Consider the following 64,635-nt stretch of genomic DNA (forward strand, 5'->3'; position numbering starts at 1 on the left):
GAATCATGGATTAAATGTGCAAATAGTCAGTTTGAGGTGGTTTTCAAATGTCTCCGTGATAGACAAGCTGCAATGGAAGTGTCTGGCAGGGAAACAGCCTCTTGGAGAAACTAAGGTGTGGGACTGGGGAAAAAGAAAGGTTCCCTTTGTCTCAAGAGCAGAAAAGTCATCGAATGTGATGAAGGTTTAATCCCTGCAGATGGTCTTTAGCCACAGCATCTTTATTCACTCCTCACCAGCATCTGTCAAAGAGCTGTCATCACCACTGATACCAAAAGCCAGGCAGGGAGCGATTTGTGCAAACCCCACTCAAGATAACAAGCTGGTTAATGGTGATACTCCCTGTCAGCAGCCAGCTACTCTCAGCCTGACAGTTCCCTTTCAGGCCCGGGAAGCTCTTATCCACTGTGACAGGGCCCCACGGGTGGAATGTGGGGAACAAAAGCCCCACACAAAGGGAGCACTTTGGGGCTGGAGCGTGTCTGCCTTCCCCAGGCTTCTGAGAGGCCACACAGTGATGGCGGATGAAGAGGCTCTAATTAATATTTCATTCTCAGAGTGAGTTATCCCTTGGGGGAAGTTAAAGGTTTGCACATTTTGAGGCAAAGAACTGAGGCTGGTGATCTGGAATAAGGAAAGTATGTTGAAAGGAGCTGCTGCAGTCTTTAACCCTGGGTAAGGGACATGCAAACCATACAGCATTAGTGCACAGTTTTAATTGTGTAACTTGTTCTAGGTCCTATTTTAAGGTCTGCTCCCATAAATTCATACATAAGTGCTTCTAGAAAACCTTCACCCCCTCTTCCTTTTCTGTATCCTCAGGATTCAGACATCTGACATTCCACATCGTGTGGGAGGTTTGTTCTCCAAACCAACCCACTAAATATGTATTATGGCAGCAAATGAAGTGGCTGTGGGCTGGAACTGCTGAGTTCAGCAAAGAAAGGGAAAAGAATGGCCAGTGGAGGGGAGTTTCTACTGCACAGCCACATGCTCCCCACAGACAGCAGGAGGGCAGGGTCCTTGTGAAGGGACAGTGGGTTTTGAGAGGCCACAAAGCCAAAGAGCTGTGGCCATAGCGGGGGGCTGGCCCACGGTGCCCACTGCCCAGCCAGCGGTGAGAAATGAGTGTGAACGCTTCTTCAGCCCAAAGATGAAGCTAGGGTGCCCTGGTGACCTCAAGAAGAAAGGGTTTCCCCTGGGCTGCTAAACAGAGCTCATGAATGAAGAAGTAGGGTAAACACAAAGACTTTCAAGATGTGTCACCTAATTGACTCCTAAGTGACAGCTGATTATTTGATTGAGTTGAAGGTGAGAGGAAGACACGTGGTCGCACACAGTCAGAAAACACCTGCACTGTGTGATGGAGGAGTGAGCCAGGAGCCAGCTCGGTGAGCCAGGGAGTGAGCCAGGAGGTGGACAGCCCCAGGCTGGTCCGTGCCTCTCCCCGAGGAGTGCACCGTGCAGCTCAATGTTTAGCAAATACAGTGAGCTGGGGCACAGAAGGATGTGGAGTTTGACAGGAGAATGACCTGAAAATGAATCTCAAAATGTGTCTTCCCTGCAGGCTGGAAACAGAAGAAAATCTAATTCATTATAATTATTATGCTTTCAAGAGAAGAGGAGAAGCAGGCTTTCTCTTGTGATATGCAAAGAAAAACTTGCAAACCGTTTACACAGATGCCGTGAGTCCTGTGGGGCGGGCACTGAGGTCCGTGGCGGATGGAATGGCAAGAACGGCGCCTGCAGCCCGGGATGGCATCGGGCCCCTGCTGGACCAGCCCAGAGCCCGGGCAGAGCCTGCCCCGCCCGGGGGAAGGGTGAGTGTGAGCTCTGTGACACTCAGGTGTGCTTGTGCCAAATGTCACAAGGGTTGGAGTGATTCTTGTCAGTATAAAGACAGAAACAACAGAAACACGAATGTTGCGAGTAGCGGTTCACCAGGAGCAGCCAACAGCCTCCCTGCCCGTGTGCACAGAAAACACCTCCCTGGCCGGGACATCCATCCCTTGTACATGGAGCGGCACGATTGTGGAGTCGCAGGTGCCACTCACTGCAGGTGAGCCGATTGTCCCACACCGGCACTCAGGACCTTGTGGCAGCCCCGGGCTCCCGCCCAGGGAGGCTGGCACAGCGGCTGTCCCCCCTTGTCCCTGGATGGGAGCTGTGCGCTGCTTTTCCAGGCGCGGCTCCTCCCGGCCGGGCTCTGCGGGGCTGGGGCAGAGCCGGCGGTGCTCTCCAGGGTGGGTGCCCTGGCTGGCTGCTCGCTGGGTGGGTGCTCGCTGGGTGGGTGCCCTGGCTGGCTGCTCGCCCTGGCTGGGTGCTCGCTGGGTGCTCGCTCTGGCTGGGTGGGTGCCCTGGCTGGGTTCTCTGGCTGGGTGTGTGCCCTGGTTGGGTGGTCGCTGGGTGTTCGCCCTGGCTGGCTGCTCGCCGGGTGCCCTGGCTGGGTGCTCGCTGGGTGCTCGCCCTGGCTGGCTGCTCGCTTTCGCCCAGCGCACCCTCAGCCGGTGGTCCTCGCGGGTCCCTTCCAGCTCGGGATGTTTTCTGATGGGCCAGGGCTGCTCGCGTGTCCCCGACCCGCGGGAGGTGCTGGCGAGGCTCCTTTCCGACGGGCCCCATTTTCCCGGCTGCGGCTGTTTCTGAACTGTGAACTCCCCCAGCTGGCGATAGCTCGATATCGCCGGCAGCCGCCGCAGCCCGCCCGGAATGTCCCTGCTGGACGGGCTGCGAGGATTGCCCCAAAGCCGCGGAGCCGGGGCTGAGCCCGGGGCTGTCCCTGGGGGCTGCTGCGGCCATCGGAGGGAACAGGGAACTGTGCGGGCCGCAGGGATCGGGCCGCTGCCAGCACAAGGTGTCCAAGAGCAGGGAGCAGAGCGAGAGGTGGGAATGGCCTTGCATCAGCAAAGAGAAAAACGCAGGCTGTACGTGTCCCCGAGGGTCAGGAATAAATGGTGAGATGCTGCATGTTTCAGTGAGCACAAAGAAGGGGAAAGCCTGGAGCACCTGGTGACCCCCAAGAGGGAGGAGGCAGAGGGAAACAGGCATGTGTGCTTGTCCACGGGAGGTGGATGATGGGCTGGGCAGTGGGTGGACACCTTTGGGTGGACCATGAGGTAGGTGTCTTACCGGGACACTCAAGACTATGCCGAACTGACCGGGGCTTCTCGTGGTAATGTAGCAAGCAAGTATGGGGTTGGGTGACAGATGGGACAGTGGCAGCAGAGCCACCCCCTGTCTGTGCCAGCAGCGGGTCCCTGCTCGCTCCTTCACCCACCCTCAGGGACCCCTGCCTGCCTCCCCACCCCTCCTTCACCAACCCCACAAAAAGTCCAGGCCCAGGCAATTGTGTACAAAACCTGAAATAGTTTTACTTTGCTTTCTTTTTTTTTTCCTTTTTTTTCTTCTTTTTTTAAACTTTGCTCTAGATTTACTTAAGATTTTGTGAAGTCGATACAAGAGCATTTGATATGAATCGGTAAATAAAACACCGTCATAGATAGATAGCCACGATAAACTTTGTTAGAAATGTACATGTCGCGAAAAAATAATAATACTAATAATAATAATCATAATCATAATAAAAAAAGCCGGCGCGACGCCCGGGCCGGCGCGGCCCTGTAGGCCCTGGTGGTGGCCCCGGTGGTGGCCCCGGTGGCCCTGGCACACGGCGGCAGGTGGCTCTGGTTCCCCGCAGGCGCCGCGCCCCAGTAATGTGTGTATATAAACAAAGCCCATAAGAAATGTACAAATATAAAAAGCTACAAACATTAATAAATTACGTCGTCACAAAACACGGAAACACTCCACAAGGTGCTAGTAAAATAACTGTCTCCCTCCTCGTACAAGAAGTTACGCAAAGAGCTGGTACCGGCGGGCAGCGCCCGGAGAGACCCTCCCCGTATAAAAACCCGGCGGTGGTTATTCCAAAAGCTATGTACAAGCTACATTCTAGGAAAAGGGGCCTGGCATGCGGCTGCGGCGGTGCCTGAGAAACGCGCCCGCCGCCTGGCCGCCCCACGCCTCGAGTCCCGTGCTCCCCTCCCGCCACGGGGCCTCGAGGCCTTCCCGCTCCGGGCCCGCGGCCGCCCGCCCTGCCCTGCCCGTGCGCCGGGCGGGACGAGGGGCCCGAGGCCGGAGCCGGAGCCGGAGCCAGAGCGGGGCCCGGCGCGCTCCTCCGTGGCCGAGATTAGTATTAACTTTTTGCGGCTAGTCGCTCTCAGCACTCTGAGAAAGGACATCTATATTAAAAAATATTTATAGCAGGATTCTGTACAGTTCGACCGCTGAAAGTTAAAGGGATTCTTGTGGTGGTGGCCCAGAACTGGGTGGCAGTGTCCCCGGGGCCACTAGAGCAGCAGCTTCCCGTTCCGGTGGATCTTCAGGATCTTGCCGAGCCGCTGCTTGGCCGTGGCCATCCCCTTCTTCGTACGCTTCCCTGGAAGGACAGCAGGGCTGGGGTGAGGACCCACACCCACCCCACAGCACCCCACAGGCAGAGACCCTCCAGCTGCCCCTGCCTCCACAGCCCTGCCACCAGCCCTGCCCAGCACCCTCAAGGACACCCTCCAGCACCCCTCAGGAACGGCGCTGCTGGCCACAGGACGGGGCTTGGCTGGGAGCACAGCCCCTGGAGAGCCAGCCCTGCTGAGCCAGGGCACAGCGCACACCCATTCCCATGGACACATCCACACCTGCTCCGGGGAAGCACAGCTCTGCTGGGCACCCTCCTGCCCCCACAGCTCTGCCGGGCACTCTCCTGCCCCCACAGCTCTGCTGGGCACCCTCCTGCCCCCACAGCCCTGCCGGGCACTCTCCTGCCCCCACAGCTCTGCCGGGCACCCTCCTGCCCCTGCAGTGCCAGCCCTGCTGCCCTGCACCCTCACCTGCCCTGACTCACTGCTCATGGTCACCTGTTTGCCCACAGGGTGACAGTCAAGCCCAGCCCCACCAGTGCCATTCTGCTCCTCAGGGAGAGGCTGCACACACACGCACAGACACACACACACACACACACACACACATACACACACACAGACACAGAGACACAGACACACACACACACACACACAGACACACAGACACACAGACACATGCCCTACAGCTCTTCACAGCTCCAGGCTCCTGGGTATCTCTCTGCCTTGAACCTGTTTCCCACCATTTCACCACAAAAGCAAAATTCCAGGCAAATGCATTCTTTCCACTCCAGCCCTGCAGAGAGCCACAGGTACCACCAGCTCCTGGTAGGACCCCAGCCCCTACCACAGGCCACACACATCCTGCCCTATGGCCATCCAAGCTACCAGGGTACTGAGCACTACCACTGATCTGCTCCACTCAAATACATGGAATTCAGGAAACATCTGCCACATTGCCTCACTTGTCACTGGGGCCTTTCCCATTGGGATCACACACAATTTTCATGCTACGCAGTGCCTGTCCCACACACCTGCCTCAGTTACACTTCCCGAGCCAAGCTCAAAAGGAGAGCAGGAGGTCCCAGCCTAGACTCTGAGGGCCTCAGCTTTCTCATGCTTTCCCTATGACAGACAGCAAGCAACCTCTTCCTCTCTCCTGCCTTTGGTTGTACTTGTGTTACTCCCAAGGTCTGATATTCCTCTGCTTCCTTGCGGCAACCCTCCAGAGAGATCTGCAGTGTGCCCTGCTCTGCATGTCCTGCAAGCACTGTCCTCAGCTACAGTCAGCACAGAGCTGGTGTACAGCCAGCACCAACACCACAGTGCCTGCCCCAGCCCTGGGCAGAACAGCCTTCATGGATGCATCCTCCCCTGGCCAGGCTGTCTGGATGTGACCCTGCAGGTGCTCCTCCTGAGCTGGGGCCGGGCTGGGCAGCGCTCCTGCCAGGGACACCTCACAGCCTGCAGCCAAGAGCCCAGCACAGAAACACTGCCTGGCCCTGCAGTGCCAGGACAGTCCCGGCCATGAGTCCTATCCCTGACCAGATCCGACTTGGATCCACACAGCTGCACCTGTGCGTGCCCACACCACACACTGCAGTGCAGGCCCTGCGGAAGGCTCGGGTTCCGTGGCCCTTCACCCTTCCCCACTCCTGCACCACAAGCCAGGCGTTTCCTGGTACCTTTGGCGGAGGCATTGTTCTGCGAGGATGATGAGGGTCTCCTCTGTGTGAGGAAAACACCGGGTGCCATCGGCTGCGATCCCCTGTTAGGCTGGGCGACCCCAAAGGTGCTGGCCCCTGCGGTGTACTCGTGATCTGTGAGGCTGCTGGCCTGTGACTCCAGCTTCGGCTCGGGGGAGCTGCCTTCCTGAGCCGCTTTGCTTGCGTTGGGGGCTGACAGCTTCTTTTTGGTATTTTTTTTCTTCTTGCCTTTTTGTTCCTCCTTTAAAATGACAAAGATGAAGCTCAGATTAATCCCCAGAAGACCTTTAGCTAGGGCAAGGGCCAGCGGCGTTGCTTAGGGTCCTGATACAACGACACGCCAGGAGTTGGCCACGGACAAGCGCTCGGGGGCTGCTCCACACGTCTGGCTCACAGCTGCACACACACGTTTGCCTCTCGTGCCTCTACATCCTCGCTCTGTGCGGGGCCTCCTCGTCCTTACACTGCGGCGAGCGGGAGCAGCGGGGCCGCACCGACACCGCCCTGGCACAGCAGCGTGGTCAGCATGGGCAAAGCTTTCCATCTTCCACAAAAACTGGCACCTCCTATCTTCGGGGATCTTCACACCCTTGCACAACAGCATGAAGGATATTAAACATCCCACTGATTCAGCCTCTGCTTCCTGCTAGGACACACACATCATCTCCTGACCTGTAACTGCACCTGGACATGCACACTGGGATGGCAGAGGCTTTCTACTGTCCTGTGTCCCTTGTCTACTTTCAGTTCCTTCTTCTTGGAACCCTGCCATCATCCTTAAAGCTCTTCTACTCAATAGTCCACATCGCAGAAGCCCGAGGCCACCACAAGCTGCATCTCCACCAGCTTGCTGAGGCGCCTCACCAACCTCGCTCCAGCAGACCTTGTCACCTCAGCATCTCACCACGTCACCTTTACAGGGCTTCCCTGACCCCTTCAGAGACCAGACACTTACCAAACATCCAAACTGCTCCAGATCCTTTCCTAAACTCACCCTTTGCTCACAGTTCACCAATCCTTTGGAAGAAAACCCTGACACTTCCCAGCAGCCAATCTGCACAGACAGGCAATCACACCAGTCAGGCTCTCAGGTACGCATCAAATACACTCCTTTGAGGTAGCCTTCTCCTGTTCTACCCCAGTAGCCATTCTCACCCCTCCATCCTTCCCTGTGCTTTTCTCTGTCCCTTGCTACCCTGTGCCATGCTCAGGTATGTTGTGACACCGCTGGGCTTGGATCCCGTTCATTTCCCTGAGACTGCAGAGCCTCGTGTCACTGGCAGGACCAAACAGCAGGCAGGGCTGGCACAGCACCAGGCTTGGGCACAGCTCTGCTGCTGGGGACAGGCCTCTGCTTTCCTGACAGCTCCTACTCCCCAGGCAGCCTCTCACCTGCTGCGACAGCTTGGCGGCGGCGGCGGCGAGTCCCGTTTCGATGGACGCGACTCTCGTGCCTTCTCGCACCGGTCTGTCCTGCCGGGGCACCGAGGGGCCAACCCGTGCTGCAGGGAGAGCAGAGGCAGGTGAGGGGCAGGAATGTGCCCGAGGGAGCAGCACAGCCACTGGGCTCTACCCTGCCCAGCCAGGAGAGATGGGGACAGCCTCTGCCCTTCCCTTCCCCAGGGACGAGGGAAGGCACGAGAGCCAGCAGCCCCCGGGCACGGTGGCACAGGCAGAAGCTGCTGATAGAGATGGCACACAGCTGAGCAGCTCCACAGCCACCTGAAGCCAAAGCCACGCAGGTTTGTGCCCACATCCTGGATGATGAGAGTTATCTCCAAAGCACTGTGCTCACCTGCAGCTGCAGGAGGGCATGCAGGGCCACAAGCTGATGAGAGCACACATGGGCTGCTTGTCACACACAGCACACACAGAGGATGCCCTGCCCATGGGCCACAGGGGTCAAAGGGGTCTAGGGGCCCTCTTGCCTGTCACTGCCCCTGGTGAGCTCCAACAAACACAGGGCAGACCAAATCCTTCCAGATCATGAGCTTTGGCTGAACCTGGAGGAGACTGTTCCTGCTCTCTCTCCTGGAGGAGACTATTCCTGACTTATTGCCACAGTCAACACCTGAAATCCACAGCAACTCAGCTGTCCAGGGCTTGATTCACTGTTCCACCACTGCTAAGGTGGCAATCAAATGATCTATCACTAAGAGTGTGAGGAAAAATTAAACAAACCAAGGAATTACTTTCTCCTGCCAGCTGATTGCAGGAGGAAGGCTAAAACTGCTTGGCAGGAATCCCAGTGCCTGGATCACCTCCCACTGCCCTGGAAAGGGTTAAACTTCACATGATAAAGAAATCACTAATTGTGTGTTACAGTTTCCACACTCTTCGAAAAATTTAGAGATTTGCATGACTTAGCCTGGGCAGCACAGACCACACCAACTTACCCGTGGGACTGTAAGGGGCATCATCTGAACTTTTCCTTTTCTTCGATCGGGACTTGAATACTGGATTATCTTCATCTGATTCGAGAGAAGGGTAAACTACAGTAGGAAACAAAGGCAAGAGTTTCAGTTTAGGAAACAGCTCTACCCTGCACAGAGGACCCTTGCTCTGTCCAGGTGCAGTGACCTCAGGCATCAGAGATAGATAGATATCTATGATATCTATAGATATCATTTATAGATAGATGATCTCCACAAGTGTCACTGAGCACTTCTGTCACAGCTGTGACACTCAGGGGACTTTCCTGTGCTCTCACCCACACATTACTGTTGGGAGCTGCTGTCATTAAACTGTTACTGGCTCTCTATATTCCTCTATAATCACAGAATATCCTGAGCTGCAAGGGAGCCATAAGAATCATCGAGTCCAACTTGGTTGCCCAGTGAAGCTATGGCTGCTCCATCACTGCAAGTGTCCAAGGCCAGGCTGGACAGGGCTTGGAGCAACCTGACCTAGTGGAAAGTGTCCCTGCCCATGGCAGAGGGTGGAACTAGATGGCCTTTGAAGGTCCCTTTCAACCTAAACCACTCTATGAATCCACAATAATTATGGCAGAACTGATGTAACTGCTGTAAACTCTCTTTGTGTCCATTTCTGCTGCAGATGCTTGCCTTCTCTGCCAAAACTCAAAACAGCATTAGATCCCTTTTCCATGTACAAATTCAACTTCTCACTCCTCTCAGCTGGAGGTTTAATTGCTACTGTGCAGACAAGGACATTTCTGTCACAAGTAGCAGTACCTGACCCACATTTCTGGGACAGTCCCCCGTTTCTGGGTTGACTGCTGCAGTTTTGGGGCTCTCCATGTTTCTTGAGAGTCTGTCATTGTGCCATGCCTCAAATCCAGCCTGCCTGGGTGGCTGTGTGACCCTGGGCTCTGCAGCCAGTCTGCTGTCCCACGTGTTTGCTCCCTTTGGTGTGCAGGGCCCTGTTCCCCGCGCAGCTGATCCCAGGGTGGCAGAGCAGGAGGGAGCACCCAGGAGCAAAGGGACATTCAGCAAGAGGCACAGGTGTGTCCCAGGCACAGCCTCACTCTGGTCCCCTCACTCACCATAATCCGAGTCCTTAAAACAGGCATCCAAGTGGTCCTGGTCCTCGTCGTAGTCCTCGATGTCGATGCTGTTCTTTGTGCTTTTCTTCAGCAGCCGCTTCCCAGCGGTTTTGCTGCCACCACCACCAGTTTTCTTCAAGTTTTGTGTGGAGAAGGAGTTGTTCTTCGCCTGATTGGTGCCCCACGACGTCTGCAGGCAGGACTCCGAGGCCTGGAGGTTTGCCATGGAGAGCATGCCCTGGATGGCTTCCTGCGTGCTGGGGGAGGCAGGCGGCTGGCTGTGGGGCACAGGGAGAGATGCCAGAGCACTCAGTGATTCCAGAAACACCAACCCCTCACAGGCAGCTTGCTCCTGCCAGGCAGTTGTGCTAGGAGAGACTCCCCGATTCCTCTGAGTAGCTGCACATACCACGAGAGCCAGTGGGAAATTGTATGGGACAGGAACAGCACAAAGAGCCCCTCAGATGTGGGGTGATGGCCCAGGAGCCAGGGAGATGTGGGCAGGTCCCTGGGGCTGTCAGCACTCTGGGCAGAGCTCAGCAAACTTCCCAAAGCCCACAGCAGAATCCCTGACAGAGCAGTGTCTCTATACCAACTATCATCATCATCCTCCTCCTTCTCCTCCTCACCATCATCTTTAAACACCTATCTATCTATCTATCTATCTATCTATCTATCTATCTATCTATCTATCCATCTATCCATCTATCCATCTATCCATCTATCCATCTATCCATCTCACCTATCTATCTTTAACAATGTTATTTTTCTGTACTAGCAAATCATCCTCCTCCTCATCATCATATTTTAACAGTATTATTTATAATCTACACTATCAGCTTCTGTAAAAGGAGAGCTTATGCATCAGCACTGGTGGGGGATGTTGTGGGGGGCTCTACTCAAAACTGCCTGGAAGTTTTTGGTCCCAGTTCACATCATGGGCTGTCACCACTCCAGGAGCTGCTGGAAATTAATTCTGAGACTGGCAGAACATATCATCCAGTATTTACAGAAGTTTGGAGTTTGGCAAGTAGTGAAATGCAAAAAAAGCCTTGTTGTGGCAATAATATTTGTACAGTTATACATTTGTTGTGCAATAGAAGCCACAAACGTACAAGAAAATTTAACAGCACCATGTCACTTTCTCCTACTTGAGCTCAATCTGGGCTCTGAATAGAGTAATGTACAAAACCATAAGGGAAGCTTCTGGGCACTAATGGCATTTAGTCATAATCCTGAAAATGAGTTAAGACTAATTCACAACTCAGCAAACAGAAGAACATCAAAAAACCTTATTTAGGAAAGAGCCATTTAAATCCCTCTGATATCATGCCTTCTCCTCTGCCTTCTCCCTGGCAAAGAAATATTTTGCACCATCTACAAGGAATTATCATATTTTCTTCCAGCCTTTTTCCCTGAACTGTTTTTCCAAACACTGGACTCTCAAAACACTGCAAACAGACCATCAAATACTGACCACTAAATGGGCAAATCAGAGAGGAACTGCCTTAAGCAACACAAACTTCAAGAAATAAAGAGTGGGATATGATCAAAACCAGTGGTTCTGAGACTCAAACACCAACCTGAAGAGGGGGAAATGTCTCAGAGCTGCACATGGGGCAGAGTGTTTCTCATTAGGGCATGTGCTCTGGTGTGCTTCCATCAGGAGTATTTCAGCTTTCTAATCCAAAAAAAATTCAAGAAGACGCAGGAAGCAATTTTGAAGCTCTGGAAGAGCCATATCCCCTTTCTGTAGCTTCAGCAATGATTTTTTTAAAAACCACATTTATGAAAGTAAACTATCAGTGAGTTACAATTACGGCTTTAAAAAGCATTTTAAGAGAGCGTTGGAGCAGGAACAAAGTGCTTCTGCCCCTGCTGTATGCCCACAGCCATCTCCAAACACGCAGGAGGTGGCACTGGGGGATAGCCCAGAGCTGCCTCCAGCCCAGCAGCCTTGCTGTCCTGTGTGGGGCTGACAGCTGCTCTTGTGGGGGCACAGGGCACTCTGACAGACACGCTGGCAGCACTCTGTGCCTTCACCTTGCCCGTGGCAGCCCTGGGGTGGCAGCAGCCCCAGGGCAGTGCCCGTCCCCCGCGCTGGCGCTGCTGCGGCCCCACCTGGAACCCTGGGGCCACTTTGGGGCTCCTCGTGACAAGAGGGACATTGAGGGGCTGGAGCGTGCCCAGACAAGGGAGCAGACCTGGAGAAGGGGCTGGAGCACCAGGAGTGGCTGAGGGAGATGGGGAAGGGGCTCAGTCTGAGAAAAGGAGGCTCAGGGAGACTGTGGTAGCCAGGTTTGCCATTCTGTCCCTGGCATGTCCCAGAGCAGCTGGAGCAGGCAAACAGCTGTGCTGGGGACAGGAACAAGCACTGATGGACTCAGGTTTTACCTCCTCAGTGAGCAGGGCACAGGAGTGATCCCAGCACCCTCCATCATGCAGGACATTGTGTAGGGAGCCAGTGCCATGCTCTTCACCACCAACTCTGCCACTGCCATCTCTCTCATCCTCTCTAGGCAGATCATCTCCTTCCTTCCATCAGCAGTTACTGAGTCTCCTACTTGCATCCTCATATTTAGAAACTGAACTTATAATATTTCAGAAGAGTATTACTGGTTGAGCAGTGGCTGTGGGGAAGTCACTCCAACAGTTTCAAGCACAAACCCAGCGTTTTCTTCCATTTTTGAGTCAGACCTGGACACGAGTAATTTTTCTCATTTCAAGATCAGGTGATGATCAGCCCTCCAAGCTTTTTGCATATTCCCTTTCAGTTCTTTCAGCCTGTTCTCACACTCACAGCAGCCTTTCTGCAGGAGCCCTGTCCTTCCCTCTCCTGTCTTGCTGACACACACAGTTGAGCTGCAGCTCAGGTAATGCCATCAGGGCCTCTGGGGTGGCCAGCTGCTAGTGACAGCTCAGTATTTTACAGAATAAGGCTTGCCATGGTTCAGATAAGGCCACTATCACAAAAAGCCCTGACCTGGGAACCCAGCACTGGTGTGACAAGAATGCAGGCAGTGGCTGCTTGTGTGGGAGGAGATCCCACAGTGTCATAGGGCTGCACACAGCACCCACAATGCGCACATACAGATCTATAAATACACACATTCCCTACTCCTCATCTGCCCTGCAAGCAGAGGAAGGTGGGAATTGTTCCTGAGAGTCAGACATGACCACGCTGGCCCCATGCTGTGACACAGTGTGTTTGCACATCGCGTTTCTTCCGCTTCGTTTTCAAAAAGACCACATTATGGCCATTGGGAAAGCCAAGCCTAATTATGAAATGGAACACAGCAATTACATTTACTAGGGGCTTTTTCCAATCAGGATGCAGCACACACTGCCAAAAGCCAGTGTTTATCCCAGAGCCAGCATTGATATGACACATTCCCACTGAACCCCCCCACACAGAGCAGTAACTCAGCCGAGTCTGGGGTGGGACTTTGATTCCAGAAACCACAGAGCCTCCAAACACCCTGGCTACAGCACCCAGGCTGAGGGGGGAAAGCAAAGGCCTGAGTTTAACCTCTGCTCTGGTTCAACCCCTTGCAGACAGCAAAACACACCCTGAGCAAGGCAGACAATTGTCAAGAACCATTCTAAAGCATGCAGTGAGCTGTGTTATCCACAGAATGGCCAGCAGTGTACACAGGGCCAAGGAAGATTTCTTTGAGTTCTTATAATAGTTGAAAATTTTCCTTTTTTTATAGCAAACTTCCAGTATGGGAGTTTATTAACCCGGCAATTTTATGGCAGTGTCAGACACACCTAACTATTTTTTGATGTGTCTAATCACCTGCTAAAATGTGACTGTAACATCAACACAAACACCCATCCCATTATGGACCCTAATGCTGAATGGAAAAGGAATTCACAGGGATGGTCAAGCAGACAAGTGTTAATGTGACTATTTCTTTCCACTGCTCATTGTTTGGATCACTGAAGGATCTGGGGCTGTACCTTACTGGCCGTAGCCCAAAACATCCAGTGTCACTTTCCACATTCCACATCAGACACCACTCAGCCCAGGCAGACATTTCCATTTCAGGTACAGAAGTGCCCACAAAACAGTGTGCTTTTTTCCCCAAGCCTTATTTTTTGGTGGGAAGAAGAATGATAACCGAGGGAGGGAGGGAGGTTAGGGAGAGCAGCCAGTTTCCCATATCCTTCTTTCAAACACCTGGCATTTGTGGCACCTCAGAGTTCCTTATGGGAGAAATGCCATTTAGATAACTTTAGTACAATCTCACTACATTAAAAACCCTGATTCCCACCCTCAAGCTGCAGTCACTGAACTCTTTCCTTCTTTTGAATTATTCATCTAATACAGCATTATTGCTAAAACTGATCTTCAGCATCTACAGATGTGAAATCCTCTGTTCAAATTATACCACCAAAATGTTTCCTCCCTCTCCCTCCAGATCACAGGATAAAGGAAAAGTTTGCTTACTGGAGAAAAAGCAGTTACCAAGCTGCAAAATTCATTCTGACTCACACACAACAAAAAAACGGCAATTTTGTTCACAGGTAAGAGGGAAAAGCATCCCCTGGTGCATACCTGTTGGTGTTATACTCTAAACCCCCAACTTCCTTGCTTGCCTGCAAAAGATCAAGAATTCCTGCTGAACTTCCACTCTCTTTCTTTACTTTGGAATTGCGTCCTGGCTTTGCTTCTGTGTCAATGTGAAGTAAATCTTCATCTGATGAGTCCTCGCTCTGCAAAAACAAGGAAAGGGCTAAAAAAGGTGGAAACTCACTGAGCTGGTCCCCAAGAACAGCACAGTGATTTCTGCAGCCTGCTGCTCCTCCAAAGACACAGGCCCAGCCTTTGGAATTTGCTTTCTTTAAACAAAACAAAGCAAAAAAAGAACAAAACCAAGTACATGGTAAAAATCCATTTCCTTATAGCCTGAAGGCATGGTAGGTTTTTCTTTTCCCATCCAAAGCTCTGAGATCTGATCCTGTTCATGGGCTCTATTCCCTTTACCAGCGGTGTTTCCATCCCCACAGCAGCAGAGTGGGAGGATTCCCCAGGCAGAGGAATGGGACAGACATGTAGAACAGGGTCAGGTTAGGCAGAGGAAAGGGACAGACATGTAGAACACGGTCAGGTTAGGCAGGGGAATGGGACAGACATGTAGAGCAGTGTCATGTTAGGCAGGGGAATGGGACAGATATGTAGAGCAGGGTCATGTTAGGCAGAGGAAAGGGACAGACATGTAGAACAGTGTCATGTCAGGCTCTGGGAGGGAGCTGCCCACATCTGGCCCTCTCTCTGGGGCTCAGATTTCTAGGCGCTGTGGTTTGGTGCCTAAGAACACAAGTTCTCCCCAATTCCTGCCCTGCTTTCAGGCTGCTGCAGCACCAGCCCCTGTTGCTGTGGGTGCCAGTCCTGTCTCCAGGTGCTCCCTCCTGAGGCTCCTGCACAGGGACACAGCCCCAGCCCTCAGGAACTGACTCACACACAGGTCTGTACTTCCCCCTGAATGTCCCAGACACAAACCAGGGTGAAAGGAACTCCTTAGTACTGAAGGCCAAACACTTTGGTCATCTTTGGTTCTGTCTTAACAAACTATTTTGCTTTTTCTGGCTTATTCTGGTATTATAATATGAATTTGTATTAACCACAGTTGGGCAAAACTTTTAATTTCCATGTACTTTGATTTCCAGCACTGAGCTTCAGACACAGGGCACAGTGACACCTGGGCTGTCCCATGCTGCAGGTGAGCTCCAGCCAGGCTCCCTGACCCTGCAGGGGCTGGGCCGGGCTCACCTGGGTTAGCAGGGCTCTGGAGTCAGCCCATAATGGGCACAGAGGCTCTGCCAATGGCACAAAGCAAACACTTGAGTTGCTACATCACAGGAAGAAAATCACAGAATGGTCTGGGTTGGAAAGGACCCTAAAGAACCTCATGTTCTAGGAGTGTCTCCTTGTGAAGGCACAGGAACCTCATACCTTGTATGGTACCGACTCCACCTTTGGCTTCTTGACAGGAGTGTGATGCAGGGCTTCCTTTTTATCTGATAAAACTGAATAAATAAAAAGAAACAAAAAGTCATGGGTTTTTTCCCTTCAAAAACCAGCCCTACTATTCCACTCACATTTGACTGATAGGTAAGACATGGCTTTCTTTATTCTAAATCACGTAGATTTTAGAGATGACATGGATTGTTTTGGACAATCACCCCCTAAGACTTTGTTGAGCAGATAAAGATAAACCAGGAAATATCCTTACAGGGCAGTTCTCTTTTTGCGGTGTTTTTCTTTCTTCTGATTGGAAACTCATCAATTTTTAGTTCACCATCATCTGACACATATTCATATTCATCCCGTACAGGTTTGGCTTTGTCCTCTTTAAAATTCTGCAGTGACCCAAACACGCTGGTATTCAGATGAGTTTTGACTCCCTTTGAACTGAAAAAAAGTATTTACAAATCAGTAACACTCTGAGTAGAAAACAGCTTGTGACTTGACAGACAATGAGTATCTCTATGCAGAAATCTCAGTCAAACTGAATTCCTTCAGGGGTGCCAAATCAACTCGAATAATTTTACAAACACATCTCTGAATGTACTATTTATATCTCAAAATAGGACTCTGACTAGAGCACTAGAAGTTTTAATGAGAGGGTATTTTCTGCATTGACCAGAAAGGCAGGTTTTCATCATCTTGTATAAAAAATATAAACAATGAACTTTCAATTTCCTTTTCCAGTTGATGTGTGTTGTCATATTTTTACTTACCCAAGCAACTTCTTATTAGAGAAAGAGAATGTGAATTTGTTGTCTTTATTTCCTGACAAAGGCGTCTTTTCCGATTTGTGTTCCTCTTCCATTTTTAGAAGTGAATCAGGTTTGCTGTTCTGAAAGGCAAAAGACCAAAACAAAATAAATAAATCAGTTAAATGAGTCCTTTGTGTTCCAGCATCCCAGGTACCCTCAGAATCTAAGCCTGTTCAATTTTCCTTCATTAAAAACCCTATCAAATTTTCCCTGCAGACAAGGTGTTCTATTCCATGGGTGAATTTCACTCACCCTGCATTAGCCCTCAAAAAAGGCAAGCTTTTAATCCATGGGGCATAATTCAGATTTCATTAACTCTCATTTTATGCCATTAAAATTAGTTATTGATTATTAGCCATTAGTTAGTTATTGATTTCTCATTAGTTGTTGATTTCAAACCTAAACTAGTAGGACTATGTCAGAGCAAGGATCACACTGAATCATCTCACTCTTAACTCTTAACTCTGGTGTCACTATGGACAAATGGACAATTCAGCACATTCTTTTGAAGAATCCATCCACCCCCTCTTCCTTTAATTGGGATTAATTGATTATTTCTGCCTAATTTTCTTTTCTTTGGGAACTAAAAATTGGTGCCTCATTCCCTCCGCTTAGGCAGAGCCACAAGCATTTCCCTACCCTTGGCTTATCATCATGTGGCACAATTTAACAGGAGACATTACCTTGTATTTCCATTTGGCTTCTGTTTTGCTTTTATTTTGCTCTCGAACTTCAAATTTCTCCACCTCATTCTGCTTGCTCGCAGATTCCTTATTTGGAACACTTAAAACATTCTTTGAAGCCTGGGAAAAAAGTCAAGAAAAAGTCCTCTCAATGAGGATGGAGTGCTGGCATGTCAGAAACACGGGCTTTATCTGGGTGATAACATGACGTATTTTTGAAAACTCCCATTTATTCTTTTTGAATCCCAAATTAAGGTTCAATTAAATATTGCTCCTTCAGGGTGTGCAGAATAGCAGCTGCACTTCTTGATACACCAATACTCTCCTCTCCCTGTCTGTCACACCATGACAGGCTTCACAAACTTCACACAAACTCTTAGAACTTCAGAAACATTTTAGGAAAGATTTTTCTTCATAAACATGGATATTTCTTCACAAACAGCATACAACAATTCCTCTGTCAGAGCCTTGATGGATCCTGGCCCCTACTGAAATCAGCAGCAAAGTTCATGCTGAATTACAGGGCATCAGAATTAAAGGACATCAAAAAGAAACTTGTCCTACATGGGCAAAAGTGGAAGAAAACTATTGTTCTGTTTTCAGTCACCCATTCTAGAGCAACATTTCAAGCAAATGAGACACTTTGGAAACAAGTTCTTTCATCACTGACACCATTTGATATCAGTGGGTTTCTGGGAGGCTCCACATCAACAAACCACCAGCAAAGAGTCCAATCAAACCCAGCAGCTGGGGAAGAGAAGGGCAATGAGCCAGCAGTTACAAACCTTTGCTTCTTAATGTGAGTGGGTATTATTTTTTGCACGAGACTTACAGAGTGCTTTTGTCTCTCTGAGGGTGGGAGAGGTTAAAGCACGACCCACCTTCCCCTTCTTTGGCGTCTCGATCTTGGTCAGAGCCTCCTTCGTGTGTGCCTCCAGCAGGTCGAGGTTGGGGATGGCTGGTGGTGGGCTCTCCTTCGCCTTCTTTCCTTTCTTTTTGCCTTCTCCCTTCACTTTCGGTGTCTTGGGAGGTTTGGGGGGTTTGGGAGGCTTCGGCGGCTTGGATGGCTTCAGTTGCTTGGGGGTTTTCACAGTTTTGGGAGTCTTTTTTTTAGGAAGCTTTTCTAGAGTTGGGGCTGGAGGGGCGGCTTGGACGGGCGACGGAGCCTCCTCCTTCTGCACAGGACAGATCTCCTCGGCCGGGGGGTTGGCACTCGTGTCTGCTTTGCTGGCCTTTGAAGCGTTCTGTGGGTTGGCACAAAGCACACGGGGCTCAAGCACACCTGTCCTGCTTTTGGTATCCACCTGCACCCTCTGTTAGATGGGGAAACAAACCCAGGATGCCCAAAGATGCGGTGGAGGGGATCTGCAGCACGGGTCAGTCTGACTGAGGGATGAAGATCCCATCAAGGCCACAAACACGCTCTGCTCACCCATCCCCACCCCCAGTTCCCACCCCACATCCTCCAGCCTGGCCTGCAGTAACTCCAGAGGCTTGGCTTGTACCCTCACGTGGCCTGTCCACACAGGACGGATAAATGAACAGCCTTCTGCTTAAAATGCTGATTGGCTCGAGCAAAAACCCCTTCCATTTAATTCTGATGTGATAAATATAGCAGAATCACATTTCACGCCCTCAGGAAAAATTAGCAGTAAAATAACTGCCCAATTAAAATTAACACAGACTAATTAAAAATAAATTATTTTCTGCTTAAGTTGCTATTCTGACAATCAGAAAACTTAAATACTACATCAAAGAGGATCAAAAGACACGAAGATTTCAGTTTTGAGGTTTCTGGATGCGGTTAGGAACAGGGTGGAAGGCAGCACAATGTCTTCCAGAAGGAGCTGAGCCAGCTCTGGTCACCTTTTGCTGTCACACATCTCCACCCAGCAGGATTTGGTACCACACTCAGTGGGTGATACCTCCATGCATTTTATAGCCTGGACCCCCAATACAGTAAATATTATAAAAACAGCACAAACCTCACTTAATCGTATTTCTTTGGCAAGGTCCTTGATGAGTTGTGCTGGTTTGAAGTTTTCTGGTAGTTCATCTTCATGCTCTGCTAAAGCCTGAAACACAACAAAGTCAAATTGCTGTTTCTGTGCATGTTTTCTTTAAAAATAAAAAAAAATCTCTTGAAGTGACTTGTCTGTGTTTTTTCCTATGTATTTAAATCAATCTTGACTGCATTAGACATTCAAATGAGAAAAAAATGGGTTTTTTCCTATTCCGGATGTTATTGTAACAAGTTGTCCTGAGAGAACAACAAAGTCAATCATCTTTTTTCAGTTATTATTTCATTTTCACAACTGCAAAATCACTTTGCTCACCACCTGTTCTCCCAACTCCTTCTCTTTGGCATCTCAGAATTAGATGTTTTGCAATGGAGATGTTATTTTTTCCAGAATTTCCTCTCTGCTCCAGCAACTGACAAACACATAATATTAACCCAGGCCTCCTCTCCTACCTGTTTTTTAGTCCACGACCTGAAAGCACCATTGAGAATCTTTGCTCCCTGAAGGAGATGAGCAGGAGGTTGTTGTCCAGCTTTATGCAAACCTGAGCAAAGAAAAAAAACCAATGTCATTCAACCACTGACAGCTCCAGTTGTTTATAGAAAGCATTTAATTTGAAAATTGTAACTGGGAAAGCTGAAGTTAAGTCTTTGAGAGCTGATCCCACAAATGAATCCCTACAACTGCCTCATGGTAATAAGCAGTGCTTTTAGTGTGTCCCAAATGCAGCTGAGCCTTCCCAGCCTGTGCTCCTGTCAGCAATGGCTCTGAAATTCAGGGGAGCTGTCCCAGATCCCACAGCTGAGCCATCAGGGCAAGCAAGGAAATGCAGTTTTACCTTTGAATTTCTCTAGCAGATGCTTCCCCATGTACCAACAGGCCGTTTCAAAGTTGGGGAACTGGGTCAGACTGACGATTTTCAGTCGCCTTTCCACTTCATAGGCCCTGCAAGACAAAGCCACAGGAAACTGAGCATGGCAGAGCATGGTGTGTGCCACACAAGTGCCAGGGTCACTTTGCAGTGGGTTCCCTCTTTGTCCTGCTGCCACACAGGCTGGCCTCAGGCCAAAAGCAAACCATGTCAGCACTGGTAAAATACTGAGATACAGATGTATGATGGTTTTATTGCATTATCTGCCCAGAATCAGTAAAGAACTCATTGCATTGTCTTACACTGGGCAAAGAGCCCAGCTGAGCAGGTGGGGCTGATCCAGCAGCGAGTGGCAGGTGCCAGGGTAAAACTCCAGGCAGTGAGTAACCTGCCTTCAGGATGGGGCCACATCAATCCAGGCCCCTCAGGCATCTCCCGTGCCTGGTTTGCAGGTGTAAGGACAGCTCAGGATAAGTCAGCACGAGGGAACACGGCCAGAGGGGACAAAGGTGGCTACACCAGCCAAAACTGCCCAAGAGCTACACCAGCATTACTGTCAGTGATTGATTATTACTGATTTATTAAAAAATGAGCTCTACATAACATGAGATCTCAAAGACAGATTACCTCATCTGCATTTCCACACTTAGACTGTGTAGAAAATGTCCTGCAAAGGCCAGGCAGTCTACTGGTGTTAGAGTTGCATAAATCCAGCCTAAAAGAGAGAGAAGAATCCTCAAGACAAGAACTCAAAGGCCATTAGCACAGACCTCAATCCCAAATGATGTTTACACTTCACTGACACATTGCTCTACAGGTACCCACACACCCAGCCCCAGAACCACACACACTTTGAACAGAGCTGCCTCTGGTCCCTTTTTCGTTTTGCTACATGATGGCAGCTGCTTTCCTGTCTCCACAAAGACCTGAAACAGCCCCTGATGTGCTTTATCACAGTGTCAGAATCAGGTGTTTCCCGAACATGTCTTTTCATACAAAAATCTACTCAAGCTTGTGAATGTCTGTAAGTTGCTCTGCGTTTGTTCCACCATCTGCTCCACAGATGGTCATAAGAGAAACACCTACTTCCCACTTCTACACCCAAGGTAAAATTCAAGTGCAAATTTGGTGTATGAATCTACTCACACACAGTGACCTGTAGTTCCTCAGTGTCACAAGGGATTACTGTCTGTGACAAGGATTTGGGGGTGTCATGGTCAGAATGCATGGTCAGATTCACTCCATGTAAATAATCTGTTAGATGTCAGAAAGCACCAATGCCATGGTGGATACAGAAAGAGAACTCTTGAGTTACTACAACCCAGCTAGACCACAAGTGGAACACTCTCCCTACAAGTTTAACTTTTAAAAGGCGGCTAAAATGTTAACAGAAAGCAGTAAAAGTTCTGATTTGTTTTGCTTGTAAGGACATTAAATCATACCTCTACTGAGAATTATTCTCCTTACTTTGTCAGAGAGAGCTGTCAAATCCCACCCCTCTGGCATTTTGGATGTGCTACTCTAAAGGATGAGGAAAGCCCTCCTCCCCCTGCTGCTCACCTGATGGGATGAAGAGTGTCTGGCCTTGTTTAACAGTGCATTTGTAACATTTATCTACTTGGTCTGCAAAAAACATCTCGCTGTGATTTGCTGCTGACTGCCAGCGTTCATAGAGAGAAATATTTGCAGAGGCTGGTTTGATGAGATAAAAGATCTTTTCTCCCTGAATTAGAAACATAAAATTAGCAATGAGCAGCCAAATCAAACAACACTGCACTGGCATACACACACACACACACACACAAAAAAAACAGTTATCTAAATATACATGTATGTGTATTTTGGCGGTATTTAAATAAAATTAATTAGTCAGCTTTTTACAGAAGGGCTGAAATAATGAAATCACACCTGACCACATCTGCTCAGATTTGCAGGAGTGATGGTACAAAAGGTTTACAGCGCCAGGTTCCATCACGCTGCAAAAATAGGACGTGGTATTTTTAAGGCCTAGGGTGATATTTTTGCAGAAGGCACTAAACAAATATTAAAATCCTAATAGAGAGAAAATACACAGAGGACTTCCATGCTCCAAGTGCTTTCTCACTCAGGAGACCCTGGCACCTCGGGGAGGGCACTCAGAGCAGTTAAGGCTCAGATGCAACAGGACAATGACGAGAAAACCTGAGAACTGAATTTTGGAGAGAATTCTACGATGGCCTTTGCGGATAAAATGGAGTTTGTCACTAGCTCCAGCTGCAAGCCAGGCTCCCTCACCTTCAGCACGTGGTACCAGGCAGAGGCCCCCCCAGAGTCTATGTGGAAGTCAGTGTAGCTGTCCTTCACGCAGATCAGGCAGTACTTGGTCACTTTGGGTTTGGCCAGCAGAGCATCGTCAGGCCAGTAATTTTCCACCCAGGACAGCTTCTTAACGATATCAGGAGGCTCTACAAAGCTGGACATCCTTACAGACAGAGTGGAGAACAGACAGGCAGCTTTTAAAACAGAGCACCAGGACCCCGGTACAGCAAGAAGCAAGTGTGACAAAACCTGTGTGGTAAACTGGAGCAGCTCCTCTTGTGGCCGTGGAACTGCTCGTCATTCAGAAAATTAGGGAAAACTGTTTGCCGACAGAGATTTAAGGTTTTTTAAGTGTGATGACTTTCCAACACACTTTGCCTTCTTTCAGCAGTATCATCTATGATCAAATATGTGATGGTTGTAGTTTTCCAGCCCCTGCTACCCAGGCTCAGGGACCAACACTGCTGTGATCACAGTCACCTTCCCAGCCCCCTCCAGAACAGAAAGTGAAATGTGTGCACTTGGACAGAACTCCCCTGGTAAACCGGAAAAATTAGCAAGTCAAGCTTAATATTAATATTCCAAATAACAACAACATTAATGCTTGTCGGTAAATAACTCTTGATCTGATGCTGAAAATCAGCCATCTTATTTAGATGGAGTAAATTATATCAAAAGCTCAGAAGAAGGAAAAGGTCTAACTCGGGTTGACAATGTGAATATATTTAAAATACAAGATATAGAATACATATTTCTATAATTTATATGAATTAATCTATGTACATTAAGAACATACTCTTGCTGGATATGTATCTAAATTTATACAAAATGTTATCTTCATTCACACTGAACATATGTCCCTATTTATTTATTTTTGTCATTCATATATTATGTTTTTGTCAAATACATAACATATACTATAATCACAGCTAAGACAATGAAGTGGCACGACAACCAGATATTAAATGTTTCATCCTAGAATGTGCTAAATTTTTGATTCAAATAGTCCAAAATTTGGGCTGATAGTGCAGGAGGTGAAGATTCACTGCTAGGCACTCTAAAATACCATGTCAGTAAAAGTACCTGCACTTCAAGCCAGTATTAAATGCTCCCACATGTCATTGTGCTCAGTGTCAAGCCCTAATGACAATAACTCCATTTCCATGGCAGGGAAGATGGAGCTGTGCATTCAATTAAACTGTCACTGTCTATGCTAAGAAATAAAATATTTGCTATTTATGTCTCGATTAGCGGAGTATGAACGACAGCTGCAGCAGTCCTTCAGGAAAAAAGACATCCCATTATTGGGGGGAAATGGCAGAAAGCTGAAAAAATCTCTGCTGAGAATCCCGGTGGTCTCAAAGCTGCAGTGAGCAGAGCTGCTCTCTGCAGTGATGGGGGTGAGCCACTAAATCCCAGCCTGGGAAAAACGAGCTTGTCATTATCCACCAGGCTTCCTTTCCAGCCTTCGTGCTGAAGCAGAATGCTCCCACAACAACCATTCCTTGTTTTTCTGCTGACATTCATTATCATCTGTGTAGTGTGTTTGTGTGTAAAAGGATCTTTTCCTTTTCCTGGTGCTTCCCTTCTGGAAGCACCAGCCACCCCAAAGGATCCAGGGCCTGTGGAAATAACCTGCACAGCTTTTGGGCTTGAGTATCTCCCTGCCCACTGCTGGAAGGAAAGCACTGCTCAGTGATGGCAGCACAGCTGCAGAGAGCACCAGGCAGTGCCCTCAGCACTGGCATCAGCTAATCATGGAATCAGGGGCTGCTTTGGGCTGGAAGGGACCTCAAAGAGCAGCTCATTTCCACCTTGTCCTGGGCAGGGACACCTCCCACTGTCCCAGGCTGCTCCCAGCCCTGTCCAGCCTGGCCTTGGGCACCGCCAGGGATCCAGGGGCTGCTCTGGGCACCCTGTGCCAGGGCCTGCCCACCCTCACAGGGAGGAATTTCTTCCCAATATGTGATCCCTCTGATCTGCACCATCACCTCCAGCATCGCCCTGACCCTGAGCTGCTGTCAGACAGATCACAGGCTAGCTGGCAAAAGCATAACTAGAACACATGCTGTAGGACGACAGAATTATAACAAAATTCCAAAGTTATTCTCCTCAAAGGACACCCAGTGACATGTTACCCCACACCTAAAGTCAGAGCAACTAGAAGCTGCTAAACAACTTTCCCTAAGGAGGAAAAGCACTGGGGAAAGCAGAGGCTGAACCCAGCCACATATCCCAGACACAATGCAACATTCAATAATTTAAAATTATAATTTACATATATAATTCTATGTGAGCAATATTAATATAATTCAAAAATAAACACATAGGATAGTATAGTATACAGCTATGTTATTATATAGAAATATGTTATATACAAAATAATAGATTAAATAAAAATTATAAATCAAAATAAATTTGTAGTAATTACTGTGCAGCAGGCTGGACCCTTACCTGGTGTCAGAGAACTCCAGGTTTGTGACATTTAAGACTCTTTTCCTGTTTGTGCTGTAGTAATAATCCACAAATTCCTTGAGCTTCATCTTGCAATCCTTCTGCTTGGTGACATCAGTGACATCGACGCTCCGCTCCGGCCCTGCACATGAATTCAGTGGAGAGCACAGGTTGATGGACAGCCTGCCTTGCCCCCTTTTCTGTGCTTGGGGGTGAGTTAACCTGTCCAGAAACATCTCAATCTTCTGATTTTCTGACCTTTTCAGCCCTTGGATCCTCCCTGTTGCTTTTGTATGCACCCACACAGACAGACATGCACGAAAGGCCTGCATATACATAAATACCTATCAAATGGTGCTTTTGTAGTCCAGAACCTGGGAAAACCATTCCTTGATGCTACTTTGGCTGTACTGCTTATGCAGAGCTGTGGAGAGCAGTGCAGGCTGGCTCACAAAACAAGAATGCCTTAATTGCTAACTACAACCTCCCACTACCTAAAAAGCTGCACCGAGACCAGCACAGCTCACAGCACAGACAATATTTTGGAATGCATTTTACAATTTTCCACACAACTAATTATTTCTGCAGAGCAGCTGAGCTGCAAGCACTGCAATGCCAGGTACCCACCAACGTAGTTCTCGACGTCGCTGACGTAGAAGGTGGGGGCAGGCACAGCCAGGCCCAGCCCGTCCTTCTTGGGCACCAGGATGGGCTCAGCAAAGCCCTTCTCCTCCAAATACTCTGCTGTCAGCTGGCTGCCTGGCACCTTCACCACTATGTCTTCAGCACTGCAAAAGCAAACACAGATTCAGCGGTGAGGAGCTCCACGCCGAGTTTGGGATGTTCTGCATTTCACTGCTGAAGGGAAGACACTGTGGATAAGGAATTGTGGGCAAATTAGGTACACAAGCCAAATCCCCATTTATTGCAAAGCAGAAAGGGCATAAAAGATCATGCAATCACTTGAGCCTCATCCTCCAACTACTGGGAAGTCCTAAAATAACTACTTATGGCAAAAGACCATTTTCCTCAGCTGTAGCATCAGTCGAGCTACCAGTGATCAGTGTTAAAGAATTAATGTTAAATGTTTCACTCTAAAGAAGATGAGGTCAAAAATGTTACCCAATCTCAAATAAACGGCCCTAGAAATGCTTTGCAAATAATTGTAAAGCAGTTGAATAATGTGCTCAGGAAGTATTCTGCAGATCATTTTGAAGTGGCAGGGACACCTCCCACTGTCCCAGGCTGCTCCCAGCCCCAGTGTCCAGCCTGGCCTTGGGCACTGCCAGGGATCCAGGGGCAGCCACAGCTGCTCTGGGCACCCTGTGCCAGGGCCTGCCCACCCTCACAGAGAATAATCAATTTAATTGTTTTCACGACTACTCTTGTTACTCCAGCACTATTTTGGTATTAAATGTTTTAGAACAGAATTACATGAATAATATTTTTTGCCTTTTTGCTCCCTTCAGTGTTCCTTCTGACCTGAGCCCCTCCCAAGCACTCACTGGGGGTTGTCATTCCCTGCCTCATGCTGGGGGTCACCAGTGATGCTCCTGGTGTGACCCCTGTCCCCTGCAGGTGCTGGGGCCTGGTCTGTCCCATCTGCACATCCCATTCATTTGCTTTGCGGGAGAAAATTCTTCCACAAGACTTTGTGTCTGAGTCCTGGATCTTGCAGGCATTTCTTTGTTCTACAGACCTTCCTGTCTCAGGAGATTTCATTTGGCAGCAGGATTTTCTTATGCATACATTAATGAGTAACAAAGAGAAAAAATGGGGGGCTGTATTATTTATAACAGTGTTGGAGTGACTCAGAGATACTGCTTGTGTGACTGCAGAGGCCACCTGAGGTTACTGAAATCAGTCTGCCTGGGCCATAAATCTTTCTTAAAATGAGCTGTGCAACCTGTCAAATTACAAATTACAAAAAAAAAAAAGACAAACAGCAAAGATAAAAAACCTTGCAGGCCCCAATGGAAATAGCCAGGCAAGTAAAAATACTGGATCCTGAGCTCAGCAAAACACAAAACACTCTGTATAAGCTGCAAAATACTTTACAGGACTGTTTTCAGTTTTTTCTTTAAGCAGCCTAAGACTAGTATCTTAAATAAAGTGTGAAATTAAATTCTCCACAAAAAGGAAGAAGTTCTGTGTTTACTTTGCCAGTCTCCAAGGATTCCATTAAAATAATTAGTTATTAATAATTAAGGATTTATTTGGCTACAGCCTACATTAACGAGCCGAAAGAAAATGATCACTCTTGCAAATGGCTGTGGAGCAGCCTAATAACATGTGGGACATGTCACCTAACAATTAGCACCATTCATTAGCCCAGTGAGAGAGCCTTTGTCACCCAGCCACTGAGTATGTCATTGTTCTGCCCAAGATGGGCACAGGCTTCAGCAAAGTCGGTAGAATTTTAAGAACTGGAGAATTCTATGCAATAAGTGGGTTAGTTTCTTATGCAAATGGATGTTCTAGGGGCCAAACACACTCTGGTTCAGCCTGGAGTAGAGAAGGCTCTGGGGAGATCCCAGATCCACTTTTAGTGCATAAAGGGGGCTTACAAAGAACAGCAAGAGTGAGTTTCTCCAGAGGCAGATAGTGATAGCACAAGAGAGAAGAGTTTTAAACTAGGAGAGATTTAGATTGGATGCTTGGAAGGGATTGTTCCCTGTGAGGGTGGGCAGGCCCTGGCACAGGGTGCCCAGAGCAGCTGTGGCTGCCCCTGGATCCCTGGCGGTGCCCAAGGCCAGGCTGGACACTGGGGCTGGGAGCAGCCTGGGACAGTGGGAGGTGTCCCTGCCATGGCAGGGGTGGCACTGGAGGGGCTTTGAGGTCCCTTCCCACCCAAACCATTCTCTGATTCCATCATCCTTGCCCTCCCAAACCCCAGCATCTACGGAAATGCACAGGCACTGGGCTCAGCTGAGAGGAGAGCTGAATACAGCTGCACAAATGTGAAAAGGGGAAGAGCCTGGGACACCTGCAATCAAACAGCACTGATTTAATCACCAATACTGCTCAATGCTTCCAGCACAGAGCATCCCCAGCCTCCCAGGAGCCCAGCTCTGCCCCTGCACCCCGTGCACAGCAAACCCACCTGGGGAATGTCCGGCTCCGCAGCTCCTTGATGAACACCTGGCTCCCGTTCTGCACAGGCTTCACCTCCGTTGGCTGGCCCGTGTCATGCTTATGCCAATTTCTTTTCTTTTTCACTGAAAAAGAATGAATTGGACAGCTATGTTAAGGTGAAGGTAATTATTAAGACATTGGCAGGAAGGATCAATCTTCATTTAATTTCTCTCATGAGCAGAGTGGAGGGAACCCCACCACGCAGCCCTGCAGATTTTAATATTGCTCTCAGTGCCCCATTAGACAATTGTGGTGCAGCTGAAGATCCATTACAGAGTGAGCAGTGAGCATTTTGGGGCAGAGGGCAGCAGTTGGGTAATTGCTGAGCTGCAGTGCCTGCAGCCTCACACAAGCACTGGCTCTGGACACCCTGGGCTCTCACACTGCCCCTCATCCTCACCAGGAAACTCCCTGAAAGCCCCTCGGCACAGCCTGCAGGATGGATCTGGGGGAATTACCATTCTGTGGGATTGCTGCATTCGTCAGGAATCACCTCAGCATAAAGCTCTGCCCAGTAGTTCTGCCTTTGACACCAAGTTTGATGGGATTTTAGTGTGCCCTGCACACAGCGTGGACAGGGAAGGAAAAGGAAAAGGGAAAGGAAAAGGGAAAGGGAAAAGGAAAAAAAGGAAAAGGAAAAGGAAAAGGAAAAGGAAAAGGAAAAGGAAAAGGAAAAGGAAAATTAAGTAGCTGCTAGGAGTGCAGGGAAGGGAATTTCTTATGGCTCAGAGCTGCAGCTGATTGAGGCCCCTTGATGGTGCTCCCAGTGAGGGATGGACACACAGGACAGTCCATCAGGGATAAAGGGCCAGCAGGAATGAGCACACGTGAGCCAGTCAGGTTTCAGTGTGGTTTTGCCCTGCCTCTGACAGCCAGATAACACAAAGCAAGAAAAACTGGTCCTGCTTTTTCCCTGAGTCAGCACTATCTCCCTCAGCTGTTCCTGCTTCCACAGTGAGTGCAGAGAAACTCACTTTGGTAGGAAACCAGGTTTTTCCTCATTTGTATCATTTAAAGCCTCTGTTAATAAAATTCTCGTATGTCACATACTTTCATTTTCCACCCTTGTTTTACATCATGAAACTCAGTATTTCACCCCAAGTCCAGACCTCTCATCAAAACAGTGAGGAAGGGCAGCAGACTCCTCACGGATGGCACCCACTCCTCACTCTTTGCACACACACAGATCCACACACTTTTCCATTAAGAAAGGAATCTGGAGGCTAGAGATATAACACATAAAATTTGGAAAGAGCAAATTTTGCTTTCCCAACCACAGCCCTGGAACAACTCAAGGAAAGACATCTCCCAGGGAGTCCATCCCAGGTTTTGCATAAAGCATGTTGGGTTTATTAGTTCCATGCAGGCTCCAGCCTAGCTGGAGATATTCATTAAAGCTGCTAGTTCTTTATCTTAATGACTCTCAGGCTTAGTGTATTAATTCAATGCTCCTGGTAACAAAGGAAACAAGCCTGGTTTGAATGCCAAACCTTCCTCCTCTCCCTCCCTTCCCACCCTCCGCCCCCTCCCCCTCTCAGCACACCCCAATCCACACCTCGAGTGTGCTGATTGCACTCTGAGTACAAGTCCCAGGGAAAGAGGTGTCACTTGCCACAGGAAAATTGGAGAGCTTGAGCACGTTCCTTTATTACACACCAGATAGCACAGAGCGTCGGGAAACGAAGGCGACGGATCAGTGCTGAATGAACAAACCCACTGCAAACCTGCCACAGCCTCTGGGGAGCTCTTTGCCCTGGCACCAAGAGCTGGCAGGGGCCCAACTTCCCATGAACCTCCCCATCCAGATCTGCCATCCAGCTCTGCCACCCACCTCTGCCCATCAACCTCTGCCCATCCAGCTCTGCCACTCAGCTCTGCCATCCAGCTCTGCCACCCAGCTCTGCCCATCAACCTCTGCCCATCCAGCTCTGCCACTCAGGTCTGCCATCCACCTCTGCCACCCAGCTCTGCCACTCAGCTCTGCCATCCAGCTCTGTCCATCCAGCTCTGCCACCCAGCTCTGCCATCCAGCTCTGCCCATCCAGCTCTGCCACCCAGCTCTGCCATCCAGCTCTGTCCATCCAGCTCTGCCACCCACCTCTGCCCATCAACCTCTGCCCATCCAGCTCTGCCACTCAGCTCTGCCATCCACCTCTGCCATTCAGCTCTGCCCATCCAGCTCTGCCCATCAACCTCTGCCCACCCAGCTCTGTCCCTCAGGTCTGCCACCCAGCTCTGCCACCCAGCTCTGCCATCCACCTCTGCCACCCAGCTCTGCCACTCAGGTCTGCCATCCAGCTCTGCCATCCAGCTCTGCCCATCCAGCTCTGCCCATCCAGCTCTGCCATTCACCTCTCCCATCCAGCTCTGCCCATCCTCCTCTCTCATCCAGCTCTGCCATCCACCTCTGCCATCCAGCTCTGCCCACCCAGCTCTGCCATTCACCTCTCCCATCCAGCTCTGCCCATCCTCCTCTCTCATCCAGCTCTGCCATCCACCTCTCCCATCCACCTCTCCCATCCACCTCTCCCATCCAGCTCTGCCATCCAGCTCTGCCACCCACCTCTGCCCATCAGCCTCTGCCCATCCAGATCTGCCACTCAGGTCTGCCATCCACCTCTCCCACTCAGCTCTGCCACCCAGCTCTGCCATTCACCTCTCCCATCCAGCTCTGCCCATCCAGCTCTGCCATTCACCTCTGCCACCCAGCTCTGCCCATCCACCTCTCCCATCCTCCTCTCCCCATCCACCTCTGCCATCCACGTCTCCCATCCATGTCTCCCATCCAGCTCTCCCATCCAGCTCTCCCATCCAGCTCTGCCATCCAGCTCTCCCACCCAGCCCTCCTGCAGAGGCAGCCTGGATTCTCTCCCCAGAGCACTCCCCAGGAGGGGCTGTCTCCTGGACAGCAGCTGGAGTCCATTACACTGCATCAAACACTTGACCTTGGCCATTTTCAGCCACACTTTCTATATTTTATCTTTGCCATGAGCACCACAGTAAGGGCTAAAGGCTCATTCTCATGTGCAACAGATCCCAGCTTGCACCAGAAAAGTTACTTTTTTGTAATTTATCACAGATTTCTTTTTCTGCAGATTTTTCTGATCCAGATTTAACCTTGGAGGTCCAACACTGGAAAAAGGGAATACATTTTTACAAAACTGTATCTTAAAATGAGTAATTCACAGGTATACATATATTATTTCAAAGCTATTTGTGTAGAAGGGATCATCAACTTGAATTCTTGGCAAGAATGAAAGGGTGGTCAGGCATGGGACGGGGCTGCCAGGGAGGGGTGGAGTCCCCATCCCTGGAAGTGCTCATGGAACCGCAGGACGTGGCACTCAGTGCTCTGGCCTTAACAAGCTGGTGATCAGTCACAGGTTGGATTAGGTGATCTCGGAGTTTTTTTCCAACCTAAATGACTGGCTTTAAAGCCCATGGTGTTCTAGCCATGCCCAGGGAGCTTCCCTAGAGCAGGGATACCCAGGAGCACCCTGTGAGCTCTCCACTGATCAACAGCCAAGGCTGGAAGCACTTAAAGCCAGTCACAGCCTTTGGCTCACTTGCAGCTCTGTAACTCCACTGATTCCAAAGGATTTCTCCTGATTTTCACTGGGGCAAATGAGGCAGCAATCAAACCCAGCATTTCAGACTGTGCTATGAAAATGAGCCAAGCCTGCCCAAATGAAGCCCTTACATTTTCTTGAACTGATGTCAGAAAATGTTGGATGAATATGGATGATTTTTCCCAAAGAGAAGTCCCTACACATTTCATTAAGCGGGAATGGCTTAAAATGCCATGTGACAGGAAGCAATCTTCTGAGAGCAGCCACTGGCCACAGTGGTAATGTGGAAAAATGTAAGGAGAGGAAAACGATTTTTAAATTTGACATCTGGAAAACATATCTGGTAGAAGGCAAGCTCCAGAAATACATGTATATTTTTAAATCCAGACAAGTTGCATAACAGACAATTGGTGTCTGTGTTTCCCTTTGCTAATCTCACAATAATTAAATCCTACCATGAACTAGTGGTGCTGGAACAACTCCTACTCCTTTGCAGAGCTGATAGTGCTGGATAACGGGTCTGAACAGATTCTGGAGCAGTTAATAAGCAAAGGAAGTGATCTACCAGCAGTGCCCAAGCCCTGCAGCAGGATATCCTCCATGCAGATTCCAGAGATGGAATTCACCAGCCAAGCCGCTCCCTCCTTCACTTCCTCCAGCTTCCAGCTCCCCTGGCCTGGAGTACCCTGCAAGGATGGGCTAGAGTAGAACAGCCTCCTTCTTCCACAGAATCCACGATTCTACACATTAGCAGGGAGAATTACTATGCAGCTTGTGACCTTGGCACCAAAACTCAAGGTAAGGACAGCAATGATTTATATTTAAATAAAATTTTTGCACTTCACTTCTTTGATGATTGGTGTTGCATGTCATTAAACTGCCTATGCTGTATGCAAAGAGAGAAAAGGAAGGGTCCTTGCTGCCCTACAGAATGGATATTGCTCTGTATTCCCACCATGCTGCATCCCCAGAGGGAAGAGGGTCAAGGGAAACCTTCTGAGACCCTGAGCTGCCCCAGATCTGCAGGCAGCAACATCAGAAGGACGTGGAGCTGCTGGAGAGGCCCAGAGGTGGCCACAGAGCTGCTCCCAGCGCTGGATCCCTCTGCTCTGGAGCCAGGCTGGCAGAGCTGGGGGTGCTCACCTGGACAGGAGCAGCTCCAGGGAGAGCTCAGAGCCCCTGGCAGGGCCTGAAGGGGCTCCAGGAGAGCTGGAGACGGACTGGGGACAAGGGATGGAGGGACAGGACACAGGGAATGGCTCCCAGTGCCAGAGGGCAGGGATGGATGGGATATGGGGAATTGGGAATTGTTCCCTGTGAGGGTGGGCAGGCCCTGGCACAGGGTGCCCAGCACAGTCCCTGGATCCCTGGCAGTGCCCAAGGCCAGGCTGGGCAGGGCTGGGAGCAGCCTGGGACAGTGGGAGGCGTCTGAGCCCATGGCAAGGGCTGGAACTCTGCTCCAGCAGCACTTTCTGCTGGGTTGAATGCTCTGGCACACATCCGTGGATTTTTATTTGGATAAAAATAACTGCATAGACAGAAACCTTTTAAAAAGCATCAGAATGTTGTTGTCAATTCAACTCTCCTTATCATAACTGGTATATTAAACTTGCAATCTTTTTATCAAAACTGCCATGTCTTGAATTCTGGGATGACGCACCCTAGTTTTTATAGAACTGATATTCAATTCCTGATTATAGGCTTTTGCTGCTTCTGACTGTGTTTTCCCCCTTGCCCTGAAAAGTAGGTGCCTTTCACAATTTATATTTTTTTTTAAAAGTGAAAGAAATCAAAGTATCAGACCCATCTCAGTGTTGTGCACTGACAGACTCAGGGGGTGGAGATCCTGTGCTGCCTCTTCCCTCCTGGGTTAGGAACAGTCTGGGAGTGCCTGCAGTCACCCCCCCTCCAATCCCAAATCATTCACTTCAAAATGATTGGTGGTTATTTGTGTAACCAGGAAAACAAAACACTAGAAAGGCTGATCCCTTCAAACCACAACATTCTGTAGGGACATCCTGATTTTGTAAAGTCCTTCAGAACCAGCCCCCCAATGGGGATTTTCCAGCTTCCCAGCTGGACCCTCTGGGAGACAGGAGCAGCTGCAGGTCATTCAGGTTTCCAGTTCACATTTGATTTTTAAAAATGTGAAATGGAAATACAATTCTACTTTTTGCCCACAAAACAAACACTTCGGACTCCACCACATTCCCACTAGAAATTTCTTAAACTTTAACAATTAAGGCAATATAGAAATAATTGCTTGGGTTAAAAATTCTGAATTTTACCACAACAGGAGCCACTTCCCAGTCATCCCTTATTTCACACTGAATAGAAGGTCATCAGGATTCCCTCAGCTCCAGCAGATGAGCACAGTGCTCTTCCTCTGCAGGATGCCCTCAGCTTGCAGAGCAGCAGGATCCTCCCTGGCACTGTTTCTTATTTATAATAACTGGTTTTCAAGCAAAGCATTTCATCTTTCACAGGGATTGGTTTCTTTTCTTTTTTTTTTTTCCATTGTATAATAGAAAGAATTTGTGAATTAATCTGACCAAAGCAAACACATCCCACGATTCCTTCCCAGACAAAACACCCACTGAGATCAACTGTCACTTTTGCTCAGGAGAATCCTTTTCCTGTGAAAGAAATGCAAGAATTGGCACCCTCAGTGTATCCTACAATTTTGACTGACACTGAAATCGCTGCAATTCTACATCCAGGCCAAGCACAACAAACTGCTTCTTACTCTTCTCCTCTGCAGACAGAAAACCCCACATAGGTTCCAAAACTCCCTGTATTAGCACTTAGCTGCCTCCACAGGGTTTTTCTAGCCCACGTTACTGAGTGTGGGCACAGTTCAACCAAGGAAGGGCCCTCAGGTTTTTTGTGGGGCTGGGGACTGCAGTTCTCCAGGTAAGTGCCTGCATGAGCGCACACACGTGCCTAAGGCTGCAGCAAAAGCTCCATGATCCAACCTGCAGCTTCCTCCCACCAACATCTTTCTTCACCTCCTGGTTTGAATTACAATATTTGTGGCACGTGATACTGAGGCGTGCCTTTGGTAATGACCAAAAAAAAAGTTCCTGTTGTTCACACATCCCCACCCTGCTGCATGTCAGGGACTGGCTCACAGGGGTACTTACAGGTCGACTTTCCGTGGGTTTTCTCACAATTTGGACAATGATAGATGTCAATGTCTGGTGCCTCTTCTTCTTCCACACCAACACAGCTGGAACACAAGAAGGTAAATCTGACATCAGCCCGACTATGCTCTAGCATGCCAATAAAGAATACAGCCCCACGTGTTTGCCCTGCAGCTGCACTGACCAGCAGCACCCTGTACCAGCTTCGGGGCCCTGCACACTGGTACACACTGGCTTTTTGTAGCCTGCATTCCTGAGGGCTTCCAAAAGCTGCCAGCCAGAAGCCCACCCAGTGGCCCGCTGTGGAACTCCATGAAAATGTGGCAGAGAGACCCACAGATGGTTTTTTTCCCCAAGGAGACTATTTTGCACCTACACAGAGTTCTCCTACCACCGTCCCACACAAACCTGATTAACAAAACAAACACACCTTCACAAAGTATGTGTGGGCAGCTGTGAAGCACCAGAGGGATCCTGGCAAGGGATACCGTGTGCACAACTTCCACGGGTCCCACCTCTGCTGCAGTGCAGGAGGATGAGGAGGTGGAGCAGACGCCCAGCCCAGCACTCCTGGCTGTGCCAGGATGCCACCGAGGTGGGTTTGGATGGGACACACCAGCAGCAGCCCTGGGCATGCCCATGGACAACCCTTGGGAGCACAGGCTGGGGAGGAGCCAGGCACACAGCTGAGCATTGAAGCACCCAGGACAAGAAGCTGCCGCACAGTGCAAGTGCCAAGGAGCCAACCAAAGAATCCAGGTGCAGCTTGGCACTGTCCTGGCCACGGAGGAAGGGCAAAGGAGGCTCTGCCCCTGCTGCCTGTGTCAGGAGCAGCCCAGGCTGCAGGGCACCACACAGGGAAAAGGGGGAAAGGGCTCTGTGGGGTGCTGTGGGATCCATCCCTGTGCCTTGGCTCCATGGGAGCTTAGCTAGGCGAGATCACCCACCAGGGCCATCAGAGGCACCCTAAGCTCCTGCACAAGGAAGGCTGGATCACACCGTGCCCAGAGCTCTCCTGGGCTTTCTCTACTTCATCTCCTGAAATGCCTCCCCAGTGCTCTGCAGGGAGCAGGGAGCAGCTGCCAGTGCTCTGAATCAGCAGAGAGCACCTCTCAGTGCCCCTCAGCTCACAGAGAACAACAGCACTGCTTTTCTGCCAAGGAAAAGGCATGGGCAGGGTCACACAGTGCCACCTCCACGCACAAGGCCACATTCTGTCTCCTGGCATTCCCCAGCAGGGCTGAGCACCGACGAGAGCAGGAGTTCAGAGTTTATGGTTCCTGTTTCTGCACGGAGGAAGCAGAGCAGAGGATGGCTGCTCCAGCCCAAAGCCAGGCAGCAGAGTGAGCCAGTTCCACCAAGCACCTCCCAGAACCTCTCAGAGCATTCTCGCTCCGTTCAAGCCCTGCAGGACACCAGTGTGTCCAAAAATCGTTCAGCAATGGGAGAAGTTCACGCAGGTTGGACACACCAGCAGCACCTGGTGCTGGTCCAGAAGCAGGAAAGCCCTGACCTGGGCGCTGATAAAGGAGGATAACGCACAATCCTGTGCCCAACCCGCCCATGAGAGTCCTGGACCCACTCCCTGGGGGCTCTGGGTGCCCCTGGCAGGGTGTACAGGTGTCCCAGGGCCAACACAAGCGCACCTGGGGCAGGGCAGCAGCTGCTCAAACACACTGTGAGCCCCCATTGCCAGAGGTGGCTTTGAAGCCCTGCTGACCCCGAGGCCCTCGGTGGCGCACGTCACCATCGCAAACCACAGCCACACCTGCTGCACAGAACAGCAGCAACACCAGGGCTGCAACCACGCTGGGAAAGGCCAAACTAGCTAAGATACAGCAGCACATCCTTTTTATATCCATTGTAACTGTTGTGTCAGAATAAGATCCTGCCTGAAACCTTGGTAGGTACGGTGCCCCTGTTGCAACTGTCAGTGTGGGAGCCAGCTCCCTTCAAAACAAAGAGCCCAGGGTGACAGAAGCTCTGCAACTAAAGCCAGAGACACTCTCATCTCTGTGAAGCCAGACTGGGAACAGAAAACATTATTTTGGATTTTTTTTCATTAAACAGTTACTTGAAAAAATACAAAATTATTGTGTGTCCTTGGGAAGCCAGCACAGAAAACTGAAGTTTGCCAACAGGAAAAATCACCATCACAACTATCCAGTCCTCAGAATCCTGTACATATATAGAGAAAAAAGTCAGATTGGTAGAAAATACCAGAAAAAATAGTAGAAAAATACCAGATTAATCAGTAGAAAAATGAAACAAACCTTGGTAGATTAGGGCAAGTGTAAGAGAATGTAGAGGATTCCTCTACCCACAAAGCTGTGTCAGCGGCTTATGCCCCTGGATTCAGCTGGCTAAGCTCAGTAAAGGTATGGATTAAGCTCTCCACAAGAGCTTGAAAACACTATATTTAGCTAAAGTAAGGAGATGAGATCCTTGGCATGGCACGGGAGGAGGTTGGAGCAGCTGTGGCACAGGGCAATGGCTGCAGCGTGGTGGGAGCCATTGTTCTGAGAGAGTCAAACATCCGAGAAAAGGCAGAGAAGTAAAAATAAATGACCTCAAACTCCAGCAGGCCCTGCAAGACACACTCAACTTTTCCGACTACAGCATGGCTTTGGAATAAGGTCTGGCCACTTACAGCTGCTCACAGGGAGAAGCTGCTGCCCTCTCTGTGTGGGAAACTGGGAACTGTCCAAGGGATCTCCCAGCTGAACTGCTCGGGACATCAGGAACCAAAACACCAACCCACTCCAGGCTGCGCTGCCCCTCTCACCCAGCACAGCTGGGCTCTCCAGGCACTGCCTCCAGCAGGACTGTTGGTGCCTTCCACACGGATATAGGCACAGGAAACCAAATTCCCACCAAAAGCTAAAGCCAGACTGCCAGACAACCCCAGGCAAGCATTCCTGCCAGCAGAGGAACAAGGTTTTCCCCGTTGGTTTCCTTGTTGGTTTCCTTGTTTCCTTGCTGCCTGTCCTGGGTGTACAGAGCAAGATGTGGGTAGCAGGGGGCCGTGACTGACCCTTGGGTTGGTCTGTGCATTTCCACCTGGGAACAAAAAGCAGAAGGGGACTGCCAGCTGTGGCAGAAGCAGAGCCTGGTTCTGAAGCATCTCCTACCCAATTCACTGGTTTTTTCCCAGGGTGGCTAATCACCAACAATCTAGAATGAAAGCATTTCTCCAGCTGAAGAAAGCCAAGTCACCTACAGTGACTGAACAGCGTTCTCCCCCTCGGCCCTGAGGTGCAGCACAATTGGCACTCGGTGGTTTGCAGCTATTGGGGTTTCCCATGGGAACTCTCATTCTGGTCCCTCCAGGCTTTTTCTCAGCCCCATTTGCTCAAGGGAAACATCAAAAAGACACAAACCAAGCATTTGAAAATGATCAGATGGGGCTAAAGGCAGCTGGGATGGGATCACAGCCAGTGCCTGATCACAGCCAGTGCCTGATCACAGGGGATGTTCCTGGGATGCAGGCAGTGTGTTTGGGATCGGGCAGTGTGTTTGGGATCTGTGCAGTGTGTTTGGGATCAGGCAGTGTGTTTGGGATCAGGCAGTGTGTTTGGGATCGGGCAGTGTGTTTGGGATCCAGGCAGTGTGTTTGGGATCCAGGCAGTGTGTTTGGGATCGGGCAGTGTGTTTGGGATCAGGCAGTGTGTTTGGGATTGGGCAGGGTGTTTGGGATCTGTGCAGTGTGTTTGGGATCGGGCAGTGTGTTTGGGATCCAGGCAGTGTGTTTGGGATCAGGCAGTGTGTTTGGGATCGGGCAGTGTGTTTGGGATCGGGCAGGGTGTTTGGGATCGGGCAGGGTGTTTGGGATCAGGCAGTGTGTTTGGGATAGGGCAGTGTGTTTGGGATCGGGCAGGGTGTTTGGGATCGGGCAGGGTGTTTGGGATCCAGGCAGTGTGTTTGGGATCAGGCAGTGTGTTTGGGATCCAGGCAGTGTGTTTGGGATCGGGCAGTGTGTTTGGGATCAGGCAGTGTGTTTGGGATCGGGCAGGGTGTTTGGGATTGGGCAGGGTGTTTGGGATCTGTGCAGTGTGTTTGGGATCGGGCAGTGTGTTTGGGATCGGGCAGTGTGTTTGGGATCCAGGCAGTGTGTTTGGGATCAGGCAGTGTGCTCAGGATCCAGGCAGTGTGTTTGGGATCAAGCAGTGTGTTTGGGATCCAGGCAGTGTGTTTGGGATCAGGCAGTGTGTTTGGGATTGGGCAGTGTGTTTGGGATCGGGCAGGGTGTTTGGGATCGGGCAGGGTGTTTGGGATCTGTGCAGTGTGTTTGGGATCGGGCAGTGTGTTTGGGATCCAGGCAGTGTGTTTGGGATCCAGGCAGTGTGCTCAGGATCCAGGCAGTGTGTTTGGGATCGGGCAGTGTGTTTGGGATCTGTGCAGTGTGCTCAGGATCCAGGCAGTGTGTTTGGGATCGGGCAGTGTGTTTGGGATCCAGGCAGTGTGTTTGGGATCGGGCAGTGTGTTTGGGATCCAGGCAGTGTGTTTGGGATCGGGCAGTGTGTTTGGGATCAGGCAGTGTGTTTGGGATCCAGGCAGTGTGTTTGGGATCGGGCAGTGTGCTCAGGATCCAGGCAGTATGTTTGGGATCGGGCAGTGTGTTTGGGATCGGGCAGTGTGTTTGGGATCAGGCAGTGTGTTTGGGATCGGGCAGTGTGCTCAGGATCCAGGCAGTGTGTTTGGGATCAGGCAGTGTGTTTGGGATCCAGGCAGTGTGTTTGGGATCGGGCAGTGTGCTCAGGATCCAGGCAGTATGTTTGGGATCGGGCAGTGTGTTTGGGATCCAGGCAGTGGGCTCAGGAGCAGGATCCCACAGTGTCAGTGTAAGACCTGGGTGCATTACCATTGTCAGGGAAGAAGTGAGAAAAGCTCTCAGTAGCACTGTTGAGTTAGAAGGAAAAAAAATTTGCTTGGTGAAGGACAGAACCACAGAGCCATGGAATTGTTTAGGTTGCAAAAGCCCTCAAAGACCTTTAAGTCCCACCATTCCCCAGCACTGCAAAGGCCAGCACTGACCCATGTTCCAGCGGCCACATCCACTGGGCTGCTCAATCCTTCCAGCGATGGGGACTCCAGCACTGCCCTGGGCAGCTGTGCCAGGGCTGGATAATTCTTTTGTGAGAGAAAACCCTTCCCAGACACCCCACAACGCCCCTCCCTTGCTGTGCCATGGCCACTGATGCCTGAGGGGCTGCAGCCCTGCCCGCAGGAGCGGGGGATGTGCCTGCAGTGCAGGGCAGGGATGTGGGATGCTGGAGCAGCAGCCACCACCACCTCTCACAGCTCACAGAGCCTTTCTGCCCAAACACAGCAAAGATGGCCTAAGAGATTAATTGTCCTGCATCCAGGAATCTTGTTGGAACAATTTCAACCAACCTAATGGTTGCTTTTTAAATGGTCGTTAAGTGATTTAACTCATGTTGAGGGAGTGTAAAACTAATTTGATAATGAGATAAAAGGGAAATATTATTAAAAATGTATTTAAATTTCACCAAAACTGTTGTAGGGAAAAAAATAATAATGACAAGTAAAGGCTTTGATATTGCAGCTGTTTAAGCTGATATCTCACCCACGTTACACAGACTTAAAGGAGAATTAGCACATTAGAAGCTTTTGCAGTCAGAGGCTACAAATTACATTTTTATTAGAAACTCTGCCCTTTGCCACTTTAAAATGAAATTGCTTCTGTGTTCGCAGTGAAGAGATATTCAAGTTTCAATATTCTGATAAAGTTAACAATGATTTTTTTATTATGCAGGCAACACTAATAAAAGGTGAGTAAACTAAACTGGTTTTACAGCATGAATGTTTCTGGCAACCTTGGGTTGTCATCTGCAGGGAGGTGACATTTTAAGTAGCATCAGGAGAAAAATTAACCCACATAGTGTCTGTTCTATCAAAACCATGTCACCTCCATTATCAACCAGAAGACAGTATAGAAAACTATGAAAAATAAAATAAACAAGAAAAAGACTATTAGATGGAGAAGAAAATCAAATCTAGGAAAACAGAAATAGAGCTGAAGAAAAAATATCAGCTAACATCCCTTCCCTTCCCTTCCCTTCCCTTCCCTTCCCTTCCCCATCCCAGCCCATGAGGACAAATCATCAAAGGTCTCTGAAGCTCAGAGGAGCTCACAGCATTTTTATAGGTCCCAGTTAGTGATTACCCTGGGCTCATCCCTGGGTGTGTCACCAGTCACAGCGTGCACAACAACGCTCCTCCTTAACAAGGTGTAATTTCATTTACTTCAGTAATTTGTACAGAAGACACCTGTCCAGTTCCAGGAGCCTCTACCACCTGGCCAAAGCCATAGGTGCTGCAGAAAGCAGCACTGTCCAGTAGTGGACAGGTTTACACCTCATGTTTTGATGCCAGGCCAAAGTTAAGTGTCCACCCCAGCACCCAGAAATGCAACAGCCAACACTGTGAGCACAAGAGAAGTTAATAAAAGAAGAAAAGGGGAAAGAGTGAGGCTGTTTTGGGAGCAAGGAAATGAGTTGTTCCATGAGTTCATGTCTTCTGGGCTGCTGTCCTGGTGGCTTTACAGGGTGAGAGAGAACTCTGACCAGAGCTCTCTCCTGTGTGCTCTCCAGTGTCTCCAGAGCCTTTTCCTAAGCAGAAGGATTTGTCTCATCTAATCAGTCACATGTTTTCACGAAGTAGAGATTTTGGAGAGCCAAGGACTGCTGTCAGCTAGGGTTAAAGCAAAGCAGCGAGCTCAGGAGTCATTCAGGAGAACAGGGACACAAGCTGGTGTAACTCCAGCAGGAGACCCAAGACCAAGGAGAGCAGGAGGAACCCAGGCACTGGTGTGGGCACAGGGCTGAGTGTGCCCTGCATGGATGTCTCTAATTAAGGCCTAAATGAGAGAGAACTCATTGTACTGGACAGACAGGATTTCACATCACCTCTCATTCACTCACAGAAACACAAATGTGCAGAGAAAGGGATGGGAAAAGGGAAAAGGGAAAGGGGAAAAGGGAAAGGGAAAAGGGAAAAAAAGGGAAAAGGGAAAAGGGAAAAGGCCTCCTCTTGCAAACAGAACAGCATCTGCGCAGTCCATGCAAGGGGCCCAGCGGCTTCAGCCACACCTGGATGCAGGCACAGGCACAATCCCCACTGCTTATCAGATGCTTTAACTGCTTTTCATCCCAGGAAATGAGCTCAGCTTTTTGACTCGGTTTCCCCCCTGCAGGCAGCAGCCCCACCAGCACCTGCCCCACGGCCCGAGGCCGCTGCTGGAGAATGGACAAACATCATTCAGGGCTTTGGAAATGTCCATCTCTGTGCAAGAGCTGAGCTCTGCTGCCCACACAGACGGCTTTCAGAGGCCTCATAAAATCATGGAATATCCTCAGCTCAAAGGAGCCACAAGGACCATGGAGCCCAGCCCCTGTCCCTGCCCAGACCCCCAACAGCCCCACCCTGTCCATCCCTGGCAGCGCTGCCCCAAGGCTCCTGCAGCTCCGGCAGCCTCGGGGCTGTGCCCATTCCCTGGGGAGCCTGGGCACTGCCAGCACCCTCTGGGGCAGAGCCTTGCCCTGAGCTCCAGCCTGACCCTCCCTGGCACAGCTCCAGCTGTTCCCTTGAGTCACCAGAGGCTCAGAGCATGCAAATAAGTGAGGAGATATTTGTGAGGGCTGCAGGGGCCTCTGCAAGTCTGCACTGCTCTAAGGGCTCTAAGGCTGGTACATAACTCTCACTGCCATCACTTGAATTCCACCAGTGAAACATTGTTCAGGATGACCAAGATTTTTAAGGAGCCATCTCCTGTGTGTGTTGAAGTCAACAGCTACAAAGACAATCTGACAATGCTCCTTCAAACCAAGCAATTCTGATATCAGCATGAGATGAAACAACAGCAGCAAAAATGTGCATCCACCACAACATCCCAGATCCATCAAGACAACTGGGATGTCTTCCTTCCATCCTTATTTCTGGGCCTTGGTGAACCACTGTGGTTATTTCTGGGGCTGACGAGAGGAGCTCTGTCTTCAATCAGAAACTGAGACCCAAACAAAGCCGAAGTCCACTTGCAGGACAGGAGCCTTGGGCCGAGGGCTCCTCAAGGGAAGCCGTGTCCCAGCTGGAGGGATGCCCACGGCAGCAGGGCTCTGTCCTTTCCAAAGCACATCTGCTGCAGGCCCCTGAGCCACACACACAAAGGTACAGCTGGTGACTCTGTGCTTTGCCTTGCTATAAATAATAAGGTTTCATTTCCTTCACAGAGCTTTTGATTTGTTTCCTTTGGGAGACTCACGGGTTATAATGGCATTAATTCCTATTTGCCAACCTTGTCCTTATAAATGAGGATCTTCATTAAAGGAATGTTAAGCGATGAGTACTATAATTAGGACAGATTTAAAATGCAGTGTGCCTAAATCAGAGACTACCTAAGATGTTATCTTTTTTATTAAGATATAATTTGAAGGAGAATTACTGCTTAGTTTAGAATGAATTACATTTTCCAACAAGCTCTTCTCACTGAGGGAATGTACAGAGCAAGGAAAAACACCCTGCTGCAGAAGTGAAGCCCACTCTGAATCCTGATCCCTACTGCTGGTTGATGACTCTCTCATGAAACACACGTGGCTGAAAAGTGCTGGATGAGACTCTTTTCACCCTAATTATTTTATGTCAACTCAAAATTCTATTCAACTTGCTGTCATATAATTGAAAATAATTAAAGACCTAGAGACTGACCCAAACAATCCATCACACAATTCCAGCTGACTGCTATGCCTGTCATCCTCGATGACCTCAGAGGCAACACCTTGAAGAGGTGAACACCTTCACCACTGACTCGGGAGAATGTCCCATGCCCTTTTTTGCACAGGAACGTATCTTCTGCCCTATCCCCTGGCAGTGCCAGCCCCATCCTCTGCCACATGAAAGACATGAGCTGGGCACAGACACCTGTGGAGCCACTGCTGTGCCAGGTGCTGCTGCTGCTGCTGCTGAAAACTGGGCTCAGCCTGTTCAGCAGAGAACCTGCTCAGCCCTGTGTGATTACAGCTGCCCTGGTGTTTGTTCTCCTCCTCAGCACTGGGTTTCCCAAAAGCAGATGGGAAATAAGCCAAGAGGGAGGGAAACAGAGAAAGAGAGTGGTAAAAAGCAGGAATAAAACAAAACTGAAGGAAAAAATTGCCAAGCCCAATTTAAAAGTCCCAGATTCTTGACTCAAAAGGTCAAGAAGTCCATTAAACAAACAGAACAAAAATATCTCTCCTCTCAAAATCATTCTGTTAGGGTTCATTTATTCCTTGTGTAACTTCACTGAAAGAAGTGGCACTGGTCCACAAAGGAAATCTGGCCACATGCAAAACTTTTTCCAGGCTGGGTGGCCACACTGCTGCTGCAGGGAGCAAGAAGGGCTCGTCCTAGCCTGGGAGCAGGGCAGGTGACAGAGCAGATGACACCACTGTGCAGCCCAGGGCATCCCAGCCCTGAGGTGCTGCAGGAGCTCCTGGCCAGGGGCTGAGCCAGCAGGCTGCAGGTGTGAGAAGTGAACTGGTCTGCACAGGCCCTGTCTCTGCTGCTTTCTTCCTCTCTCCCACTCCTTTCACCAGCCACCTTCTGTTCTCTGTGTACGGTTTCTATTTCATCTTCAACTGACACGCAGGTGCCAGCCAGAGCCACAGAGGCAGCAGAGCTGACACCCATCCCACTCGGGGTGACACCATCCACACAGCTCTGCTACACACAGCTCCACACAGCTGCACCTGAGCACACACTGCACTCGACAGAGCTCAGAGACAAAGCCAGTGAGCAGGCAGCACACAGCCACAGCCAGGGGCAGTGCAGGGCCCTCCCCACAGCTCATCTCCCCAGCCTGAGGCACTCAGCCCCGGGACCAACACAGCCCCTCCACCCATGGCCCACACAGGACCCTTGGCCCAGCAGAATGACAGAACCACAGAATCACTTACATTGGGAAAGAATCTGAAGGACACGGAGTGCAACCGTTCCCCAGCATTGCCAGTGCCACCACTGATCCATGTCCCCAAAGCCTTTCTGCTCCACCCCAAGGAAGCAGCAGCTCCACACCCTGATGGAGCCCATAGCACTGGGGCTGTTGCCAGTTTGCTCCACGGACTAGCCTGACACTCACCTTACAAGCTGCATCTCCTCAGCTGCCATCCCCACAGGACACTCCTAACCAGGGCCTCTGCCAGCAGAGTAACCTCTCCCATGGGGCTTCCCCATGGCTGAGATCTACACACAAATGGGGGGGGACGCCAAGGTTCTGCTGCTGAGGTCACCGAGAGCTTTACAGAGCAAAGGGCACTTGCAAGGGGAGTCCTGCCCTGGGGCTCCGCCTAGGTGCAAACGCTGTGCCAGGTTTGTGGCCACACGCTGGAAAGTGGGCTCATGCACAAAACTGCCCTTTACCCTTCCTCCCTCCGGCTCCCAGCTCATCCCAGTCTGCACAGACAACTCTCCACACCCTAAAAACCTCCTTTTCTATCTCCACACATACTGCAAAACTTCTCCATGGAATTAGTGCTTGGGTTGATCAAATAAATCCTCGTTTATCTGCTGCACATAATTGGGGGCTGGAGTGATGGAGCGGATTCTCTCACGCGCACTGAGGCAAGCACAGCAGGAAACAAAAGATCCCAGGAATGGACTGATTTTCATGAGCACTTTAGAAGGCACAGGCTGTGTTCTGCCCAGTGCAGAAGGGAGTAGGAAAGAGAATTGTCTCAGGGAAAATAATCCTTGAATTATTGTATGACCAACAAAACTCTGTGACATTGGTGTCTCAGCACTCCTTCCTCAGGCAATGTGTCACCTCAGCTGTTGACCACTGCTCCACGAGAGCTCCAGGAGGCAGCCCCTGGGAACAGCCCCCTGTCAGACCAGCCTTGCACAAACCCAGCACAATTCATCCTCCACAGAGAAGTACTGGAATCCAGACCTCATGTGTTTTCACTCACAGGGCACCTTCTTCCCAAGCACAGGTCAAACTACTTTACAAAAATATCTACTATTAGCCTTTTGTTCCTCAGCAAAAACCAACCAGTGACATTGTATAAAAGAAATATCACCCACCCTGGAAAAAAAGAAATCAACCAAGCAGAAATAAATGAAGTTTCTAGATTGCAGCAACCTGCACCTACTGCACAGCCCAAGTCCTTGCCAGCATCACACTGTTATGTGGCCTAACTAGAACCTGTGCATGCCAGCAACAAATCTGTTATTCAGAGCTGCAGTTCAGAACCCCCAGAATCAGGCAGGGCTCGCTGCTCAGTTCCTTGAGACCCTACAGAATGAGGTCTCAGTTTCAAGCTTCAGTACAACACATCACACATGAAGAGGGTGGACGCTGCCAACTCTCTAGCCAGGATGCATCGGAACCCGAGGGACCAACAGAGCCAGCTCCCAAGGCAGACTGGCCATGGCAGAGTGAGCCTGACAGCCACAGCCCAGCGTGGCAGCACTGCAAATGAGACTGGATTTAACCTCAGCCGTTCTTTGCTGGCCCAAGGATCTGAAGATTATAAGCCTCTCCATCAGGAGTGGCACCCCACAAGTGGCAAGGCAGGCAGGCCACCTTTCTGGGAGAGCCCCACAGCAGAAGGAATCCCAAAAGTTGGGCTAAACCTAAGCCCTGAGGAGCAGCAGCCAGGATCAGCTGTGCTGCAGTGCAAACCTGTGTTTACCAAGCACTGCTCGATAAAGCATCCTTTATGCTTTGCCCCCTGCAATTCCAGGAATTACCTTTAAAAATGAGCACATACACTCCAGGAAATCGGCCTGTAAACCCTTACACACTGACTGCAGCCTTGCCCTGACCCTGTTGCTCCATTTCTCCCTCCAACAGGAACATTACTGCAAATAAATGCCCCTGCTGGAACATCGGCTGTGCAGGACACACAACCCACCAAACCCCTGTAACACTGGCCCATTACAGACCCACACCTGCAACCAATGGACCCCTCCGGAATTCCTGATTTGTGACTTGTCCTCCAAAGCCACAGCACTCTGAGCAACACCACTCCTTTGCTTTCATGTTCCCTCTCACTCCTCCTGAGCATCGGCTCCCCCTGCGTGTCACATCCACACCACACGTACAGCAGGAGCAGGCTGGACATGGGCAGTGCCTGACTAAAGGGCAGATAAATGCAAATAAACTAAACACCAGCAAAGCCCCAGACATCACTGACTTTGCACAGCAACAACTACCTGTACCTGTGTAGTTACACATCCGTGTATGTATTGATACACATCAATACAAATCTGAGTACTATGTGTGCTTGACTTGCTTTAATTGTGACACCCATTTATATAACCATTTATATAACTTACTTTTAAATCTGAGGTAACTTATCACTGTAATTTGCATAAGCATGCTCAGATCTTGCTAAAAATACTGATCAATGGTTGGTTGTCCTTTTCATTCACAGGACCATTTTGATGTATTCTTTATAGATACATATAAACATATAAACACATGGCAATCCTGATAGTACCCCAAAGTTATCTTTTCATGCTTTGTTTTGCATGGCAAACACTCTGAACCAACTGCAACGCTCACAGGGGAAGCTCCAAAATGAGCAGATAGTACAACAAGGAGGGAGAAGGAACAGCAATGACTTACACTGTCATATTTACAAAGAACTTACTATATTAAACCCAACAACCACACAATTAAAGAATGATAAATTATTAACAGAACCTTCAAACCATTCTTGGCTGTTCCTGTTGTTGACACACATAACCCGCTCTTGTACCTTAATTTCATTTCAGCACTTCAACTACATTTCCAAAAGATTAACATCAAATTTCAAATGACCCAATTACAGCTTTATCACATTTTATTCCTATTTCAAGATGCAAACTGGCTTTGTACATCCATGCTGTGCTCTGCGTGCTCCTCCCATGCCATTCTCCAGCCCCCTCACCTCCACCATCACCAACCCAGGTGACAGCAAAGGGTCCCCTGCCCACGGCGTGCTCAGCACTGCCCCATGTGAACTCAGCCATGGTGGGGATGGTCCATCATGCTTGGCACAGCACATGGCATGTGTGTGTGGGAGTGATGGATAACATCCTTGATAGAGAGAAACAAAGAGAACCTGCGTGGTTGGAAGGAAAACCATGGTAGCAACAGCCATAAATCACATGAGTGTCCTTGGACAGGGCATTCAGACTGGGTACTGGGCTGCTATGAAATTATGTCCTTCCGTCCATGGACTTGTAAGGATTTGCTCCACCTGGTAACTGACAGGGAAACCCCAACAGATTTCTTTATCAGCCATGATTTTGTACTGTGGGGGAGCAGCAACAGCTCAGAATAAACACCCAGTGACACCCAGTGCCACTGGCAGTGAGTTAGCAGTGGAGATTGCTGGTTGTTCTGCTGATGTAAAGTGCTCTTGTCTGCAGCTGATTCAGACATCTGCACATCAATGCACCCCGGCAGGAGGAGGTGGGAACATGGTGAGGTTTAAGGTCCCTCCCAGTGCAAATCATTCTGGGATTCTGTGGGAAATCATAAATTTCCTCTTTTTCTTCCAGATACTCTTCTTGCCTTTTTACAAACACCACAAGAAGTGCTAATATTCTTTCACTGCTTGTGACTTATCAACACAAAATTAGAGTTCTGCCCTGCTCTTCTCAAAGGGAAAACCTTACCTGACTGAACCCTTGCAGCCCATGCAGGATGTGCTCCATAAGACACTCCTTAAAAGCCCTCCACAAGACATCCTTCCTTTAAAAAATGGTTGTGGCATTTTCTGTGACATTTCTGTCCCACAGAAGCCCTGTGGCATGAGCAGGACCCGGGATGCCAGCAGGCCAGTGCCACTGAGCCTCCCCATCAGCATGGTTTGCAGTTCAAGCAATCAGTTCTGCTCTGAGAGGGATTTCAGAGTTCCAAGAATGCAAAGAAACACAAAATTCAGAAGGAGCCATGCAAATGCTGGCAGGTGGAGGCTGTGACTGCAGGCAGCCAGACAGGCTCTGCTCCCACTCACTGTGAGATTCCAGGTAAGTGCTCTTCAGAAACACCTCCTTGACACACGTTTTCCTTCCTCAAACCATTCACCAACTCTCACACCACAAAAAAAGCAGAAATAATTATTCTGAAGAACATTTGTGAGTGCTTTGTATCTGGAAAACTTCCTTGCACCAAAGCATAAAACAACAGTTTTTCTTGTTCTAAATAAAAAGTCCCAAGCAACCAAAAAACCCCCAGCTAAACAACAAAACGTGCCCACCCTCCCTGCAGAAATCCTTCTGGGAAAAAGCTTAGGTCTGAGAACTTAAAAACATGAAGGCTTGGCTCATTGTTGAACACTACAGGCAGCAGCAGCTCTGACTGCAAGTGGCATGCTGAATAGATCGTTCCCTGCAGCCCCTTGCTTTGGAAGCATGAGGAACAGCCCCAGCTCCAGCTCATTCCAGCCCTTCGGGTATTTTTCGAGTAGGACTGTAACTGAATTCCAGCACCTACTTCAGTTCAGCATTTTTTAAATGGAAAAATTTAGCAGTATGGTAAAAAGGGACTTTGATCTATACTTTTAAATCTGAGGTAACTTAGGTAGCAGCCAACAGCAGCTGAGGGCAGCCCCAGATGGAGCCTGGCAGCAGAAGGCTCTGCCCAGCACCACCCTGGGTGCAGGACTGCTCCTCACACCATCTCCTCACTCACAGCACACATTTCCTGACCTGCTCCCCTCTCCATGCAGTCCGCAAACGCCACAAGTGAACCTGAAACATGAACTCCCACTTTTCAGTAACTCCCAGAGCATCCCACAGAGGCAGTGGGCTGTGTCCTGCCTGCAAAGCAACGCCCCCACCTTCCCTGTGAGCTGCTCATGGGGAGCAGGAACAGCGCAGGAGGAGCACACAGCTGATCACACCCAAACCTCACACACAGCTGATCACACCCAAACCCCCAGGGTACCTGAGATTTAAGGTGTTCCTCCGTGGGGCTGAGCAGGAATCACCGCTGTGCAGCCAGCCTCAGCACTCTGCCTTTTACAGGAGGTGTTTGGGCACAATTGTCCTGTTCTCTGGCCAATCTGGTGCAATGTCAAAAAGAGGGTAGAACTTGATAAAACTGGAAAATGCCACGGGCACTGACAGTGCTGGGGGAGAATGGTCCTGCAAAGCCTGGTGGGGCTCAGGAGCGGGGCTGGGGTGTCTCTGAAAGCATTTGCTCAGTTCCTAACAGTCCTGTGCAAGTCTGTGTCCAAAGAATGAAGGAAAATAATGTATCAGAGTCCTTGTGAGCCCGCTCCATCCATTTCCAGCAAAGTGTCCTGACACACTGTGCCTCTGCCTCTGTGCTCCAGTCTGTGATTTACAGGCAGCATCAGGAATAGTAACAGTTTCTCACCCACAGCTGCATTTCACCCCTCTGGTATTGCTCATAGTCCCCTGCAGTTTCACTCCCACACCTTCCAGCAATGCTTGATTTCTAAGGACACTGCTGCATCCATGGACAGACACCCATTCCTTCCACAGCACCTGGAGCTGGGGCTGTGCAGCAGTGCCAGCTGCGCACAGGGTGAGAGGCTGTGCTGGGGAGGCTGGCACTGAGGGCTGGGGAACAGCGTGCTGCTGCTGGGCTGAGATGGAGCCTGTGCAGGAGGGATGTGCTGCTCTGGGCTGGGAGTGCAGCCTGTGCAGGGAGGGATGTGCTGCCTGTGCTGAGGTGGAGCCTGTGCAGGAGGGATGTGCTGCTCTGGGCTGGGAGTGCAGCCTGTGCAGGGAGGGATGTGCTGCCTGTGCTGAGGTGGAGCCTGTGCAGGGAGGGATGTGCTGCCTGTGCTGAGGTGGAGCCTGTGCAGGAGGGATGTGCTGCCTGTGCTGAGGTGGAGCCTGTGCAGGGAGGGATGTGCTGCCTGTGCTGAGGTGGAGCCTGCTCCCACAAGTGCTGGAAGGCCAGAGCTGTGGGCAGGCATCCCTCAGCAGGAGCTGCTGTGCAGCCACCGCAGGCGCCTTGTGATTCCACCGGGCTGAACTTTGTCACTGTCCCGTGCAATAGTCTAAAAATTTCTTAGACTAATAAACTAATAAATTAATAAACATTGGGACAATGTGGATGTGCTGCCTTTCCCTCAAGAGCAGCTGTGCTTTCATTTGGCCAGTGTGTTTGTCCTGATGCAAAAGAGTTGGTGGATAAGAGCTCCAAATACTGCCAAGAACCACTTTGGCAGTAAAAGCTGTGAATTCATAGGATCTTCTCAGAACACATCCGAGTGTTTCAAGACCTCCTCAGCCATCTCAACAAGAGCAAACCCACCTCTTTTAGAGCAAGCCCCACATTCGCCCATAAGGAAATAGCATCCTCACCTTTTCCAACCCTCCACCCACCTTTACACCTTTCAGTGGAAGTTTCACTGAGAGGCAATGCCAAGCAGGAATTAGCCAAGTCTTTGGAATGATGAATCCCTTATCAGCAGCCATCTGCAGAGCAGCACCTCAGTGCTCCAAGGCAGGAGCAGGGATGAGAGAAGAGGGGCAGAGGGGGCTCCTGCCCTCCCAGCCTCGCTCAGCACCTGGGCTCTCCTGTGGCTGCTGCTGGCACCTGTGTGACTCAGATTCCTGAAGTGATCGCGGAACAAAACACTCAGCAGCCCCACGTGTTTGCCATTCTTTACTCAATTACTCCTCATCCAGGTATCAGGAGGACAGCTTTTTTTAAGTTCTTTTTTTTCCTTTCTTCAATTCCCTGGGAAACATTTCTGGGGTGTGAAGGAGCTCATATGCAGTTCACACGCTGTCCCCATGGCCTGTAAGGAGTTAGGGGTTCCACTGGTCCTGCCTGCTCCTGGCCAATAAACTGCTCCTTCTGGCTAAATAAATTAAGAGTACACTAGATACCCTCCACATTCCTTAGTAACTGCTGCAATCAATATGAGGGTATTTAGTGATCAGAATGGAGAGGAAACCCCAGGTGGACAGGATGGTGATCAGGAGACACTGTCCCTGTTAACACGAGCCCAGCAGCAACAGCACTGCACGTCATTTTGCTTCCCCCACCTGCCCCAAGCCAGGCCTTTCTGAGCTGCTCCATAAAGACATTAAATCTCACTTACAACCTGGCTGTGGGGACTGTGCTCCTGCACAACGATCCTGGGCTGTTCTGTGTGCTGCTGCTGCCACAAGGGACACTGCACATATGGCACAGGAACAGCATTCCAGCCAATTTCCACATTTCCATTCCCTTCCATTGAGATGCTAACAGCAAAAATGGAGGTTTAATAAAAAATCACAGCTACTGATATCTAGCAGAAATATTTCACTTCTTTTTTCACTTGTTACATCCTTCCAGTCTGCCAGATGAGGCAATTGCTGTTTCTGAGAGTAAATGTACTGTGTATTTGGCAAAAAGAGGAAAACACGATGAAATCCATGAGCAATTCCATAAAAACAATAAGGCAGCTCTCACATAGTTCCAGATTACTGGGTTGACAATTGCAAACAGGAAATTTAAAAATATCTTTGTTTCTGCAATTCTGGTTTATTTTTTCCTGTCAAAATACACTATTGCTTAACTTTCTGCTTGTCTTGACTACTTGCTAAAACAAATGGATGAAGCACTAAAAATTGCTGAATATCCCAAGAGAAGTCTATCCTGGTTAGCTGGGAAGCACAATTACACCCAGGGAAACTCAGCACCCTCACTCCTGCTCTGCCTGTGGACACAGGACTGAGCCCTCACCTGGAGGAGCAGCGGCCATCAGGTTTGGGGGTGTGCCTGAGAGGAAAAGAAGGAACTCCTCCATGGGCTGCAGGCTGGGAGCCGTGCACAGGTTGTCAGCCTCTTCCAAAGGCCCAGGAGAGTGCAACAAGGAGGGACTTGCACATCCCTGGATGTCCTGGGCTGTGGTCCCAGGGCTGAAGAGCACCAAGCACCAGAACAAAGCAGGAGGTCATGTGTGGGGGCCTGAATATATGTATTGTTATGGAGAGAGCCTTGTAAGATCTGTGGGTCCTAGTTACTCCAAACGAGCTACAGCTGTGAAGTCCTTAGCTCGTGAAGGTAACTGGAATAAATAGGGGTGGGTCGAGAGCCCAGGAGGAGCTCCAGAGAAGATCAGCTTGGTACAGTATGGGACTTGAGAAATATGGAATACAACAACTGGTGACCCCGGCGTGATGAAGAACAGGCAGCCAAACATTGAAAGAAGGTATGGAACCCCTTGGCATCACAGAAGATAGGACAGCTGAGAGCTGGGACTTTGGAATATCAGCCAGAGAGCTGGGACTTTAGAATATCATATTGCCTTTGAATTAAGGAGCTGTGACAGCAGAAAGCTGTAAGAATATGGCCTTTAAGGAAAAGAGCCTCGGAACATCTAGGGATTTGTATGTATTCAAGACAGCCGAGAGCTGTGGCAGCCTGAGAGCTGGGACTGTATGTGTATTATAATTGTATAATTGTTAAAAGAAAAGGGGGGGAACGTGGGGCCTGAATATATGCATTGTTATGGAGAGAGTCCCTGTTAAGATCTATGTATTGTAAGATCTATGTATTAAATAAGTGGGTCCGTATGGAGAGAGTCCCTGTAAGGTCTGTGTGGGTCCTGGTTACTCCAAGCAAGCTACAGCTGCAAAGTCCTTAGCTGGGCAGCAGCTGCAGCTCGTGAAGGTAATTGGAATAAACAGGGGTGGGTCGAGAGCCCAGGAGGAGCCCCTGAGAAGACACACTAAGAACTGTGCTGCAGAGAAGAACAGCTTGGTACAGTATGGGACTTGAGAAATATGGAATACGACAAGAATACAACAGTCATGGAATCATGGAATGGTTTGGGTTGGAAAAGACCCTAAAATCATCAGGTCCAGCCATCCCCCAGCACGGCCAAGTGCAGCACTAACCATGTTCCCATCTGCACCTCTCTCAAATCCATCAGGGATGGTGACCCCACCACTGCCCTGGACAGTCTGTGCCAGGCATGAAAACCCCTTCGATGCAGAAATTTTCCCCTATATCCAATAGAAGCTTCCCCTGGCACAACCTGAAACCATTTGCCTCAAGGTGTTGCAGCCTGGTCACAGCACACTGCTGGAGACCATGGACCCCCTGTCGCACAGAGAGTGCCCTTCTGGGGGTGGGGAGATGCTCAGCCTTCACGCAGGGTGGGGACCAACAGCCCAGGAAAAATCTACATGAGAGACCTGGTGAGATTGGCCAAACACGTTATTGCCATTGTATTGTATACCAGAGGGACTTGGATGCAACAGCCAAGTAACATCTAAAAATAGCCATGCATAAAGTCGTAAAATGGACTGTGAACAGGCTAATTTTTTTCCAGATAAAGCCCTGGAAAGGAATTACTATTGGTATCCATCAGCCAGTGTAAGATTTGATAACGTACACCCACGTTACAGAGTTATCAGTCACTGATAAGATGCATGGCATGGTCACTATGAAAAACCCACGTGATTGCAAAGCATCAGTTCACCTGCAGCCCAAACAAACCTCCAGCACCGCTTCAGAGCACCTTTATAGGACACCCCCAATGCCACAAACCATGTTTTAATAAAATATTTTCAGAACTGTAGACCCACAGGCTGCCATACAAGAGAGGGCTATGTGGGCAAGGAGAACACACTCCATTTTCAGTGTAAATACATTACACTGCTCCTACAAAATTTGTATTGGTCAGAAGGAAGGAAATACATGAAGGTAATATTAAAGATGGTGGCCTCTGAGTTTTGGAAAGCCTTACAGTGATTGTATAACACTTTTTCTCTTCACTGGTATCTCCCCATATGTAGTTACATCCCTTTGATAATTTTTGTCAAGACATCTTTACCCATTTCCTTTATTATGGAGGTATTCAGCACTAAGGAAAAAGCTCCCCTTTGCTTGCAGAACTCGTTTCTCTGCTGTGACATGGCTGATAATGCTGCCATCCCACTAATACTGAGCTCAACAGGTACCCAGGTGCCCACAGGGCTGCTCACATAACAGGGCACCTGAAGACTTGGGCTGCTGGACAGAACTCATTAAACCACAGTATTTTGTCTTTTTTTAATTAAACATGAATTGTGTTTAATATTTCTAACATTTTGTCCTTCCAGAGGTAAAAGCTGGGTAAGAGCTTCTAGAATTAGAAGAATCTTTAAATACAAAAATCTTCTGTGATCCATACTGGCTCTGAGCTACCAGCAGGTTCATGCAGGCCTTTCCACACTACTGTCCACTCTTGGTATTACTTAGACTTGGATTTTCAAAGCATTCCAGTACAGGCATTAGCATGACTCATTCATGATCCCTGTTGTGGGCAGGCTCCCAGAAAAACTGAGCCTGTCTAACCCCAACTAACTCTTCAGGAAAAATTGAAATAACCTGAGATTTTTAGTTATTTGAAAGACTTACACACTTTGGTCCTATCTGAACTCAGCACATGAAAGGAAATCATTCTGGGCACAGCTTGATTAACCTCAGGGATTCCTTCTGCTGTGAGAAAAACAAAGCAAATAGCATTCTAGTTTTAGGATATCCTCATCTTCAAATTTTACCCAAATTTCCCCACAGCTAGTGATAAGCCTGGGTAAAAGAGTGGAATTAGATGCTGCCGTGTAAAACCAGACCTGTTTTGGAAAGGGAAAATGCTGAATGCTCTGTTATGAGCATAAAATCTGCCCACACACCGAGTTTAGCTTTGCAGTGTAGCAGAGAAGAGCTTTTCTTAACCCAGCCACGTTCACTCTGTGTGCCAGGGCGTCCTGAGTAACTCCCACCATCACTTTGGGCTGCTCTCAGAACTGCACGAGCTGCTTTTGGGTAACTAAACCTTTTACTGAGTTATTGACCACTGCTAGGCCTGGAGCAAGAAGGTTCAAAGTTTAAATATACACGGGGTAATAAAATCCATACTTGTTATTTCATTTAGTGAGCACGATTCCACCCTACGGCACCAGGTGTGGGTTATAAGAACAGGTAACAAAATACTGCGGAGAAAATGAATAATTTACCTTCCCTCACCTACAGCCGTAATGAGTAGCCCCGTACAGATTTCTAGTTGAACAAACCGGTACAAAAAGGCTTGCCTTGTCTCGGATACAGGGTTCTGTAACCTTGTAACGAGGTTTCCATTGCACATGAGACGCTTGGAGAGCTGTCACCATGGGCAGCTTTCCCCAGCCCCCAGAAGCTGCCCCCAGGGAGGGGGAATGGAGGGAGCCCCTGCACAGGGTCAGGGGCATGGACAGCACGGACAGCCAGCAGCAGCACCTGTGCAGCACCTGCAGCACATCACCAGCAGCACCACCTGCAGCATCACCTGTGCAGCACCACCTGTGCAGCACCTGCAGCACCACCTGCAGACCTGCAGCAGCACACTGTGCAGCATCACCTGCAGCATCACCTGTGCAGCACCACCTGCAGCAGCACAACTGCAGCACATCACCTGCAGCACCTGCAGCAGCAGCACACCTGCAGGCTGAGGAGAAGGCAGAGCTCCCCACAGCACACAGCTGAGCGCCCCTGTCCCGCACCCCCTGTGCCCGAGCAGCTGCCCAGGGACCCTGTGGCACAGCTGGCACCAGTCCCTGCATCCAGCCGGGCCCACCCTTGGGGCAGCAGTGACCCATGGCAGTGCTCAGTGTCAGCTTCCTCACACATCAGGACCCCTCCCTCTTCCTCCTCCTTCCCTGGCCCTCACAGAGCCAGTTCCCATGCCAACCAGGGCACCCTGGCTGTCCCTGCTGCCTCAGGCCTGCTGCCAGGCAGAACAACACCAGGAGCCCTCCTCAGGATGGGACTCAGGGCAGAGGAGCCGGCACAGGCGATGGAGGGGCCAGGACAGCCCAGAGCACCAGAGCAGAGCACTGAGGTGTGTGAGACCTCCCCAGCCAAACAGCGACACCAGAGAACACCTGACCCGCACATGGACAGGGGACAAACAGCCCTGTGCCCACTGTGGCATCGGCATCCTCTGCCTCTAAGATCATCCCTGGCCTTGCCAGACAGCTGGAGCAGCTCAGGCAAACACAGAGAACAGGAATCACCAAACCTCAGCTCCACAAGAGTCACAAGGCTCTGTGAACACACCAGCAGCTCCAGGGCTCAGCGCACTTCAGCAGCGTCCAAGAGCCCCCAGCACATTTGTCCCAGAAGTGGAGAGGGCTCCATTGCCCCGTGCCCAACTTCTAAACTACACCACACAAGCTTAACAAACTTTAGGTACTTTAAAATATCAATTTGCCACCAGAACTGCTGGAGTGGCCACAGAGATGTTGCCCAGCCTTAGATGAAAGGGAGACTGCGACTGCTGCAGGGATAACCCATGAAAAATATTTATTTTAGATATTTGGGAACTCACGTCAGAAGGGAAACATGAAAACACCTGATCTGCTTCTACAAAACCAAACCAGAAATGGCACCTTTTTTTTCCTGAATTGCACACTGTACATCACGTTAAAAAGAAACAGAAGTGTGATTAAAACACCAGGCAATCCTCCCGAGCACTGTGTGGCTGGGCACACTGGCTCATGTTTGGTTGCCGAACCTATGTAACATTGTATTTTTTGTTGCAGTACTATATAACATTGAATATTTTTGTTGCAGTTTTGTATAAATGTTAACATCAGCGCTTTGAGTGTCTGGGACAGACACTATTTCATACAATTAAATCCTGTATTTTTTTTCTATTTATTTACTTATGTATTACCAAAAAAAGCAAACAGTGTCATGGATAAACTGCTTGCTCCTAATACTCCATGAACTTCTCTGATACAATTATCTCAGGCTCTGACACTTTGAGAAGTAAACTCAGTTTTCTTTCTCTAAAAATCAATCTCTGGGCACTACTATAAACGAAGGAAAAAGAGTACAACCCCCCCCCCCCCAGCCCCAGCAGTACTACAAATCATTTCCGTCCCTTATGCCACAAAATTAAACACCTTTCCTCTCGCTGCTGACCCTGAGCTGCCCACAACAAGATCATTTGGTTGATCAGCTACAAGCAAGGTCTCTTTGCCAGTTTCAATGGAAATTCACCATCCTGTGCAGGCAGCTTACCTCCTGCCGCTGTTTACTCTTCAGCAATTCACTCTGCCATTACTTTGACTGAAAATCGTAATATTTTCATGTCTTTAAAGTGTCTAAGTTCAGGTGCACATGCTTGAGGCTTCTCTCCAGCCTCACCTCAGCGGCTGTGCCCGATGGCCCGGGCCAGCGCGATTCCTGCGAGCTCCTGTCCCGGACCCCCGTGCGGAGCACCCTTCCGCCAGCACCGCCACTATTTCTGTATTTCCCTTCCTGCTTCTACACAGCTCCTACTGTAAAGGGTAGAACATCATTCCGAATGTCACAGCCAAGCGTCTGGAGTCCTTTATTCTGCGCACGGTGGATCCGTGGGTGCCCCAGTGCCCGCTCGCCGCCGCCTCGTCCGCCCGCTGTGCGGGGACTCTGCGGGCGCTGCCGGCCATGAAAGAGCACAGCCCGACCTGACCGGACCCTGCCGTAAAAAGCGCTCATCCAGGTGATTCACCTGATTTTAATCGCACTTTTTACACTTCAATCATTCCTGGGGAATCGCTGCCATGCCGCTGACACTCCATCCTCCTCCTCCTTCACATCCGAAGGGAGCGAGGGGTCCTGTCGGGGGGCTGTCCCCGCGTGTACCCCCTCTAGCCCAGTGACCCCTCCGCCGGCACGGCTGCCCGGGCGGCGCGGTGGCTCTTGAGGCTCTCGGTGCCCCCCGAGTCGCCGCCCTCGCCCTCATCACACCAGGCGCCACCGAAGTTCCGCCGCCCGCCGCAACTCCGCCGCGGCCGCCCATTGTCTGCGCGCCGGGAGGCGCTTTGGGGAGAAACGAGCCGAAAAGCCGAGTCCTGCGCCCCGCCCGGCCTGCCCGCCGCTCCCCTGCCCGCGGCCCCGCCACGGCAGGCCCCGGCTCGGGGCAGGGCCGGGGGTCCCCGGGGGCGGGGGCGCTGCCCGGCGGGGCCGCGGGGCGGGCGCTGCGCCAGCGAGGGCTCCCCCGCCCGCTGCCACCGCCCCGCCCGGCCCCGGCGCCCAGGGGCTGCTGCCAGGGCGGCGCTCCCCGCGGCCCCCGGCCCTCCCCGGCACCGGGCAACCCCGCGGGAGCCGCGGTGCCCGAGCCCTGCCCGGGCGGGAGGCCGAGGCGCGGGGCCGAGCCCGCTGACAGCGCGGCCGAGCCCCGCAGCCGCCGCCGCCGCCGCGGCCCCTCGCTCCCCGCCCCGGGCCCGGCTCCGGGAGGGACGCGGCGCGGAGCCGCGGGCGGGCGGCGCAGGGCGGCCCCATCCCCTCCCCGGGCGCGCACAATGGCCCCCGCCAGCCCGGGGCTCCGGTGTCACCGCGGGGGGAGCAGCTTTGTGTCGGCAATCCGGCCCCGAGCCCACAAAACACACAAAACCAGCGCGCGGGGAGCGCGGGAGCGGCGCCGGGAAGCGCGGCTCCTCCTTCCCCGCTCCGGGAAGGCCTGCGGGAGGGAGCGCGGCGGCGGGAGCACCGGGGGCGGCGGGGCCGGGGCCGGCCCCGGGGTGCCGGGCGCGGTGCGTTACCTGCCGTGGAACCAGTCCTTGCAGGCGTCGCACTCGATCATGAAGCGGGTCACGTCGTAGGGCAGCCGGCAGATGCAATAGACGGGCACCGTCGCCATGTTCGCGCCGACCGCGCCGATCCGCTCCGCTCGCGGCCGCCCGCCCGCCCGCCCGCCCGGCCGAGCGGAGCGGAGCGCGGCGGGGCCGAGGCGCCGAGGGGGGCGGCACGGGGGAGGAAGGGGAGAGCGGAAAAACAGAAATAATGCAAAATAATAAAAAAACGCTATAAAACCGCGACAGCGGATTTAGGGCTCCAGAGGGGCGGGCGAGCGGTGCCGGAGGACGGGGAAGCGCTGCCCGGAGCCGGGGGCCATGGCCAGGTCCCGCCGCCCGCCGGCGCCGCGGGCCGGGGCTCTCTGTTGTTGTTGTTGTTGTTGTCCCTCCAGGATGGTGATTCCCGGTGCTCGGCGATCGCGGCGGTGCCCCCTGGTGACAGCCCGGCGCGGCCTCCCCGGCGGGCCCGGCCTTGCGTCAGCCCGGAGGGAGCGGGGCCGAGCGGGGCCGGGCCGGGCGGAGCGGAGCGCGGCGGAGCAGAGCGGGGCTCCCCGGTCGGGGCCGGGGCGCGGCGGGGGCTCGGCGGAACGCGCGTGTTTTTGTTAACCCCCGCCTGCCGGGAGGGAGCTGCCCCCAGCCGGGGGGGCCTGGGGGGCGGTGCGGGGGCACCGGGAGCGGGGAGCGCTCGGGGGCTGTGCCGAGGGGGGACCCCGCTCGGGCCGCCGGGGTGTCTGTCTGCCACAGCGGGCAGAGCCCAGCGAGGAGCGGGGGGCTCCGGGCCGCCCCAAGGGCCAGGGAGCCCCGAGAAGTGGCCGCAAGTGCGGAGGGAGCCGCGGGAACAACGCCCGGCCGGGTGCGCGGAGCGGCAGCCAGACACACAGCGCGCCCGGCCCGCATCTAAAGCACCCAAAAGAACGAGCTTCCTTCTCTTCAGTAACATGATCTTAGTGGGGCTTTAACCACCTGGGGGGTTTGCTGAGGGGTGGAACGAGGTGATCTTAAAGGTCGCCTCCAGCTCAAAGCACCCTGTGATTCTCTATTTGTATAATTTCTGCTTTTAAAGTCACCAGCTCTGCTCACAGCAGCCCTTTCCTTCCCTGCTATGACTCCCAGGGGATGGTAATAAACACCTTGTGCCCACCAAGAACCAAATCGCAGCAGCATGTGGGCTGTGGGGGCACACTGAGGCCCTGAATGACCATGAACCCCAGCACTGCGCAGCCCCACCGACCTCCTCCCGTGCAGAGGCCAAAGAGGAACACACAAAGAGTGTGAGCTGGGGCTGAGGATGCCAAACCTTGCTGCCCTGCCATGCCAAGGCTCTGACAGGGGTTAAACAAACAGGCTGGGGGCTTTTGGAATAACTTCTCTTCCCAGAGTGTTCAAAGGCCAGTGGCACTTTTCCCTGAGGAGCAAGATCTTCCTACAGAGTGCTCACAAAGGGCCTTCCAACCAAGGTGGGATTTTAACTCTCTTACGGTGGATTCAGCATTTTGAATCCATTACATTTGGTGGTGTGGCAGGGGATTTGTCTTTGAGCAAAAAACTAAAACTCACATATCTCAGACTTTCTTCATCTCTCTACAAAACCCCTCAGAATCACCTGTGGAGGAAAAGAGTGATTCATGAAACCAAAAAACTTCGGTTTCAAGTTTGTCTGCAGAGAGGCAGCTGTTGTTGAATGGCTGAAGAGGGGCTGTCAGGCCATTCCCCTTGCCCACGGCAGGCATGTGCCACAGGCAGGACTGTCACACACGGGGCTGTGTGTGACTGACACACTTAGCCCTGCCACAGGTGACTCTGACACAGCTCAAGTGCAGTGACACGGTGGGAGGCCCCAGGCGTGCATCCTACACTGTCACTTGGTGCTTTTGAGTGTCTCAAAGTGTACCAAGGGACCTGTTTCCTTCATCACCATGCACCATGTAAGAACCTGCCCCCTAAAACCACCCCTCTTTTAAGTTTAAATCTATTGGTCATGGCTTTAATGGTTCAGAACTTCAGCCAGAAAGTGGAAGATCAAGTCCTGGGAGTACAGCAGGATGGGGCAGAATGGCTTGGGAACCATCACAGAGCTTCAGACACCTTTACACTGTTCCTCAATGCCAAGGACGTCTCCCCACACCGCTCAGCTCAGGGTGTAAACGAGCCTTAGAGACTGGCATGTCCTTTGGTACAGGATGGCCTTTGTGCCTCTGCACACCCTGCACAGCAGCAGCTGCAGCCTGGGGGCCTCCCTCCCTTCCTGGAACCAGTGTTGTCACATTACAGAGCATGGAAGCAGAGGGCAGATCCGCGATCTTTGAGGCCTCTTCCAAACAAAATGACTACTGCCTGAAGCAGCTCCTCCACACCACGTTCTGTGCCCATGTTCCCCCTCTCAGCTGTTTATGGGCTTTGCTCACCCAGCCCATATGAGCTGTGCAGAATTTTTCTCATTCATTTTCCTTAGTCCCACGAGCATCTCCATGCAAACAGCTTTATTTCCAAGGCACCACCCGAATTCCAGTGTTATCAAGTCCCAGCGGCTGCAGTGGATGAGCCAAACCCCCGGATGCCCAGGGGGTTTGGTGCTCCCTACAGAGGAGCAGCAGGGCCATGCCTGAGTGCAGCCAGGTGCCGGAATCATATCCAGCTCTCCATTGTCCATTGCTGGCCCTCAGGTGATGCCATGCCTAGCAGCAGAGTGGTGTGTCTGTGGTTTTACTCCTCTTTTTATAGTGTCCATGTTTTTATGGATGCTGCCAAGTGCCACAGTCAGTTGGGCCATCTGTAATTGTGCTGGAGGATGCTGGAGCTGACACTGCATGGAAATACAGAAGCTCTGTTCTGGCAGCTCAGGCATCTTACTCATTGTTTTAACAGGGATTAGTGAATTAAGAGACTTATGGGTGCGGTTGTCCCACTGTCCTGAGCTCTTCATGAGCATTTCAATCCAGAGGGTGCCCAGCTGCCCTTGGGAGGGAGGGTGAGCCATGGGGCTGTACCCAGGTGCCTCAGCAAAACACCATTTCATCAGAGTTCACTGTTTGAAATCCTGAAGTGCGTTTTAATGGGTATTCTTAAAGTGATTGGAAAAAAAGTGGCACAGGCCCAAACAGAGGGCAGTGACCCTCACACTGTTGCTGTCCAGGGCCATGAGCATTCTCCAGCCCAAAATTCCACAGAAGAGGGAGACACACAAGCCCATCACTGCCTCAGGCTGATCCCCACTTATTTCATCTCTCGCTAGGGATCAGGACACCTCCTGAGGCATCAGAACGTTCATGTTTCCCAAATTCAAAGCACCCAGGAATTTCCCAGGTAAAAGAGACTTGCAAGTGTTTAGAACCTTTTCTATTTGCTGAGAGCTGTTAAGAACAAGAAACTGGAGTAAGATAACAGAGGAATAAATCACTGTTGTATGAGTCCTCTCATCCCATCCCATCCCATCCCATCCCATCCCATCCCATCCCATCCCATGCAGTCCATTCTTTCAGATCTTTCTGGAAACGGTTCAGAGGGCTTCGAGGGACATGGGTGGTTTTGATCACCTCCTGCAGGCAATGCTCACTCCTCAGCCTCAGTCCTGTGCCTGCACTGAGCTGTGTTGTGCTTATCTCCAGAGACTGAACAAGGATGTTTGTCTCAGGAAAGTGCTGCCCTCCCTCTGCATCACCCCTTCTCCGGACACATCTTGTGCTTTTCCAATGGGGTGTTATTACCAACAATCCTTGGTTGGCTCCACAGCCATTCCAGCTATCAGTGCTTGAGACACACACATTACTAGCCCCTTATCTTCTGGGATCCTACACTTCATCCCATCTCTGTCCAATGGGTGAGACCCGCCTGTGCTTCGGGTCTCACCCATTGGACAGAGATGGGATGAAGTGTAGGATTCACTTCACAGGCTTTGGGTGCGATCTAAAGGATCACACACACTCTCACCGCCGCCGGTACCGCCATCTGCTGTGGGGCTGGATCACCGTGGGGCTGGATCAGTGCTATGGGGCTGGATCACTGCCATGGGGCTGGATCAGTGTGGGGCTGGATCAGTGTGGGGCTAGATCACTGCCATGGGGCTGGATCACCGTGGGGCTGGATCATTGTGGGGCTGGATCACCGTGGGGCTGGATCATTGTGGGGCTGGATCACTGTGGGGCTGGATCACCGCGGGGCTGGATCAGTGTCGTGGGGCTGGATCAGTGCCGTGGGGCTGGATCACCGCGGGGCTGGATCAGTGCCGTGGGGCTGGATCACCGCGGGGCTGGATCACGGTGGGGCTGGATCACGGTGCTCCTGGGCACCGGCAGCACTGAAAGACGTGCATGGCCTCATCCTCATCTCGTCCCAGCGCAGGAGCGATGGCTGCACGTCCCATTCCCCATTCCCATTCCCCATTCCCCATTCCCCATTCCCCATTCCCCCTCCTGGCCGCACCAGGCACCGGGGCTCCGTCCGGCGGTCCCAGAGCCGCTCACTGAGAGGGAGAGCAGCCCCAGCCGCGGGCAGGGCTCCTCCCGGCCCCCGTAACCTCGCACCCCTCCGGCGGCTCGGACCGGGAACAGCCCGGGCGGCAGCGGCGCTCCCCGGGCCCGCCCCCGCCGGCCCCGGGCAGGAAGAGGCGGAGCGGCCATGGCGGCGGCGATGGCGGCGGCGATAGCGATGGCGGTGGTGGTGGCGATGGCCGTGACGGTGGCGATGGCCGTGGCGGTGGCGATAGCCATGGCGATGGCAGTGGCAGTGGCAGTGGCGGTGGCGAGGCCTTCCTGGCCCGGGGCCGCCCTGCTGCCCTCCCCGCCGCCCGGACACGCCTCGCAGGCGGGGGCCCGGAACAAAAGTGGGCCGGGACGCTGCGCTGGGAATGCCCCGAGCCGAGCCCTTTCCCGCTGCCCGGCCCTGCCCTGCCCTGCCCTGCGGGGACCGGGCAAGGCCGGGGGACAGCCCGCACTGCCGAGACCGGCCGCGGCACACGCCGGGCATCGCCGCTCGTTAACACAGACGGGGTGTGAGGGAAGAGCCCGGTGCTGTCGCTGATGGCACAGAACGGACAGTGGCCCCACGTCCCACCCAGAGAGTGGGTTCTCCCAGTTTTACTCTTGTGTTGGAGCTGGCTAATGAGATACTGGTCACACCGGGGCTTTCCTTACCGAGAAGGTGGTCAGACCCTGGATCATGGTCCTGGAGAATGGGTCAGTGCCCCAAATTGTCAGTGTTCAAGGGGCATTTGTTATGTCCTTAAAAATTGGCTTAAATTTTTGATCAGCCTTGAAGGGATCATGCAGTTTGACTCAATGATCCTTGTGGATCACTTTCAACTGAAATATCCCATATTCTATTCTAATTCTATTCATATTCTATTCTATTTCTATTTCTATTTCTACTCATAAATTCAGGTGTCAAAAATGTTTTTCAGGAGCAAGCCCAGGCAGTGGCCAGTCATTCCATGGGCTCACCGATGCTGGAGTCAGTTCAGCTCTCTGTGAGGACTGTGTCAGTGCTAAACGCATCTGTCCTGCAGGAG

General features: G+C 50.9%; 1 protein-coding gene across 2 annotated transcripts; it reads right to left on the reverse strand.

The window, feature by feature from the left end:
* Positions 1-4,150: 4,150 nt before the first annotated feature.
* On the reverse strand, positions 4,151-59,221 carry PHF2 (PHD finger protein 2). 2 transcript variants are annotated; one of them, XM_054281133.1, is made up of 22 exons: positions 59,100-59,221; positions 34,584-34,669; positions 27,840-27,954; positions 25,364-25,524; positions 24,737-24,878; positions 22,259-22,445; positions 21,545-21,707; positions 20,612-20,699; positions 19,952-20,058; positions 19,566-19,657; positions 19,078-19,167; positions 17,974-18,336; positions 17,093-17,212; positions 16,371-16,489; positions 15,863-16,041; positions 15,583-15,656; positions 14,185-14,342; positions 9,624-9,901; positions 8,515-8,610; positions 7,511-7,620; positions 6,098-6,359; positions 4,151-4,435 (listed from the first exon to the last, which is right to left on the reverse strand). In XM_054281133.1, the coding sequence occupies exons 1-22, from the start codon at positions 59,195-59,197 to the stop codon at positions 4,347-4,349; spliced, it is 3,177 nt and encodes a 1,058-aa protein (XP_054137108.1). In that variant the 5' UTR covers positions 59,198-59,221; the 3' UTR covers positions 4,151-4,346. The 2 variants fall into 2 exon arrangements, with proteins under 2 accessions (XP_054137108.1, XP_054137109.1); XM_054281134.1 differs by lacking the exon at positions 6,098-6,359.
* Between the last annotated feature and the right edge of the window lie 5,414 nt (positions 59,222-64,635).

This window comes from Melozone crissalis, unplaced genomic scaffold (genome assembly GCF_028551555.1).
Source record: "Melozone crissalis strain CALT ecotype California unplaced genomic scaffold, PUWL_Pcris_2 ptg000029l_1, whole genome shotgun sequence".
Lineage (NCBI taxonomy): Eukaryota > Metazoa > Chordata > Aves > Passeriformes > Passerellidae > Melozone > Melozone crissalis.

Bases quoted from the DNA above. Each gene is read 5' to 3' on its own strand.
- PHF2 (XM_054281133.1), bottom strand. From the start codon at position 59,197: ATGGCGACGGTGCCCGTCTATTGCATCTGCCGGCTGCCCTACGACGTG. The intron at 20,059-20,611 runs GTAATCTGTCTT...TTTGTCTTGCAG, and splicing joins AGTGTGGAAATGCAGATGAG to GGCCTATGAAGTGGAAAGGC. The intron at 14,343-15,582 runs GTATGAGGTTCC...TTGTTTTTGCAG, and splicing joins TGGAGTCGGTACCATACAAG to AGCGAGGACTCATCAGATGA.